The sequence below is a fragment of the Eschrichtius robustus genome, chromosome 3 (genome assembly GCF_028021215.1).
Source record: "Eschrichtius robustus isolate mEscRob2 chromosome 3, mEscRob2.pri, whole genome shotgun sequence".
NCBI classification, from domain to species: Eukaryota; Metazoa; Chordata; class Mammalia; order Artiodactyla; family Eschrichtiidae; genus Eschrichtius; species Eschrichtius robustus.
The window spans coordinates 105849412-105921500 of NC_090826.1; the positions used below are offsets into that span (position 1 = coordinate 105849412).

Here is a 72089-nt window from a genome sequence, read left to right on the forward strand (position 1 = left end):
ACTTTATAATACTGCAGCCAGGGTTCGCTTCCTGCAGCACAACTCTGTTTACATTTCTCCTTTAATTCCAAACCTATACCGGATTCCCCATTCCCTACCGAATTAAATGCAAATTCTCTCCTTAATGAATTTTATAAACTCCCCATGAGTCTCTTTAACAATTTTGTGTTCCAGGCACTCTTGACTCCTCACTGCTCAAACTCTCTTTTGTAGAATGAGATGGGATGGAAAGAGATGTTTGCTCTTTCCCAAGACATGCTGCACATTCTGATTTCTGTGCCCTTGTTGACTGGGTCCTTCCGTGGGATGTTCCCCCCTCCCCACTCCTCATTCCCCCCCAATCTACCTGTCCTTAAAGACCTGGGTCATCAGGAATCTTCCAGATCCAGAAAGCCTTCCAGTGACCTGACTCCTGTTCACACAGAGCTCCAGAGCAAGATCAGGCTGACCTTGCTGGAAGGAGACATCCTGGATGAGCAGTGCCTGAAGGAAGCCTGCCGGGGCACCTCGGTGGTCATCCACACCGCCTCTGTCATCGACGTCATGAACGCCGTCCAGCGAGAGACCATCATGAACGTCAATGTGAAAGGTACAGGATCCTGGGGCGGAGCTGAAGGGAAGTGGGCCAGCGAGGGTCAGAAGCTGGGATAAGTGGCTAGTGAACACCTGCTGGGTGGGCACCAAGTCTTTTTCCTCTTCACCACCAACAGAGATTCAAGGCCATCATCCTCAGTTTTTCAGATGAGGAAACTAGGGCTGAGACAGGCTAAGTGACTTGTCCAAGGCCCTATGGGGAGGAGTGAAAGGGCTAGAATTTAAACCCACGCCTGTGTGAGTCCAAAGGCCACGAAAACCCTTCTGCTGGTCCAATCAAGTGTTGACTCAGCTCCAACCCCAAACTCTTGCTATCCAGCCACCTCCTGTCTCCACTGGGCTGGCACCAGACCTTACAAGTGCTTCCTTGGGCATCATGCTAGCTTTTCGGTGTGGCTCTAAGTTGAGGGTCACCATACAGCCAAGAACTAAGAGCTCTGGGGTACGAGGTGCCCCCAAGTCAGTTAGGAGTGACGGGCCACAGCTCTGGACTGGTTTCCTTCGGGCAGGACTTCCTGCAAAGGAAGGATAATAAGGGTAAAGAGAATGCCAGAGCCCTCCCGCTCACCCCCCAGAAGGATTCCTCACAAGAGAACTAGCAAAGCTGGTTCACAGTGGTCTGGCAGTACAGAATTAGCCAGCACTTGTCTTCCTGTAATATTTTCTTAGCAAGAATAGTTTCCCATTATCTGTAATACCATCTCTTCAGCTCACTACCAGATCTATTATTGAAGAGTAGCTCCTAGCCAGGTGCCCAAAGTACACCCTCTTCAGATCCTCATCCCTTAAATACTTGGTGGCTCTTTCTGAACTGTGGCTTTCCAATTTCCTTTAAATCTAGACACAGTCACTCAAGGGATTAGCTTAAATCCCTTATTAGCTTGCTGTTTAGTATCCTCCCTCTGACCCCTGGAGGCCAGTCTCTCTAGGACCACAGCACCCCAGTCCATCTGCCTTCCACGCCCTGCCTGCCAGAGTTAGTCTACTCAGAGACTCCTTTTCTAAAGCAACTCATTGCTTTTGCATCTCCAGCCTAAAATTGCACAGTCTCAAGAAAGACCATTTCTAGTTTCAACTTAGCCACACCCCCAGTCACCCCCATATTGCCAGGAGGGTGCTAAGATTAACCAGTCTTGAGTTTTCGGCCCCCCCTCTCATAATTTCTACTCTCCACGGCTCCCAACAACAGGGGATTTGAAATCCCTGAGAAGTGTTAGAGGCCTCCATTGACTAAAACTAGCATCACTGACAGGTTTAGAAAATACTTCACAGTCATGGCCATTTCTCCCTCTGCAGGTAAATTAGCTCCAAATTTTCTCTGCTTCTAGATTTAATTTTTTAAAAAGGAGGCTGTCTCTCCTGAAAAGCAAATTGCACAAAGACCTTAAAAAGGATTTTTAAAAATACCACCCAAAAATGATGCTTTGCCCAGGAAATTGCTTCCTTCTTGTAAGGAAGGCGCTCTGGGTTACCTCCATGAGCTAAAATTCTACCCAGATAAAGGGATTCTGCAAGATCCTCCCATGATAGATATTACCAGCAGAGGGTGCACTCCTTTCTGCGTCTTCCTCCGGCTCAACACACAAGGCCAGTGGTAGCTCCAGAAAGCTAAGCAAAAGGAAGCTTTGCCACCCCGACTTTTCAGACCTGGGTAAACAAGCCACAGCCACAATTAGCAGTGGCCTTTGTAGGAAACACACAGTCAGAAACAGAGTCTGGATCTCCAGCTTCTGCCCAGAACCCACCAATCATTTGCTCAGTGACTCAAAAAAAAGTCCTTGTGACAAGTTTTTATTGGTCTTCAAAAAAAAAGGAGAAAAATACGAACAATTCAATGCGTACTTAAGAGTATATATTACCTATATACAACTCTGTGTGTGTGTGTGTGTGTGTGTGTGTGTGTGATGTGAATCCTTCAGCTGTCCTCTTTTGCCTAAGGACCAGAGCTGTCTTTATTCTAAGAGTATGGCCTCCTAATTTTTTAAGTTAAAATAGCCTATCTTTAAGGAGGTGGTAGACAGGATAAATGATCATTTTAAAATCTCTTTACTCTGCAAAATATAAAGTGGCAACTCGTTGTCCTTTTCTGAAATTAAAAGTACGTACACTGGTCCACGAAATCCAAAAGCCTAGAAATGCTTGCTCTCCAGAATCCAGATCTTGGCCTCTTTTCATTTTTGCTTTCGTCCTGTGGCTTTAGCATAATCTGATCTCGGCCAGAAACACACAAGAATGCACTCCTCATGTGCAATAGCCACCTCACTTGAGGGTGAGGGGCAGACATGGTCCATGGCATGGCTGGCTCTGGACTCTTTCCTGACACTGACGGTGTGCTCTCCGTGGGCAGGTACCCAGCTCCTGTTGGAGACCTGTGTGCAGGCTAGTGTGCCAGTCTTCATCCATACCAGCACCATAGAGGTGGCTGGGCCCAACTCCTACAGGGAGATCATCCAGGACGGCCACGAAGAAGAGCATCTTGAAACGGCATGGTCCTCTCCATACCCATACAGCAAAAAGCTTGCCGAGAAGGCTGTGCTGGGAGCTAATGGGTGGGCTCTTAAAAATGGTGGCACCTTGTACACTTGTGCCTTAAGGCCCATGTATATCTATGGGGAGGGGAGCCCATTACTTTTTGCCCACGTGGAAAATGCCCTGAAGAACAATGGCATCCTGACAAATCACTGCAAGTTCTCCAGAGTCAACCCAGTCTATGTTGGCAACGTGGCCTGGGCCCACATTCTGGCCTTGAGGGCCCTTCGGGACCCCCAAAAGGCCCCAAGCATCCAAGGACAGTTCTACTACATCTCAGACGGCACACCTCACCAAAGCTATGATGACCTCAATTACACTCTGGGCAAAGAATGGGGCCTCTGCCTGGATTCCGGGATGAGCCTTCCTGTTTCTCTGAAGTATTGGCTTGCCTTCCTGCTGGAGATAGTGAGCTTCTTGCTCAGTCCAATTTACAGATATCGACCCCCCTTCAACTGCCACCTGGTAACCCTGTCAAACAGTGTGTTCACCTTCTCCTATAAGAAAGCTCAGCGAGAGCTGGGGTACGAGCCCCTCTTCACCTGGGAGGAAGCCAAGCAGAAAACCAAGGAGTGGGTCGGCTCCCTGGTGAAACAGCACAAGGAGACCCTGAAAACAAAGACTCACTGATCTGGGGGTGAGAACGATGTGGATGTGGGCATGGTTAGGAGACGCCTGTCACGCTCTCCCCTTCCTGTTTCATGCAGCAAACAACACAGGCACAAGCCCGGGTCCTCCTGCCTCCCTTTTATCAGATGATCATCTGATAAAATGATGATCACCATTTGATCATCTTACTGTCTTCCTCCCTCCACCAGAAACCTTTCCCTGTCACTGGCCCAACGGGAAGCTTTCTGCCCTACCCTCCCTCCAGGGGACGGCCAGACAAGGTGATTTGCTGCAGCTGCTGGTGCCACCGTCTCAGTTGACGATTCTGAGCTATTTGGGCTTCTTTTAACTTAGAGTTTTGCCTGTTAGTTCCATTTCCTTTGTTAAATGCAAAAGCATTCCTTTTCTTTTAAAAGTTCATATTCCTTCACACAGCTCAATGAACGTAATAAACGTTTTAATGACTAATCTGGAGGAAGTTATGGTTTATGTGATTGCATACCTTTTTATTCCCCACCCCGCCCAATCAGCACCTCCTATTTAGAAAAGTAGCTCGGGGCTGGGGGGGGTAGAAGTGTCGGGAAGGGGAACCTAGGATTGACCAAGCACTTACTACGTTTCAGGCATGTATTAGATGACCGACATAGATCACTTATTTAACCCTCACCAGAAACCTACGAGGTAGGGATGACTATTCCCTTTGATGAATAAGGAAACTCGTTCACAGTCACGCTAACTGCTATGAGACTGTTTAACCCAGATGGACTGACTTGAAAACCCTTATCCATCCGCTGAATTGTGTAGCCTGAACTGCCCAAAATTTATAGCAAAACGGGGGACGGGGTGGTGGATGGTTTGTCGGCGGTGCAGCAGAGCACTGGACATGGGGTACTGATCCTTGGGAGAGCCCAGCTCCCTTGGGTCACCTACTTCTTGCCCGGTCCTGTGCAGGAGACACCCTAGGACCAAGGACAGTCCCCTTGGGGGAATCTGGGAGGTTTTCATACCCTTGTCAGCTGGGAGGAGAGGGAGAAGCAGAGGTGCAGCCAGCCTCCACTGCCAATGCCAGTGTCCTTGAAGGTCCCTAGAACGCACTTGGATCTATGTGTGTTGGCGACTCTGGCAACTCATAAGCCTACGTTCCAACCTTTCAAATCACACAATGAAACCGCACCACGGCTTCCTAGGAATGTAAAGGGGACAGTTGTAAACCCTCCTACTCAGCGCAGAAAGTAGAGACTTAACTCCTCCTCCTCCCTCTTCCCCACCTCTCCCTCACACTGCATGCTGTCTTCCCTCACCTCCTTAGGCTCTTTCCCTTCCTTCCATCTTCCCCACTGGCCTTCTCATCCTTCTCAATGCCCCTAAGGAAGGGAGGCCAATCGAGACATGTTTGGGGACTTAAATGATGACACGTTCGTTAACCGACTGGAGGACCAAACAGTCAAAAGAAACACTGCCAGGCCAACAAGGACCACGTGACCTGAAGCAGGTGAGAGGGTGGTGTGGGGCTCAGTGCGGGGAGTGGGGAGCTCTCTCCTTCTAGACCAGGGTGTTGCCTGTCTTTATGAACCACGGACACAACAAGAGTCACGACCAACACCCAGATGGCCTCTTTCTTACCCAGGGAATGTACGGATTATGAATTTGGTTGAATTTGATTACCACAAAGGAGGTAGTTTAAGCATTCACTCTTAAGGAGAAAGGGGAAAAACACTCTGGCCCAAACGAACAGGTTTCCATCACCTTCAAAACCCCAAGAGACAGAGGATCTGGCACCCAGGGATCAGGGTGGAGTGGCCCCAGGGGGTGAGACAAGGTGAGAGAAGAAACACTCCCTTCCTGCCTTCCTCCAGCGCACAAAACACAAAAGGCAGCATCTGCCAACCCGGTAAGGTGTGCACACCCGCATATGTTTATACCGATAGGGAAAGAAGGAAAGAGGGTGGTGGAGTCTGGGACAAAGTCCCCTCCGTCCGTGTTTTAGCCCAGGGAAATCCCACAACTATAAACCCGCCAGGGCTGTTCTCCCAGGGAAGGGAAGTGGCATTGTCACCAGAGGGCAAACGGGGGTTGGTGTGAGCGGAGAAAGAGGAGAGGGGATCTGGCCGGCTGTTGGTCTCAGCTGAATAAGCATAAAGACCTGGGAAGGTTTTGGCCACCGAAGCCCCATCCTTACTGGCACCAGGCTCAGGATGAACCGCGCGGGGCGGTCCGAGCTCGTGCACAGGGGCCCGAGGTGCAATGCAGGGAAGCACCGCACGGAGGCAGCAGAGGCCCGGAGGGAAGAAGGAAGCCGCCGGCCCCCCCGCCCCGCCCCCGCCCCACACACACCTGGGTGCCTGCTTGGAGTACAGGTGAATGAGTGAAGGAGGGCAGGTAAGTGCTCAGCCAGCAGGTCAAGTACTGTGTATACTGACTCTGGAAAATGGAGCTGAGCTGAAGTTACTGGGAAAAACCTCAAGGAGCAGGTGGGACCTCAGCTCGGCCTTGGAGGAGGGATGGGCCTTGGGTAGGAGAGTGAGGTGGTCCAGGCAGGGGGAAGAGGCTGAGCAGTGGGGGGTGTGGGGGGGGGGCGGGGGGAGGGGAGGAGTGTGAAGCCGGGACAGGGGAGGAGGGAGGAGGGAAGAGAGGAGGCAGGCCTGCCAGGTGAGAAGGGTTTGCCCAGGGGAGATTAGGCAGCTTAGGCTGCCAGACTTAGCATAGACGGCAATGGACTTGAGGAAGCAGGCCTCAGAGGGCCGAGGTGGAGCTGGCAGCTGGGTGGCTGGCCTGGGGGAGGACCCGCAGAAAAGCGGCAGAGGGCCTGAAGGAGCGGGAGGAAGGCAAGACAGAACCAGCTGTGGTAGAAACCCCGGGGCAACTACAAAATTCTCAATTACTTTATTAACAAACAGATCGAGAACAATGACAAAAACCAACCTCACGATTTCTCCTCTCATAAGAAAACCCAACTATCCAAAAAAGAGACAAAGTCTGGGAGCTCTGGGATTGGGACCTGCCTTCTCCCCGAGGGCCTGAATGCTTCTAGGCAGCCTGGCCCACCCCAAAATGGATGAAGCAGTTTAAGTCTGTATCACACTTCATGTGTATTCTTGCTTTTTTTCCTGCAGAGATTTCAGTGTGTTTAATTCCAAGGTGCTAACCTGGATCCTGCTGGGATGGACTGTAGTATATGATATATACACTTATTACCTTATTAAAATCCAAAAGAAATCTGAATTCCAAAACACATCTAGCCCCAAGGGTTTTGGATAAAAGATTGTGGACTTTTAGCAAGCAGCAGAATTATGAGCCAGGTATTGCTCTAAATACTTTATATAATAATTCTCAATCAACACTCAAAAGTAGGTACACTTATTATCCTAGTCTGACATATGAGCAAATGGAGGCACAGAGAGGTCCGTAACTTGCTCAAGGTCATCCAGTGAGTTAGTGGTTCAGTTCCAGTAATAAAAAAGCTTTTTGACTTCAAAGATTTTACATGAAGATGGCAAACACACATGCCTGCAGGAGCCAGGCGCCATGTATAAGTGAGGCAGCCTAAGCTAAGAGGCTTTAGGGACTGGCGGGGAGTGTGGTGTGCTGGAGAGCACATACTTCGCGTCAGGGAGACGGCAGCTGCAGAGTCCCTGCTGACTCATGTGGGAATATACCCCAAGTTACCAGATCTTCTGACTCTTCGAGGAAAGCAAAGCTTCCTAATTTTTATGTGAAATCTTTTGATTTCTAAATACTGTCAACTAATTCTAAATTTTAATAACAGTGTGAAAACCAGCTCCAGGAATGGGATGGTGTGGGCTAGCACTCAGATTGCATGTGTAATAGTTTATTTCTTAAAAAATGGGCGGCAAGGTATCTGAAGCAATCTGTTCATTCTTGGTGATAGGTCCCAAGTACACATGATATTATATTCTGTACTTTTCTGTATGTTTGGTATAGGCTATAATTTTTTTAAGATATTGATTTTGATTTAAAAAAAAAAGGAGTTCAAACTAACAAAACACATCTGCAGGCTGGACTGACACCTAAGGCTTCCAGTTTTCCTTCTCTGCTCCCAGTCTAGTGGGAGCAATAAAATATAAGGCATGGTAAGTTCTGTACACAGTAAAATGTACCAAGTGCCCTTAGAAAGGTGAAGTGCTTCTGGAGGGTCCCATCTGGGTAGGGGACTCAATAGAGCCCTTGCACTGGGGCTGGATATTGACAGATGGGTAGGATTTCAACGGGCAGATATGTGGGGAAATGTATTCCAGGCAGAGGCGATGGAGTCGGGAAAGACACAGAGGTGGGAAAGGGGAGTCATTCTCAGGCAACTATGAGACCAGTGTGGACAGACCAGAGAACACAGGTGCAAGAGAGAATGGAAGATACACCTGGAAAAAGATGATGGGAAAAGACCAGGGTCACCTTGGGTCACCTCTGGGAGACACTCTGCCTTCTTCCTTCTTCCCCCTTCCAAAGACCATTTGACATTTAACTACGTCACATGTAACATGCCTCACCTTCTCTGGAAAATTAAGACTCTTTAAGAACAAGGAGCATGTCTCCATATCCCCTGCCCCCAGCGACAAATATTGGTAGCCAGGCTACAGAACTTGGAGGTTATTCACTATGCAATGGGAAACCATTGAAGATCTCGTTTGGCTGTCCCTGGAAGGTTACTTTGGCAGCAATGTGTAGGGTGGATTGGAAGAGAGTAAGAGGGTTCTTCAAGAATCTAGGCAAGGGCTTCCCTGGTGGTGCAGTGGTTGAGAATCTGCCTGCCAATGCAGGGGACACAGGTTCGAGCCCTGGTCTGGGAAGATCCTACATGCCACGGAGCAACTGGGCCCGTGAGCCACAATTACTGAGCCTGCGCGTCTGGAGCCTGTGCTCCGCAACAAGAGAGGCCACGACGGTGAGAGGCCTGCGCACCGCGATGAAGAGTGGTCCCCACTTGCCGCAACTAGAGAAAGCCCTCGCACAGAAACGAAGACTCAACACAGTCATAAATAAATAAATAAATAAATAAATAAAGGAACGTGAATTTCTTTAAAAAAAAAAAAAAAAAAGAGTTAATCCTACCATCCACGTGCTACAAAAAAAAAAAAAAAAAGAATCTAGGCAAGAAATAAAGGCTTGATTTATGTAGTGTTAACAAGAGGACACAGGGGGCAGCTGAGGCCAGCCTGAGGCAGAATGGACACTACTTCAGGCAATGCCTGAGTGTGACCACAGCACCCCACGTACCCCATGGACCCACTTTCTGAAGCCAGAAACCTGGATGTCCCTTCCCCTACTCTCCCACCAGCCTATCATTCAGTCCTATCAATTTCACCTCCAAAACGCCTCCCAAATGTGTCCTCTCCTTCCCTGGTAACACAGCCTGGTTGAGGCCCTCATCACCTCTTGCCTGCCTTGCCTCCCTGCCTCAGAGGGTCACCCATGAAATTCATTCTCAGTGTTGCCAGACTTGTCCATCCAACATAAAATCTGACCATGTCACTCTCTTCCGTAAAACCATTCAGTGGAGCCCCAGGACACTTAGGATCACCCTGAGTGTCTTAGGACAACATGTAAAGCTTCTCAACAGACTGGTGGTTGCCAAGGGGGAAGGGAGAGGGGGAGGGAGGGAGTGGGAAGTTGGGGTTAGCAGATGTAAGCTTTTATACAGAGAAGGGATAAACAACAAGGTCCTACTGTATAGCACAGAGAACTAGATTTAATATCCCATCATAAACCATAACAGAAAAGAATATTTTAAAAATGAATATATATATATATATATATATACATATGTGTGTGTGTGTGTGTGTATAACTGAATCACTTTGCTGTACAGCAGTGATTAACACAACATTGTAAATCAACTATACTTCAGTTTAAAAAAAACCTTCCCAAGATCTAGCCCCTGCCTACCTCACCAGACTAAATTCCCACCAATCCCTGCCCTATCTCCAGACTCTCCAACTTTATGCTCCAATAATAGGCCAATAATACTGGGAGCTGCTGGCATATATCACGCTTTTACATGCTCCCGTGCCAATGCATGGTGTTCCTTCTGCTTCGAGATTGCCCACCTTTCCTGCCACCACATCCTTCTCAACTCCTTATTCATCCTCCGGAGCTCCCCACTTTCTCACCTCTGCACCGTGGGTATATCTAATTGCTATGCATATATTCTGCCCCCCTGGCTACACGGTTATGTTCTTGAGGGCAAGAACTCACCAATTCATCTCTATGTGTCCCCAGTGCCTAGTCCTGTGCCTGACACAAAGTGGTCACACGATGGACAGGTGGATGGGGGTGGTGAATAGACAGACAGACAAAGCACAAACAAACAACTGAATTGCTGAGATGGGGAACGAAGGGAATCAGGGAGGCAGAAGGAATGACAAAGCGAGAAAGAATTCAGAGATCATGTCAAGGCATCGATGAACCTGAAGAAGCTGGATCTTCACTATGAGAATCAGGAAAAAGAGGAGAAGTGACACTGGAGGTTAGAGGTAGAAAGATGACTTCATCTGCACTATATAAAGAGTGAGTGAGTGATGAGTGCATGAGTGAAGAGAAAATGAGAGGGAAAAGGCTTTTATGAAGACAAAACCTAGCTGCTAAGATTTTAAGGTTCTGGAAATTAGATACACAACCTGAAAAAATGTCGTGCCCAGAGAGGTGTTTTTTTTTTTTTTTTTAAGCAAGCATCTGCCTTTTTAAAAAAAATTTATTTATTTATTTATTTATTTATTTATTTATTTATTTTTGGCTGTGTTGGATCTTCGTTTCTATGCGAGGGCTTTCTCCAGATGCGGCGAGCGGGGGCCACTCTTCATCGCGGTGCGCGGGCCTCTCACTGTCGCGGCCTCTCTTGTTGCGGAGCACAGGCTCCAGACACGCAGGCTCAGTAGTTGTGGCTCACGGGCCTAGTTGCTCCGCGGCATGTGGGATCTTCCCAGACCAGGGCTCGAACCCGTGTCCCCTGCATTGGCAGGCAGATTCTCAACCACTGCGCCACCAGGGAAGCCCCCCCAGAGAGTTTTTATACTGCAAAAATAAGGAAATCCTATTTTTAAAAACTGAATTCAGAAGAAAATCTCCCACTCCCTTAAGTGACTCGGTGAGGACAACTCAGTCCCTCTGGCTAGAAGCAAGTGCTTCTTAAAGCATCAAGCGTCTCTGGGGGAAGTTCGTGGGGAGTCCTTTTCCTTTGCCATGGCCCAAGATCCCAGGGGTCTTGAGCAGGGAATGGACTCAGTGTTTCGAGGCATGAAAGAGGCTCATTATGACAGAGTGGAGGGGGGAAGGGAGGACCAACAAAAAGTGGACTGGCCACTCTGTCCCCAAGGGCAGGGGGCCCTGGGGTCAGCAGCAAACTCTGGACAGTCACCAGTCTGTTCTAGAAACCTGAACCTCCCCATACGCAGTCTTTCCACAAGAAACAGAAGAACATGCACCAGTGAAGTCAGCTCTTCTTCCAAAATAGGTGTGGTGGCAGGGCTTGGCCACGAGGTGGGCTGCTGGCCCTCCTAGCATGGACCCTGGCCATTAAGGTAGGAATAGCCTGCTCATGGGCTGGGATCTAGATTCCTCCTCCCACCAGCCAGAGTGTGAAGTCACCGGTGTAATTGTGAGCAGGGCAGCTTCACAGGCCTGTGGCCAGTGTGGTGACCCGGGGCCCTGTGCTTGGCTTCATGCTCTGCCAGGGGGCCCACCTTTGATTTTGCACTAAGCCTTGCAAATTATGCAGCCAGCCCTGATTAGGAGCATGTCTTTCAGCAGTGGGCAAAACAGCTCTTGCTTAATTGTAGGTATACAGGGGAGGACCTCTTGTCTCCTGTAGGGGAAATCAAAGTGTTTGTGGAGTTCCAATTTTAGAGCTAAAAAAGGCCCTACAGGCTCCGGCTTTTAACTGTGGGCTCCTTCCCTCCCCCCATTTCACAGATAAGAGAACTGAGGCCCAAGAAGTGAAGTGCCTTTGCAAGGTCACCCAACCAGTCCGTAGCAGAGTTGGGCTAGAACCCAGATCTCACCACTGTGTCGCTCAAGAACACACTGGAATTCCCACGGTAAGGAGAAGGGGAAAGTTTGTAGCAGGGGCCCTGGGGCCAGGAGACTCACAGATTTTGAGGAGAGTGACAGCACATCCGGGAGGGGGGCGGGGGGATTGCGTTACAGCTTCCAGCACATCTCTACCCGTCGCTGGACCGCATTGCACCACAGCCGCCCCTGCCTGCAGCACATTCACAGTCCCCTGGCAGCCTTCCCTCCGCAGCTCTGCTTCCTGCTTCAGGCTGCACCTCCGCAGGAAGTCTCCCACCTTCTGGGGAGCGGGGGAGTGACCCTCCGATAGGCACCTGTCACTGTCCACCGTGGTTGCTTATTGACTTGTCTCCCCGCCTAGACTGTGGGCTCTGGGAGGGCACCACGGGGACCCTGCACTGACACCTGTGCACACCTGGCCCCAAGCAAACACTCAACCGATAGTTATGGAAGGGAGGGAGGGAGGGAAGGAGGGAAGGGAGGGAGGGAAGGAGGGAACGGAGGAAGGGAGGGAGGGAGGGAAAGAGGGAAGGAAGGAAGGACGGAAGGAAGGAAGGAAGGAAGGAAGGAAGGAAGGAAGGAAGGAAGGAAGGAAGAAGGGAGGGAGGGAAGGAAGGAAGGTAGGAAGGAAGGAAGGAAGGAAGGAAGGAAGGAAGGAAGGAAGGAAGGAAGGAAGGAAAGGAAGGAAGACAATGTTCTTAAAGGAAGGGACTCGGACCAGAATAACAGGATTTTAGGGAGTGGAGTGAAGGTGGTCCAAGTATGAGTGTCCCCTAAGCAAGACAAACTTGGACTCCATACCCACCTGTAATGGTGACCTAATATTTGCTGCCCTGAGCTTGGCCTGAGAACGCAGAGCTGAGCAGTGGGTGGGGAGAAGCACGGCCTCCTGGTGGTAGAGAAGGCACAGAGCCAGGAGGCTGCCCTACCAACATATTTGTTAAGGAAAAACAGTGGGGTGGGTGATGAGAGAGAACATTTGGAAAGAGGGCAGAAGGCAGGCTTAACCAGCACACCAGCTGCCTGAGCTTTCTATGGAACCCATATAGCGCCAACCCTCCCTCCTCAGCTTGCGGAATGGGGGTCCTGCGTGAATAAAGACAGGCAGGGGCTTCATGGTTCAGGAACAAAAGTAATCGGGTGAGGGGGGCCTGGGGAAGGGGGAAGAGGAGGGCAAAGGGAAGAGAGGATTCCCTTATTTTAGAAGCAGACCATTTCCTCAAATAAGAGTGAAAACTCTGGGTTCTCTTTCCATTTTGCCATCAAAGTTAGGCAAATCCCTTTACTTTCCTGGGTCCGTTTCCTTACCTGCAAAATGAAGGTTGTGGCCCATTTCTAAGGTTCATCGCAATGATACCGGGCAGCTGTAAGTTGGCTGCGTGTCCCCCGGTACCCCGTACTTCTGCAGCTAACCTTCACCATAACACAATCCTCCCCTTGAGTATTTCTTTGTTTGTGCAAAGCCAAGGCTGAGAACGTGGTTTCCTAGACCTTCCCCAGCTCTCTTGGCACCTGGCACCTCATCTGTAAAGGGACATAATACCCTTCTAAATGTGGAGGTCCAAGGCCGGTGGCTGAGCAGGATCCCACCCTCCACTGACATCCCATGAGCTGAGCTGCAGAACCTACTGCTGACTTAGCCGAGTTCTCATGGCATTCTTGCATGGAGCTATGGATATGCCCCAAGTAGGTGTGAAGCTCTTGGATAATTATGAGACACTAGAGTAGGGAGAATCAATAGAGGTAATGCCTCCTGAAGGGGAAACAGAGACCCAGAAAAATCCAAGCCTTGTTCCAGACCGCAGACAGTGAACACCAGAATGCCCTGCCCTCTCCCCAGCACCGCACACCCTCAAAGGGATGGCAGGACTGGTTCCTCCTTTCTCCCTCTGTCCCTGGATAAGTGAAGGCCATGGCCTCCCATCCCCTCATCCCCCTGCCTCAGGAGCTGGAAATTCGAGAGAACACAGGCATGCAAGCAACTGCCTCTCTCCTCCTTCTCGGCTCCCAGGAGCTATGATACAAGCCCCTAAACCTTCCAAGAACCTTCATGTGTGTTATTTTGTAAGGTCTTCTCTCCATACCTCACACCTGCATCTTTCCACTGGACAGACAAGGCCAAGATCAAGTCCACCCATAGTGCCCAGCCCAGGCTGCAGCAAAGTTGGACAGTGGTTCCCTCAGTCCAGAGGCTTTGTGGCCGTGAGGTGAGGTCCACGACCTCTACTATGTCAATTAGTGTCAACCCAGGGAGCAGTAGAGCTACCTCAGCCCAAGCCTGGAGGTGGTCCTTGTCTATCAAAGTCCCACTTTATTCAGACACCTCCTGACAGACCTGACAAAAGAAACATCTAGCCAGATCCCTTAGCAGCCCCTGGCTTCATTAGCCTCTCCAAGGTCACACACTGCCCTGTTTCCCCACCCGCAAAGACAGATCGAGTGGACACTACCTGATTTGCAGCAGTGGTGTCCCCAACTTACAGTCACACAAGCCCTCAGCAGAGAATCTACTTCATCCTGAGCCTTTGCTGGGAGTACCATCTTGCCTAGGCATAACATTTGAAGTCTTGATATTAAGAAGTTCCTCCCCCCCAACCCAACCAGAGGCCAAATCCCAAAGGTTATACTTACAGTTTGCAAAATTATCACCACAAAGAAACTGGGTTTGATGTTAGGCAGGGGACAGAATCAGTCTTCCCTTCACCCTCGTAGAGTATTAGAACATGGAAGCTTCTCCCTCTCATACCTGTATCCCCAGCATCAAGCACTACCAGCACATGCGCACTCAGCATGCTATGGAGTGAACTTCTCAGGATCTCCACTCTTAATAAGCCACAGCTATGGGGCACGAGGAAGACCGCCCATACACCAGGAATGTGTGTACGGATATTATGGGAACATCTCTGCAGAACTACTCCAGCCCTCATAGGTCAGGAAAAGCATCCCAAAGGAGTATCTTCTGTGAATAAATGTTTGCACTGAATTTCTTCCATTGAATCCCTAAGTCTCTAGCAACTGGTGGGGCCTGGAACTTTTCAGTCCTTTCACTCAGGATGAAACCCCTCCAAATATATATGTGGGAATGCCAGCTTGAGCAATGCACATACGCTGATACCTTTTTTCAACCTTCTTAAGCACAGGACAACTTGGTACATGGAACACCTTGCCACCCACCTCTTTGGTTTCCAAAGCGGAGCATCCTGGCTGCTGTGATGAGGTAGGTCACCTCATCACAAATGGATGCAGAGGGCTGTGAACAGTGTGACCTGGATCCCATCAGGGCAGTTGGAAATTGAAAACCATTGGAATGTGTTTGGGGTTAGCAGAGGTGACCTTGAAACAGGGGCACGCAGCAGGGACTGCAGACACTTTTTAGCTCTGGCTGGAAAAGACAAGAGCACGACGCTAGTCTGTTCAAGCTGGGACCTCCTCCCCTTTCCCTCCAGCAGCAAAATTCAGGAAACAATTCGACTGCCAAGCACAGCTGAGAAAAAGAAAATGAATGGAATTTTGCTTTGTTAAGTGAGCCGAGACAGGGAATGAAGGTCAGAAAGAAGGGAAGGCAGGCAGTCTGTGGTTGGCAAATACAGAGAAGGGCCAGTGGCAGCCTGCGATGCCCCTGGGGCATTATCTGATGAACAGCAAAGATAGACACTTTTCCTGGCCCTTACTTATTATCTTTAACTACTTGGGGAAGGCCTGTGTGAAACAGAGGCCTACCAAGAGTAGACAGGCAGCAGAGCCTGCTGCATCTGACAATACCCTTTGCATCTGGCAGATGCCCTCTGACAGAGGCAGAGGAAAGGATTTGCGGCTTAGGAGTTTCACCTACCATAATCCCCAAGAAAGAAAGGAGGTGCTTAATTCATCCTACAGACCTCTCTACCCTGGTTGAGATTCCCATTAAAATCACCTGGGAAGACTTTATAAAATCACGGGTACTTGGATATCACCCCAGACCAATTAATCAATGTCTTGAACAGTTTTTTGGGGTGGGGTTGGGGGGGGGTGTTTGTTTTTAAAGCTCTCCACGTAATTCTACTGTACAGTTAATGTTAAATTAAGAAAATCTCTGTCTGAAACTAACCAAGCCTGGAGAATTCCAAGTTGACCAGATACACCTTCTCTACCTGGAACGTGGACAGGGGCTGCTCTAATTGGAAGTTGAGGTTGAGCATCCCCTCACGGTACAGCACCAAAGGCCAGGTTTACTGCTGTGTCCCTACAGGACACTGAACGAGTACTTCAAATGCTTGGTTTAATGTAGGTTCCCAGGGACTAGGAGTTAGACTGGTGGTTGCTTCAAGCCAGAATAGTCAGGCTCGGGGAGGAATGCTGCAGTCACAGAACTGACGGCCTTCTTCCAGGACCAGAACCCAGCATCCATTGGCCCTGCTAGGCAGGGAAAGGGCTGTGGACATTCACTCAAGGAGGTAGCTGTGCTCATTAAAAGAAATTAAGGTGTTTTTATTATCACGCTTCCTCTTTTTTGTTTCTTGTGAACCCCTTCCTTACAAACTGCTGTCTCATTGTCTCCATGGGCAGAGACTAGCTAGAAAATATTTTGAGCAAAAGGTCAGTCTAGCTGATAAGTTCCGTTCAGTATTATCTATAGTCATTAAGCTGCATTTCCGAGAACTGGGGGAAAGAAAATACTTTATGTGATTCAGGAATACATTTTTTATAGATCAGAGATGGGAGCTGAGGCTGCCTGCCTTCTCCATGACTATCTTCCCCCTGCCTACTGCCAAAATTCCCCACAGATTGCTTCTTACAAGGAATGAAGACACAGATCTTTGGAAATTGGTATAACAGTATAACATTAACACATTCCCAACATCCCAAAGACACATTAGTGCACAAGTGTTGCACTGAATTATTGGTTACAATGCACAGGCTATTTAGACATCAGCCAGGATGATCTAGGATCCACTGGAACATTCTAAATCAGGAGTCAGCAAACTTCTTCTGTAAAGATCCAGATCATAAATATCTTCGAATTGTGGATCATGTAGCCCCTGTCACCACTACCCAGCCTTGCCGTTTTAGTGCAAAAGCAGCCATAGACACTATGTCAGGAAGGCTGTCTGGGTAGAACTGTATTCCAACAAAATTCTATTCATACAGAGGGACAGGCTAGATTTGGTAGTTTGCTCACTCCTGTTCTACCAGAGCATAGCTTCCCTAGATTGAACTGAGTGATATTTAATGGGTGACAAGTAAAAAGGAAAGACTGACATGGTAAAAGACTGACCTGGATTTAATGACAGATATTCCATACTGGTTGCTGAACGCCAGAATGCTGTCCAGGGAACCATCATTAAATAAAACAACCTGAAAATAAGGCAATTCTCACATACACGAGCACACACTCACACAAAACCTGTTACTTTTAGGATCATTAAATTATTCACCATTTTAACAAACAACTGTAAAATAACATTACAGTGAAGGAAAATGTGCACAAACTTCAGAAACACAGTTCAGATTGTCTACGAACACAGGTTCTTAATTTGTACTTTTTCACATATGTACAGTCTCCGGATCTTGAAGAGGCCACATGGCTCAAGGGGTTAACTTCTCATCTTCTCCTTCCAGCTCAGAGCTCAATATTTAATCAAGCCATTTAACCTATTTAAAACTGCTCTAGCTTCTTCTCAGTAAAGGGTAGCCTGCACTTGACCAAACTCCCCAGGAAACAAATGATACATTTGCCTCCACCATCATTAATGAGTTGGTGGAAGGAGTCTTCAGAGTAACATTTTTAAGGGTGAACCAGTTACCAGGGTTTGCTTTAGAAATACTATTTTTCTAAAACTAGATACAAGAAACAACCTCCTGAATGCACTGAACCTCACTTAATGCAGCTATGTTCCCTGAAGAATTATAAGAAAAATGGAATCACATTTTAGCTGCACCATGAGAGTGGGGTGTTTGGTGGCTGGACTGTTTTCTTCTGCTAAGGGATGTGGTCACAGAAGGGATAGTGAAGTAGTGGCTGGCTTTCTTATCTATGGTAACAGAAAGAACAGAGTGGGTCAGTGAAATCCGAAGAATTCCACCGCCAGTAAATTATTTTACATTAGCTTCAATCTCCTCTCCCCATTGAACCCATGCTTGAAAGTTTCTGCTATGGAGCACACTGGATGCAGAGGAGACTGTGCAATAGTATGAAAATGTCAGCAAAAGACCAAGTGACCCAGAATGTGGATCATAAACCCATGAATAATCAAAGGTTGGATGAGATTTCATAGGCACAGACTCGAGAGAACTTAAAACAGCTGGAAGAGGTAGATGCGCATGAAAAAAAAAAAAAAAACACAAAGTAATAAGATTACCTACAAATTGGCTATATTATTTTCATGTGAGTCTCATACACTTGGTATTCAGACTACAGAGTCAGAATAAATAACGGACACTTGCTTTGCTCAGATTACTCTTGACTAAAATAAAAAGGAATTAGTATCTTCCAAAACTATCTATAGTTTGAAAATCTACTTGCATTTGTGAATAACAACAAATTGATTAAGAGGGCAAGATCAACAGGCATTATACAAGCCCAGAATTCTCAGGGGTTTTTTTTTAAGTGTTACGATGGCAAAAACATGCTTTCCTAGAGTCCCCAAAGAGGTTCTTTGCTAGAATACAACTGATCAAGTATAAATTACCAGCATCCATAGAAAGCTTGCTAAAACTGTAAAAACAATCTTGTGGGTTGTTTTTTTTTTTCCTTCAAGTGTGTCCAACAGTTTGTGAAGATGCTTCCATGAAAAGTATAGGTTAACAACTGCTAATAAAGAAAACAAAACTGCTTTCCACAACTGTACCTTCTAAAGGCTAACCTAAGGGAGGGATTTTCAGCATAGGTAACTGAAGTCTATACAAGAGTCATCTAACTATAGCCCCTACTAGAAATGGAACATATCTAGGACACTCTAATTACATGACAAAGACCAGCTTTGTCAACAAGGACATCTTTGGCCCTTCTAGACTAGGCTTAAATTTTCCATCAAGCATAAGAATTTTCAGTGTCCTTATTATATAAATCACGACAGGTAAGTCTTCCTAGCAGCTGGGCTGGAGAGCACAAAAGGGCAGACCACACCTATCCACACTGTCATCAGCCTCTCTTCAGAACTACCTGTCACACTCCTGTCCCCAGGCCTTCCCTAAGACAGGGGTCATAATACTGTTCTACCTCACAAAGAAGTGAGAAACAACTAACAAGCATTACAAAGCAGAAAGCACTTTACAAATACAAAAGTGCTATTTTGGCATTTATATAACAACCAGAAGACATTCATTGCTTGTGCTATTTGGCAATTTTGCATTTACAACTCTCCTTGCTTGTGCCCTCCTTGTGTAAAGTCTTGAGCTTTCTACTCTGCCGCCCTGTGCGGGAAAGAGAAATTTCTACTCAGACCAGAGCCCGTATCAATATGGGTGGAGGTGTGGGTTCGAATGTCTCCCCCATTACTGCAGAGGGGGAGGGGTACACAGATACAAAATGAAGGCAAATGAGACGAAGGAGCCTGGCGCCCCAACATGGGAACATTTGCTTTCCTGGATTTCTCACATAAGGCCAGCAAAACTCTGAGCAAATTGACTTTTGTAGCAGGTCGCTGGGGCAACTGTTGATGGCCTGAGTTTCACTTGAAACAAGCATCAAGCTGACCTGGGAAAGGAAAAGTCACACATAGCTGCGATTGTTCCATTTCCCAGCACTTAAAAGATCACAGATGAGACCTGAAAGAAATACTGGACCTGGAACACACCTGACACCGGCAGCAGGGGTCTGGTCATCCACACAGACTACCTTGACCCAGCATGAAGCTAGACTATTTTAAAGGAAGTAGCAAAGAACCAGGTGCAGGACCACGATTTCCCAGATCTGAAAACCAGCTGTGAATGAATTTCTAAACCTCAGAGATTCCACCCTGGAGACAAGGGTGTGTAGCTTTTCTGCCCAGTTTCCCCTGGACACCTCAAAATAGCAGCTAGCTGTGGCTCAGAGGAAGGAAGGGAAGAGCACACAAAATATCCACTCCTGTAGGACGGACAAAGTTCCTCTACTTGTCGTGGGACTATAGCTGATGTGTGGGAACAGGGTAAACAGTGGCTTAATACCTGCTGAAACCAGGACAGAATTACTCACACCCGCCTTTCACTTTACCTCGTAACCCTCACTCCAACCACACGCTCTCCCCGCTTCCCACGGGCCATCACTGCCCAAGCTACTCTATTGCCTGTCATCCTGTACCCTCCCCCACCCCCTTAACTCCCCTTCCTCAAGGTCCTCAAAGTGCCCGCTCCTCCACGCTCTTCATCCTCCGCAGCGTGCATGTGGTGACGTCGCCACGCTCAAGCACATCTCCCAAACATTTCTTCGTTAGGGAGGAGGCAGGCAAAATACAGCACCCCCGAAAGAACAAGTCTTACTCAACCCTCCCCTTCAGGACCCCCCAAACACCTCAAGGCTCCCCAGTCATTCTCCGATTGCCCCTCCTCCCTTCCCCATTTCTTTCTACAGGGTCTGTCCCCAGGACATCTAGCCCCCCGCCCCGCCCCCCAGTGCGCAGCCTCCGTCGGGCGCAGCCCTAGCACAGGTGCAGCTTCTGGTGCTGCGCGAGGTGCGTCTTGTAGCGGAAGCCCTTGCCACAGCCGGCGCACTTGTGCGGCTTGTTGCCCGTGTGGATGCGGCGGTGGCGGATCAGGTGCGAGCTCTGGATGAAGCTCTTGCCGCACTCGATGCACGTGTAGGGCTTCTCGCCCGTGTGCGTGCGCTGGTGCTGCGTGAGCGTGGAGAAGTCGCTGAAGCGCTTCTCACACTGGCCGCAGCGGAAGGGCCTCTCGCCCGTGTGCACGCGCAGGTGGTTCACCAGGTGCGAGTTGCGCCCGAAGCCCTTGCCGCACTCGCGGCACACGTACGGCCGCTCCCCCGAGTGCGTGCGCTTGTGCGTGAAGAGGTGAGAGCTGACGCTGAAAGTTTCTCCGCACTCGGAGCACATGTAGGGCTTCTCGCCCGTGTGCACACGCTGGTGCTTCACCAGGTCCGAGCGCCAGCTGAAGCGCTTGCCGCACTCGCCGCAGCCGTGCGGCTTCTCGCCCGTGTGGATGCGCTGGTGGTTGGCCAGGTGCGAACGGCGCACGAAGCCCTTGCCGCACTCCCCGCAGGCGAAGGGCCGCAGCGCCGCCGGCCCCGCGCCGCTGGCCGCCGCGTGTGCCCGCCGGTGGCTCAGCAGGTGCGAGCTGAGGCTGAAGGCCTCGCCGCACTCGGGGCACGGGTAGGGCTTCTCACCCGTGTGCAGGCGCCGGTGCTTGAGCAGGTCGGCGCGCCAGCTGAAGCTCTTGCCGCAGTCGGCGCACAAGTTGGGCCGCTCGCCCGTGTGCAGCCGCAGGTGGTTGGTCAGGTAGGTGTTGCGGCTGAAGCCCTTGCCGCACTCCCCGCAGCGGAAGGGCTTCTCGCGCGGGGGCCGGGCCAGCGCGGGCCCCGCCCCGAAGCCCCCGGCCACGCCCACGCCCATCAGCCCCACCACCCCGCCGCACTCGCCTGCGAAGCCGAAGGGCTCCAGGCTGGCGGCCGCGGCGGCCTCCGCCAGGCGGTGAATGCGCTGGTGCTGCAGGAAGGCGGCGCCCGGGCTGAAGCTCTCCCCGCAGTCGGGGCAGATGGTGGGCGCGTCCATGATGCTGGCCATCAGGCTGTCGAGCTCCCCGAGGTCCATGGCCATGGGGTGGTGGAGCCGGCGGAATCGGCGGTGGGCGGGCTTGTCACCCCGGTGTCGACTCCCCAGGGAGAGGTGCCGCCTCCAGGGAAGCACGGCAGGAGGCGGCTGCTCCTCTTCCTCCTCTTCCTGGGGGCTCCGGGAAATGCCGACGGACTCCGACAGCCCTGCGAACATCGCCATCTCAGCTACTCCAGCTTGGTCATCCTCTTCCTCACGGAGAGCAACCCCTTCTTCCTCGCTCAGCAGCCCCCCTGCAACAGAAAAGGCGGCAGTGGGGGTGACTATACTGGGCGCTCAAGAGGTAAACCCAGAGGAAGCCCGTCTCAGTAAGAGGGTGGGCCACGGGGTAATCCCCTCCCCCGGGGACTCTCAACCTCTCTCTCCAAGGTCCCTGTCTCCTCCACCCCCAATTCCAGCCTCCTTCCCGCCTGGTGACTCCTGGGGAAGGCCTAAAGGAGAGCGAGCTCACCTGCCCCCTTGGCTTTCCAGTTCTTCAGGCAGCTGTCTCCGGGCCCAGGCCCCACCCACTGGACCTGAGGCTCTGTTCCCCAGGGCCACCTGAAGGCCTGACAGTCAGCTTGAAATGGTCAAGTCTGGGCCAAGTGGGACTCTCTGGGATCTCGGAAGACATCTGCCCACTCCAAGAGCCACCAATGCCTTTCAAGGCCCTAGCCTCAAAAGACAAGGCCACTCCAGCCAACCACAAGAAAAGACCACCCGACCTAACTAGGCGCCGAACTGAGTTTTTAAATATGATTGGTCAGTCTGCAACCGCTTAAGGTGGAACAACAAACCAAACACACCCCAACCTAAGGGCTTTACTATGTAAGTGGGGTGGAGAGTTGGGAAAAAGGGGAGGTGAGTGCAGGGCCTAGAGCTGGTGAGTCCAACTTAGAGGCTGATCCAGAACACACATCTGTCTGCCTCTGGCTGCTTATCCCCAAGCAGAGGACACCCAGGAAAGTTACTGGGATATGAAAGACCACGTGCTCTGTGCACTGCAACGGAGGGCAGCAGCGGGTCTGGGAGGCGTCCTGGGGAAGGAATGTAACCTCACGGCCCTGATCATAAGGTATTTCAGCTCATTTCTGTCCCCAAGGCATGCACAGAGCAGGATAAAGCAACAAAAGCCCAAAGATGGGAACCAAGGAAGCAGATGGAGGCCCAGCGTTTACTCTTTCCAGATCAGGAATAGCAAGGGATTTAGGAGAGGCCTTGGGCACTTTGGGTATTAGCCACATGGACCTGGGCAGGTCCCTTACCACTGTGTTTATTTATCTGCAAGTGGGGATGATGACTGTTAACTGTAAACATCTGGATCTGTGCTAAGCAACTCATCTAACTCTCCAGCAACCCCAGGACGTAGGTCCCAATGTTACCTGTGTTCCCTCTTGTGCTGTTACACGTGTGATTTTATGGCAGTATTTTGTATGCTGTCAAGTGCACGCCTGTGAGTTACCCTCTTCACCCATGTTTACCAGTACAGCCCACCTCAGACCACACTGATGAAAAGGATGTTCCTCAGGCTTAAGATCGTACAGAATCTGCTTCATGGTGTCCTCTAGAGAGCTGCCTCCTAAGAATGCTGCCCCTGGTTATCACTCTGGAGGAGCTAGAAATAAATGTGAATGGGGCAACTTCCACCGAAATTGCCGTTTTCTCCTCACCTGTGCAGATGTTAGACACTAGTTCCCTCTCCTCTGAGTCCCCTCTTAGAGCTTCATCCTGTGGGTTGGAGCCCATCTCCTGCTCCAGGTGGCATTCTCTCTTGTCTGCGTCATGTGGGTTAGAGCCCATTCCTCTGTCTTCTGGGTCCCCTTCCCTGTCTTCAGAGTTCTCAAAATCAGAGCCCATCCCCTTGTCTTCTGAGTCCTGGGCTTCACACACGCCCCGTTTATCTTCTCGTTCCATCCAGGAAGAACAGGACAAGGGAGGTGACCAGGGATCCCTGCTCCAGACAAAACACACAGATAAAGGTCACGTGAGTCTGGCCTCATCCCCCTACCAGGTCTGGCTTTGATTTCCATGAAAATCAATGGCACAGTCCAATAAAATGTACAGAGTTCCAAGCCCCAGATGGCAGATCTCTGCTCCATCTCACGCTTTAAGCTAAATAGAACTGAGTGAAAAGAAGGCTGGTCTGGGTAGCAGAGGGACAGCGGCAACTCATGAGGCCACATGTCAACTCTCACTGGACTACAATTCCATCTGCTTCCATATATGAAGTGGATTATTCTATTAACATGGCTCTATAGCCTTAACAGTGGGGTAACAGTGGTATTCCCACTTTACAGATGAGAAAACTTAAACCTCAAAAAGAAGACCCCACTAGCCTAAGGCTAACTTGTAAGCAGTAAAGTGGGAATTAAACCAATTGTGCTGCTTCAAAGTTCCATGAGTTCCTTACTCTAGTTAAAGCTTGCCCTCCTCTAAATAGATACAATTTTTATTTGTATACAGTATTTTATTTACTGAGGTCAATTATACCTCAGTAAAGCTGGGGGGCGGGGGTGCAGCTTGCCCTCCTCAAACCCACAGCAATTTTGTGAGGATTTTAGCTACTTATGAGGGGGCCTCTAAGGAACCAGAGGAAAAGTACATTGAAGACACAAGACTAACAAAAGCATCGGTATATTAACTTCTTATCTAAGACTGTGTCACCAACAGCAGCATCCTGGCTCCACAGTGAGGATATGCTGCTTTCCTGTGAACAGTGAGCCAAGTAGTTCAAGCTTTAGTAGGTCTGTTGGGGGTGGTGGAAGAGATGCAGGGACCCTCTGTATTAGAAGCCATCTCTATAGCCTGATGAAATATTTTGCCTTATTATATACTTTAATTGTAGAGAGCCCTTAACAGGAACGTCCCCTGGCACAACTGGTAACCCCTCCACAGAACAGGCCAACGTGTGAGTTGTAGGGAGACGATGACATCAGATTCCTAAACCTTGTGTAGATGGCAGGTTTACGTTTCAAAAGTATAGGGCGCCCTGCCAAGACTGGGCAGTTGAGCCAAAAATAATTGACATCTGCCATCTATCACTCTTACAGCTCAGCTCAAGGCAGCAAAACAGTTTACAGGTCAAGGATCTTGGACTGACGTTGAAGTGTACAGCTCTCTCTCTGCCTTGGCAGTCCCAAGAATATGGCTGAGCATGTGGCTTTTCCTACCTGCCTCTGTTGACAGGGCTTACCAGAGGCAGCCCTGGCTCTGTGACTTTTCGGCGTGGAAAGCAGGAGTTACCGGCAGCAGCCTATCCGGTGGAGTCAGCCTTACTCTGCAGTCCAAGGCAAGTCAGTTAACCTCTCATTGTTTCAGTGTCCTCATCAGTGCAAGGAGGATAATGCTAGATAACCTTTCACACACGGAGGGTGTCAGAAGGAAACATTAAAAAGCACTTTGGAAAATACTGTGGCATGGACTCGATACTCTGAGTAGTCCAAATGTGGAATTCACACAGTATTCCTCTTTCTAAGTCCTGATGCCATTCCAGCCCACCTCAAAGACACACCAGCCCCTCCGTAATTCTGGCAGACTCGCGGCCCTAAATAGCACATTATATCCTTTCTCAGAGCTGATGATATGCTCCCTAGATTAGAGAGAAACATCAAGCCTGCTTCTTAAACATCACAGGAAAATGGCTGGACTGAGGATGGTCAGTCAGCAGTGTCCTGGAACACAGCTGGTCCCTTTAGAATGTATAACTGTTTAAAATGCCAGGTCCCAAACACTCAGGATTAGGCTGTAGGAGAAAATCCCTTTAAAGCCATAAACCTTTTAAGAGGTCTATCCCGCAAGGGACTATTGACCCCAAGTCACTTCTACCTATCACCCTCTTGCCTCCTGGAGCTCAGACTCTATAGACAAGTACAGCCCTTGAGTCAGCATAGATATAATACACCCCAAAGATGGGCGGTAGAAGGTTTTCATACATGTGACCTGTTGGTTTGCTAGTGGCTGAAAGCAGTGTGAGAGGTGGGAGAGGGACTTAAAGGGGACCTAGTCAATGGTTTCTGCCAATCTAAGACGAGCAAGAAGAATTTTATCAATAAACTAAAGGAAATCAAATAAGTGTGTCACCAGAAATTCATAAAACTAAAATGGCAGGGTATGGTACCCAGAATGGTACAGAAGTAACTGCAGCCCTCCACCATAAAGGGTAGGATTTAACGGTCTACCCTGGGAAGCAGGAAAGCTTAAGGTTTTACCCCAAACCCTTTTACGAAGGACAGAGTGCCTTTTTAGAGATCACCCCAGACACAGCAAAAATGGAACAAGCAGACTTTCTGATTTGTGATTTCTTGGGAACCAAGAGATAGTTCATACCAGAGATATTAAATAAATAAACTTTTTTTTTTTTTTTTTAGATTTAAGTGGGGAGAGCAGGGAGAGGCAGAATCTGAGTGAGTTCCCCATTTAGGGCTGTCTTATGAAGTTCACAATGCTGTCCCACTCAGGATTAAGGAGGCTCTGAGCTCCCAAAGGGAGCATGTCCAGATCCTTATTCACACCAGGGGAGGGAGGATTAGGTATGTTCTGGAAAGAGTAGGAAGCTCCTGTTGCCTAGAGAGATACATTCATGGTACAACATCTACTCAAATCTGTTTTAAAATCCATTATGTTAGTGCAAAACTGGAAATGTGCATGCCCCACAATATGGATTCAGCTCCATTCACACCATCACATCATAGGATTCTAGGCAGCTATCAAGTAACGGAGAAGGCTATTCAGAGGTATGGAAAGGTAGTCACAATATATTATTAGATGAAAACTAGCTGGTTTAAAAATAATCTCATTTGTTTATTAGTATATGCACACTAGCATATAGTTACACATGTCTACACAGGTTCAGAGAGGAAAACCAGAAGATTATTTATCACAATGTTAAATATCTCTTGGTCACTTCTAGGGGCTTTGCATCATTTAATCTTAACAACAACCCAGTGAAGCAGGGTATGATTTTCAACTTCAGAGACGAGGAACTAGGCACTTAAGTTAAGCGATTAGCTCAAGGTCATACAAATCATAAGTGGCACAGCAGGGACAAAGCCCCTGCAGTCCAGCTCCAGTACCCACATTCTTAACCAGAAGCTGGTGTGTTGTTTGGGATAACTTTTCCTTTTTGTGAACGTCAGTATTTTCTACAATAAAGATGTATTATTATCAGCAAAAGATGCCAACTTTGTTTTCAACGTGATAAAATACATTATAGGAAGACCTACAATTATTCAAAAGCAGCAAAAAGGAAGACAAGGACAGGAGTTGTGCTTAGCTCAATCTAGAAGACTTAATTTTCAGAAATGTTATCTACACACCAGTATAACTGAACTGTCAGTCACTAGCTATCTAGGCACATTTTGTTCCATTCATTCTCAAAATAAGAACTAGCAACATGTTTTCCAAGGCAAGGCCAGGGTTGGCTAATGAGTACATGGCAGGACACTGTGATTGCTTTGAGGCTAAACTGACCTGGGTTCAAATCCTGTTCTTTGTCAGCGACTTCACCTTGTGCAAGTGACTCCACCTTGCTGAACCTCAGATTCTACATCCATAAAAACAAGCATGCTGCCACCTACCATATAAGGTTAATGTAAAAGCAGCTGGCACACTGTAGAGACACAATAAATGGTAGTTATAATATGAAACTTATGGCAATGACTTGATTAAAGAACACACACCCACACCCACACTTCTCAAATTGGGGGTCACCTTTTCACAGCTATAGTCACCGAGAATGGTGTTTGGCAAGTACGAACAAAAAACCTCCTCTGGCTTGGCCACTAAAGGCTCTATTAATGAATAGCCCACCACGTGGAGACAAGAACCAGGGAGGGGTTGGCTGCTTAGGGGAGCTGGGGAGAGGGAAAAAGGTTCAGTTCCATGTTGGTTTGGAGATGCTGATAAACCATCCTGCATACAGGAAGTATTCGTCTGAAGTATGCGTGGTCCGACAAATCCTGACTTAAACCATCTATAATGGAGCTCTTCTCCCCCCCAGTAAGAAGGGGTACAAGTTTAAAGGGGGGGAAAACCAAACAGAGGTAAGAGTGGGAGTAGTCAGGCAAAGAAGATCCATTCTGCATCTGGTTCTAATCACTGAACTAGCAGTAATGAGGAGAGCCCTGGTTTTGGCCACCAAAGACACTGTGCTATGTGACTTACAGTAAGTACTTGCCCCTCTGGGCTTCTGTTCAATGAGGAGGTTGGGTATGAATGTGCCCGAGTCCTCTTCTCTTGGTCATGCCACAAGCAGGAGCATGAATCCAGGGAGGCACCACTGTCAGTTTCGTTAGACATGTTCAACTCCAGCTCGTTTACCTGACTCCCACAGCAAGCTGTTAACTTCCCAAACACCCAAGACCACCACCGCCAAACCCTTCTCTAGGGCGCAGACCACGTCAGGGTAGGATCAGTCAACTTTGCCGAGACTACTCAAATTCTAGTTTTTAGAACCTGCAATATTTTCATGTTCCTTTCCCCCTACCCCCCCCCAACTCAGAAAAGAGTAATGTTTCTAACTCTATATAAAGTCACTAGGCTCAAGCGCCTTCTAGACAAGCTCAACCCCCTGCGAAAGACGAACCCGATCAGTCTGAAGATATTGCTACAGAGTGGAAATAAATGTGATAAAGTATGTTGGAAGGAAGGAGCGGGGAGGGAGGGAATGAGGTGGGGGAAGGGGAGGTGGAGCCAGCCGTGGAGCCAGAATCAGAACTTAACCTGCCTGAGCTTCTTGGCACCTTCTCCCAACAGCGCCCTCTGGACCGATAGAAACGCAAAACCCATTCCTTTCCAACAGCAAAAGCGCCACCACTTTAAGGATTCAACGTCGCTTCCTGCCAAGGCGTTGAAGCCCACAAGCACACACCTCTCCCCCACCTTCCTGGTAGATGAGCCACTGGCCGTCCTTCTCTGGGGCATCGTGCGCAGGACCCCCCCCCCCGTGTCACGCCCCCTGCTGGCGGGAATGGGAGCGGTGGAGTGCGGCGCTCACAGCCCCCTGCTGCCAGTCGTCTCCCGCTGGGATGCCCAATGCAGCTGACCCTGCACTGGAGCGGATCCCTCTCATTTGACTCCAGTCATTCCGTCGGGTGAGCACCGAGGGTCATCCACCCTGGTTTTCCACGTGAAGAGAACAGACTCAGACAGTTGAGCTCCAGGTGACACAGCTCCTAGGTATTGTCAGGTCTCTCTCCAGCGTCTCTTGACTCCTTGCCATGGCATTCCCACTCCCCGGGAAGGGGACAGCTGGCCAGGGCGTACCCCCCGGAGAGGAGCGGGCCCACCTGCGGCCCCTGGGCAGGCGGGATGGCCACCGCCGGAGAGCAGACCTCTCCCCACCCCCTCCCAGGAAGGACAGGCAGTCATGTGCCACAGCCACTGCCAGGTGGCCGGGAGCCAGGCCGGCGGGGCTGTCATGTCAGGGGAAGGAAGCGGCCAGGCGGCCGGCCAGGAGCGGCTCCCACTCGGCCTCCTCCAGGCTGCAGCTCCTTTCCGGTCCCCTCTGCTCTGGCGGGTCCCTTCCCTACCTCGGCGCGGCTCAGATCCCGCCTCCCCCAAAGCCCTCAGTGCTTCCTCCCTTCACTTCCCACGCCCCCTGCGCACCACTGTCTCCCCAGGGAGGGTTTCCATGGCAGAGTCCGGCAGGGGCGCCCGGCAGCGTGGAATGCTGGAAAAACAATTTAAGTCTGCGGCTCTAAAGGCTGAACTCATGACCATAACTGGGGTCTAACCGCGGATTCCGGGGGGTTAATCATTTGTCAGTCTTCAGGCACCAACTGGGTAAACAGTCAACCAGCCTCTCAGGGGATACAGCCATCGGAGTCCTGCCTCCTCATGGGTGAGCCTGTGGTCAGAAAGAATGAAAAGGGCTAAGAACTCCACCTCACCATACTGGCAGGGGATGCCTCCAGTGAACGGGGTGAATGTGTCTGCATCCCAAGGGCCAGCTGACTTCCCAGTCACACACCCAGACTGTCCAACCCCAAATGCCAACCTCCCAAGTGGCAGACTGCTGCATGAGGTGCACGGTAATTTCAGACAGAGCTAAAAGATTACTGCAGCTAAGTATTGACCACTCTCCAGACAGGAGAAGCTAAAATAATATGGTTTCCTCCTTGTGGTTACTGCTTTTTCACCTGGAGAGGGAAGCCCAATTTGAAAAAAGAGACAGGCTCAAAACCAAGCCAACAGAGAAATCCATTTACAACCCCACTGGCCAGAGCTAGTCTGAGATTCTTTCCAATCTTTATGGTCAAGAATAGCACATATGTCCTTGGCGTCAGGCATTTCCTGTCTAATGGTTGGGCCAGGACCCCTCAGTTTGGCTGGAGGGCCTCAGCTTGTCACAGCTGCCAAGCCTCTGCCACCACCCCACAACTCCTGCACAAAGTAAGAATTACTGCAATGCAGAGACAGATTCTAAGCTCCTTCAAAGTTAGACCATCTGCCCTCAGATGAGAAGGCACAGAAGCTAAAGGTTTTCATGCAGGCATTTACTTGTCCCAGATTTTACATTTAACTAAAATAGAATATTCTACCTGATGCACAGGGAATACTTCTGTTCAAGATTTTTTTCTCTGCTCTGCTTGGTATCGCCTACCGGCACTACCCGTGTACAGCCTCAGCGTCTTTTTTTATCTAGCGCCTGGGCAGTCCTCAGAAAAATTGTCTTCAGATAACTCCTCGGTAGTTGGCTCAAATGTTCCATGTTTGTATTTTGTGGAATCATATACTTGGGAATCCGTTTGCTGAAACTCCTTCCACAGACAAGAAATTGAGGCTCAGAGAGGGAAAGTGACCAGATCAGAGACTGAAAGGCAGTTTGCTAGAAAAGTTATGGCCAGAATCTCAATTTTCTGATGGCTTCTCCAGTGATCTTTCCATCTCTTTAATATAAAACATCACTTCAAAAACAGACAGCCAAATAAATTGGGGTATATACTTGTCTTTTTTTCCCCACGCTATTTGTCAGGGTTCTCCGGAGAAAGAGAAGCAATAGGAAGTGTATACAGAAAGAGAGTTATTATGAAGAATTGGCTCATGTGGTTATGGAGGCTGGCAAGCTCAAAAATCCACAAGGTGGGCCAGCAGACTGGAGACCCAGGAGAACTGGTGCTGCAGTTCCAGTGTGCAGGCTGTTTGCTGGAGAACTCCTCCTTGCTCAGGGGAATCAGTCTTTTTGTTCTATTCAGGGCTTCACCTGACTGGATGAGAGCCACCCACATTATGGAGGTCAACCTGCTTTCCTCAAAGTTTACCAATTTAAATGTTAATGTCATCCAAACACTCTGTCACAGAAACACCCAGAATAATGTTTGACCAAATATCTGTGTACCTACCGTCCCAGCCAAGTTGTGCATAAAATTAACCATCACACACACACTGTAGCTAAAAAACACAGTCTGCAATAATCCCAACCTATGTCGAAATTTACTCATGAAAACATCTTATTTTTCATAAAAACCATTACTATATACAGAGAGCGGAATGGGGTCTCAGGGTATATGTGCTGTAAAAGACAGCGGGGAAGAATCAAAATTAATCTTAATTAAAGATCTACAGACATGTGTGTGTACAGGCATACACACCCCACAGCAGAAAGAGCAATTTAATAATCTATTTCACTGAAGGACAAAAGAGAAAACAGACTTAGAATGCAAAGGGGGTCCATGGGGGATATGGGAGTTGTTAACAAACAGCTTTGTTCTGGGAGAGTTGATGTTGGAACCCCTCATTAAGTTTACCAGATGGGGTCAGGTGACCTCAGGAAGTCTTTTCCAACCCAGATGATTCTGTGATCATATTTCCACTGGAATGAACAGCCCTCAAGACAATGTTCATCGCAGTGAATAGGGAGAGAGGAATGTTGGGACCAAAGGGTTTGAGGCATACATTCAATCACCCCAATTTCCCACTGCAAATTCAACAGGAAAAATGGCTCTTCCAATTCTCTGCCTAAAATAGCTGTTTGGCATCGTTGATAAAGAATGGCTGGCATGTTCCAGCCCAGCTCATTTCAGCAGTGGGTAAGTGACACCTCTGCATATAATCCTCCAAGGTGTCTTCCAACAAAGATAAAGAGAGAATAAAAATGGAGACATCACCTGATGCTTCATTGTTCCTGCCTGATTAAATTTTAAACTCCATAGCTAGACTGTTTTCAGCATAAAGTAAAACATTTACATACTCTTAAGTACACATTTTTTAAAATTATATACTTGTTACTCTTATTTCCTTAAAAATATCAGTATCAGTAAAACCAAGATCATAGGAAAATATGTGACACAACCCAGTTTCTTCAAAAATGATAACAAAAATCGGACTTCCATGGCGGCACAGTGGTTAAGAATCTGCCTGCCAATGCAGGGGACACGGGTTTGAGCCCTGGTCCGGCAAGATTCCACATGCCACGGAGCAACTAAGCCCATGCACCACAACTACTGAGCCTGCGCTCTAGAGCCCGCGAGCCACAACTAGTGAGCCCGTGTGCCACAACTACTGAAGCCCGCACGCCTAGAGCCCGTGCTCTGCAACAAGAGAAGCCACCACAGTGAGAAGCCCGCTCACTGCCACAAAGAGTAGCCCCTGCTCACTGCAACTAGAGGAAGTCCGTGTGCAGCAACGAAGATCCAATGCAGCCAAAAATTAATTAATTTTTTAAAAATGATAACAAAAATGGCAAAAAAAAAGGAGAGAAACGTACAAGTCAAAACACTTGAGATGTATCAACCAACCTCAGTGATAGACCTTATTTGAATCCCAATTGAAATAAACTACAACAACAAATTATTAGACAATTGTGGACTTGTGAATGAGGATTAGATATTTGATATTGAGGAATTACTCTTGTGTTTTTAAGAAATACACAGGAAAATATTTACAGGTGAAATGCTATGTCTGGAATTTGCTTCATTTGAAATGATATGTCTGTAATTCCAGGACAGAGGGGAGTAGCAGGGATGCAGATGAAACAAGATGGCCATACATTGATCACTGTTGAAGCTGGGTGGCGGTATATGTGATTTTACTTTTCTATTTGCTACAAAACTTACTAATAAAGTTTAAAAATAGAAAACATAACAAATCTTCTTTTTTTCTGAAATTTAAGGTTGATTATATTCATTTACATTCTGAGCAGACCATAATAAAATGTCAGTGACTTCCACGAAACGATTAGTCTGCTTTTTACAAAGTATGCCAAGTCAGGAGTGATTACAATGCCTAATATTGAACAGAGCTCTCGGGTATTGAGGGGAGAGGCAGTGGGGAAAAGAGATGAAAGAAATCTAAGTTTCATGCTTTTGAGTCTCTTTTTTTCTTTTCATGAGATAGAGGAACAGCTGTAATATACAAAATAGAATCAGAAAACTGTTTCCACTTTCATCTACCTGCATATTTCCCAAGAACTCAAAGAAGGATGCTTCCACAGCCAGTGCTTGTTTATTTCCACCATTTGTTCAGCAACAGGGAGAGGAGGGAATTCCCTGGCAGTCTCTAGTGCTTCTGACTCCCTGATCTCACTGCCAAGGGCCTGGGTTCGATGCCTGGTCGGGGAACTAAAATCCCACAAGTCATGTGGTGTAGCCAAAAAAAAAAAAAAAAAAAAGAGGGAGAGGAAATAAACCTGGCTGGGGGCACCGGTCATGACATCTCTGCGAGAGGAATGCTTTATCCCCAGGAAAGTCAAGCTGACAAAATGAGGCAAGGGTCCAACAGATTAAGCACATTGATAATTCGTCATCTCCAGGATGATCTTCTAAGGGGATAAAAAAATGTGTGTAGATGAAAAGGAAGCTAATACACTGGTGATTTATGAAAAAAGTGATCTCCATGAGATGAACCCTGGCAGGAACAGAATGACTTTATTAGCCCAAACTGAGAACTTTTAAATTAGTGTCCTTCTCAGTGAAACACTAAGGATGCCATCCAAATGTACTCCTACCGCATTACAAAGAGAACAGCTAGAAGATATCATGCTCCCACTTTATATTGGAAACCAAAAGCTTGCAGATAGTTTCCGTTTTAGCCAAGGAGACATGGTAAGTCTATGGTGCACGGAAGCAGTGACAGGACACAGCTTTCATCCAGGCAGTGAGGCGACTGTCTCAAGAAGGAGGTTGGAGTGGCCAGGACCCACTCACACCTTGAACACCATAGTTCCTAAGTCAGTCGTCAGGCTCAGACTGTTTGGGTTCCTTACATCCTTTTACCTCTAGTTCCTGGCATTTCCTGGAGAGAGCAGCAGTCCTATAGAAGCTTGTAAACAGAATAATGGTATTTTCCTTAGGCCTGGGTTCTTAGCCTGAGGGCCTTCAGAGTCCATGAACTCCCCGATAACTTATGTGAATGTGTCTGCAGAACCTCTCTTCTGATAAGAAGGCCCACAGCTTTCCCTTGGACTCTGAAAGGATCCATGGCACAAAAACAAAACAAAAGCCCTGCTATAAACCAGTACTACAGAGGATTCATGATACATTCCTATCATTTCCGAAATCATCCAGAGCAGTTTTGGGGAAGAGGGATAAGAGCAATTTCACCACTGTATGCCACAAGAACTTTTGGTGGGCCGGTGAAGAAGATAGTGACAGTAAACCTCAAATCAGGCAGTAGCACAGACAAAAACATCAGTAAGTTTCAAAGGGTATGGGGCAGAAGGAGGCACCTGGCAAACGCAACCTGCCTGATCCAGTTTGCTGATTTAGTCTAGTACCCTATGTTACAGATGAGTCAGGCAACAGAGACCCAGAAAGGTTAAGTGAATTACCCATGAATGCACCAGTTGAGGACAGACAGGAGACACTGGCATCTCAATTTTTGTTCCAATCCCCTTTCTACACAGCCCAACATAGCCTATGGGGCTTGGCTGAAAGATTCAGGCTGGAGACTTGGGCTCCCAGCCATCAGTAGTTTGTCAGCTTTTCACTTCCTTGTTATATGGCAGGTGCACTGAGAGGATGGTAAACTGCTCTTCAAGCCTCTAACACACTGCCTCTCTAGGATGGAGCTAATTTATACAAGTTTGACCCCGGTTTTATGGTTCCCATCAGTTGCTTATTTGGGCAATGAGTCAAAGCACATTAATCAAGCCATAACCTACCCAGGACACGAAACACTTTGTTAGTTTCTGAAAAGAAAATGAATTAAAATCTGGCCAAAGTCACCAACTCATTCGTAACAAATCTTCAGAGTGTTAGCAAAGTCATCCTGCCTGCAAATACAGAATAACATGGAAATACCCAGATGAAGAAGGGGATTCTGGGAGTAAAACAAACTCCCCAGTACAAGGAGCCTGGGTCACACCAAAGGACAATTAAGGAAGGGTATCACCCAACCCATACTCACCCAACATGGCCCATGACGACAAATACAGTTTCTCAGATTCACCCTCTTTTCTATCATATCTTTTTGCTTGTTTGAATAGCTTTGCATTCTCTGTGTGGGAGGTGGTGCAGAAGTGGGCCAGGTGACAGGAGCAAGCCAACCACAAGCTAAATGAAGAGATTCCATCCACAGATGATGGGAGAATCTCACAATTTTTTTGTTGAAAATTTCTTTAAAGGATCCCTCATTTTACAGATAAGGAAAATGAGGACCAGAGAAGATAAGTGCCTTGTTTGAACTCACAAAGGTAGTGAATTGGTGGCAGAATTGGGACTACCATTCAGGTTACCTGATTCCTTTTAAGTACAATCTCCCCTGCACCAGACTCTCCCAATGAGCTCTGTCGTATTCATGGGTTTAGTGCTCTGGCTTTGCTGATAGCATTTCATTGATGCTGACTTCTTTCTTCCTATTTTTCCTGTTCTCTTCTGGACTCTTGCTTTTCCCCCCTATTTTGATTTTAAGTATTTTTCCACTGAAAAACATAAAAGATATTCTTCAAACTTACCTTCATGTGAACCTCAGAAATGACCTCTGAATTAACAGGTTTTGAATTATCTACCGTATTTCTTAGACAAAACAGACACCTCATTGGCCAGAAAAAAGCAGTCGTTTTGAATTAGCATTGACTTAATGGAGTGTTATGGTAAACATTTAATAATTCCACGTCCTTGGTACAGCATTTGAAAAAGAAGTCATCACCAAAAAAAAAAAAAAGAAGTCATCATAAAAGAGACAGTTGGAGAGAAAAGAAAGCCTATGGCATATCAACCTGAACAATTAGTACTGACTGTCATTTTTTTAAAAAAATATTTATTTATTTATTTATTTTTGGCTGCGTTGGGTCTTCGTTCTTGTGCACGGGCTTTCTGTAGTTGCGGTGAGCGGGGGCTACTCTTCATTGCGGTGCGCGGGCTTCTCATTGCGGTGGCTTCCCTTGTTGCGGAGCACGGGCTCTAGGCGCACGGACTTCAGTAGTTGTGGCTCGCCGGCTCAGTAGTTGTGGCTCACGGGCTCTAGAGAGCAGGCTCAGTAGTTGTGGCGCACGGACTTAGTTGCTCCGCGGCATGTGGGATCTTCCCGGACCAGGGCTCGAACCCGTGTCCCCTGCAATGGCAGGCGGATTCTTAACCACTGCACCACCAGGGAAGTCCAGTACTGACTATCATTTTTAAAGACGTTTTTAAAAATTCAAACTATGAAACTCTCTCATTGAAAGGAGAGACTTTTTCTTCTGCAGAGACTTTTTAAATGCCTAAAGCCAATTATCAAGCAATATTACATCTCCTTCTGCAGTGCCATTTTTCGGCCAACACATCTTACAGGCTATTGGGAAAAGGAGGGCTGGTGTCAATGAGCCCTGATAAATTCTAACCTCATCGCCACAGACATCAGTTTCCTGGTGAACCATTGGCTTCCCGGGTGTGAGCCATCTCAGTAGATCACAGTCATTGCTAACATTTAGTCTGGCTCACATCAATATCAGCTATAACTTTCCATCTTCCAATCCAGTGGTCAGTCTCTTCTTTGATCTCACCATCAACACTGTAAAGTGCTGGGAATATATAATCGAGACTCCACAAATGACTACAGAAATCCTGTTCAGATGCTGTCCTTGAAATTCTCTCCTCCCTTAGCATCCAAGATATTGCACTGTCCTAGTCTCTCTCTACTTACCTTACTGCCCTGCCCCTCTTCTTATCTACTAAAACAGGTCAACCTTGCAGCTTTTTGTTTACATTTTCTTCTCCCACTCCCCTTAATCGTTTTGCCCCTTCCCCTAGTTTTCAATAAATACCTGCTCTGTCTACAGACCCCACGAAGGTGAAACTCCCCACCCCACATCGAACCCCTGACCTGTACTCCAGGTCCACATTTCTAATGATGCACCAAGCAACGCCACTGAGGCGCTTTAATGCCCCTTCTATCCTGAAGTGCTGCCCTGTATGTCACATGGGACACAGGACAGGAGGCAGCCCCAAATGGGGAAAAGCACATGTTAAGGCATCAACAGACCTGGTTTTGAACAGAAGTTTGTCACTGATACACTGTATGCTCCTAGTACAGTTATTCACCAATTTGAGACTTAGTCCCTCATCTATACAATGGGAAAAACAAGTTACCTTGAAAGGTTGTTGAAAACACTAAGTGAATTTCCATTTGTAAAGCATCTGACCCTAGTCATGTTGAAAAGCATTAGTTTTCCTCCCAAATCTTCATTACAAATCAACTCCTCCTGACAGTGCCCATTTCTGTTAATGCCTCTCCGTTCTTACTCATCAGGTTGAAAACCCTGGAGTCAACTTTGACCCCTCCCCTCTCCCCTTTCAATCAAATCAGCTGCCAAGTCCTTCCTTTTATTTCTCTCCTCTATTTTCCATTATCACTGCAGTAAACACTCTTACCAGTTACAGGGACCTACATATCATTGCTGGATCCATCTTTTTTTTTTTTTTTTAAGTATTTATTTGTTTATTTATTTATGGCTGTGTTGGGTCTTCTTTCTGTGCGAGGGCCTTCCCCAATTGCGGCGAGCGGGGGCCACTCTTCATCGCGATGCGCGGGCCTCTCACTATCGCGGCCTCTCCTGTTGCGGAGCGCAGGCTCCAGACGCGCAGGCTCAGTAATTGTGGCTCACGGGCCCAGTCGCTCCGCGGCATGTGGGATCTTCCCAGACCAGGGCTCGAACCCGTGTCCCCTGCATTGGCAGGCAGACTCTCAACCACTGCGCCACCAGGGAAGCCCATTGCTGGATCTATCTTAAAACATAGTTGCCACTCCATTTCTCCTCCTGCTCAGAAACCTGTGACTCTGCCAGTGTGTCCGAAACCTCTAAGTGACTCTGCCAGTGAGTCCGCAGAAGCACAAACTCTAAGCCCTCAACAATGTAGCCCAAAGCTCTCTAACCTCTCCCTGACTTCTGCCAGCTAACCTCAGACAAAAAGGGATGCTGTAAGCCTTCCAGAAGGCACCCTATGTTTCTCTTCTCTTGCCATGCTGTTCGTTCTCAAAAAACGGTTTGATGCAGTCTCTCCTTTCCTGGAGGGAAGCAATACTCTTAGTGGTTAAAAGCTCAGATTCTGGAGCCAGACCACGCGTGTGAATCCAGTCTCTAGCTCTGTATGTTACTCAACCTCTTTGAGCCTGGGCTTTTTCATCTATAAAACACGGAAAACAACTATATTTTATTGGATTAGTGTTAAGTGCTCAGAAAGAATTATTATTATTTCACTTTGTACGATTCCTTAAGGTACTTTTCCTTATCTCATTCTGCCTAATGTCAGTTTTTAAAATATAATCATAGTTATAATAATTTGTACCTTATTGTTTACTCTCTCTCCCTCCCTACCACCTCCCAATTATAAGTCCTGGTGGGAACATACTGATTTATGCACGTTCATGATTCCCCACAAAATGAGCCCTCAAATACTTCTTTATTTTTTTAAATTTATTTTATTGATGTATAGATGTGTTCATCTCTGCTGTACAGAACAGTGACTCAGTTATACATGTATATATACATTCTTTTTCACAGTCTTTTCCATTATGGTTTATTACAGGATATTGAATATAGTCCCCTGTGCTATACAGTAGGACCTTGCTATTTATCCCTCCTATATATACTAGTTTATATCTGCTGATCCCAAACTAATTGTCAGAGTCCTTTAAATGGATAAAGTCAAGGATAATTATTTCTCTCCTTCAGCCTCAAAATGAAGAACTAACAAAATCAGGCAATCTAGTGATCTGGCTAAGATCACACCCGGAAGGCAGAGCCCTGGAAACAACCTAGCTCTCCTAACTGGATCCAATAACCTGTCAGCACCAGAAGCCAAGCATGCCTAGTTATCCTGCTAAATAGGTAGACGTGATAGAAAGTGGTGATTAGCTTCAACAGTTAGAAGGTTCTCGAAAAAGAATCCTGCGCCCCACGGCCAAATGCCAGCACCCCTTGCTGGCATCAAGTAGTCCTGTGTGTGCCCTGCCTCCTCTCCAAGCCTTTACCACTCAACTCAGCAAAGAACAGAGGTGGCCCGGAGCCGTGTTTGCATTCATGGTGGGAAATGTTCCTGGGCTCTCCTGGCTGGACAGGACAACCACTTCTCTCCCACCCCTGGAGGAAAGACAGGACTAGACCAGCAGAAGTCGAGTGTGGATGAAAAAAGACCAACATCCAACCTTTACAGAGTAGTTAGGAGACTAAATAAGAAGTTGCTTGGGAGGAGAGGGCAGCAGGGAGCACAATCGAATACAGAAGAAATTTGTGTTTATCATTAGAGTGTCTACTCAGACCAAAGTTTATTCTCTAGCAGTTTTCAAGGGCTTTGTGTTCTGTTTTGTTTTCTTGCTCTGACAGGAAGGGCACGTATGTCTTGATTTCTCTTCTCATTTATAATCATCAGCCCTTTTCCTAAGGGTCCATAATTAAGCTATGAGAAAACGTAGGCTCTTAAAGAAGTTTTTTAAAAGGGTACATGCCACACAGGAAGTAGGTGACCAGAATTATTTACCAAGCCACTAATTCAATCAACAAACACAAGTACCTATGAGGGAGCCGGGAAACAGAAATAAAGAGTTCCTATAGTAACTGCCCCCAAGCTAGTTCAGGCTGTGGCCACAGTCTGGTTAAATTTAACTGACGTTTACCTTATTTTTTAAAAAGTAGGGGAGCATTTCTTCAAGTTTATTTCACACTTTGGTTCCTCATTTCTGGGGTAAACCGGTTTTATATTAAAATAGATCTGGTACACTCACACTTTCCAAAAAGAAAAAAGATATGACAAGTTCATATATATAAAAATATATCGAGAGAATGAGAAGATAAGCCACAGGCTGGGAGAAAATATTTTCAAAATAGGTATCTGATAAAGGAATGTTATCCAAAATATACAAAGAACTCTTAAAACTCAACAACAAGAAAATGAACAACCTGATTTTAAAATGGGCAAAAGATCTAAACCTGCACCTCACCAAAGATATAGAGATGACACACAAGAATATGAAAAGATGCTCGACATCACATGTCATTAGGGAGCTGCCAATTAAAACAATGAGCTACCACTACACACATATTAGAATAGCAAAACATCCAAAACACTGAAAACACCAAATGCTGGTGAGGACGTAGAAGAACAGGAACTCTCGTTCACTGCTGATAAGAATGCAAAATGGTACAATCACTTTGAAAGACAGTTTAGCAGTTTCTTACAAAACTAAGCATACTCATGCCATAAAATCCAGCAATTGTATGCCTGGCTATTTACGCAAATGAGTTGAACGCTTAGGTCTCCACATAAAAACGTGCACATGGAAGTTTACAGGAGCTTTATTCATAACTGCCAAAACTGAGAGGCAACCGAGATGTCCTTCAGTAGGTAAGTGGATAAATGGTGGTACATACAAACAATATTATTCAGAGCTGAAAAGAAATGAGCTGTCAAGTCATGCAAAGACACAGAGGAACCTTGAATGCATATTACTAAGTCAAAGAAGCCAATCTGAAAAGGCTACATATTGTATGATTCCAACTATATGACATCAAAGAAAAGGTGAAACTATGGAGACAAACAAGACCAGTGGCTGCCAGGGGTTAGAAGGGAGGGATGGATGACTAGGTGGGGCACAGAGGATTTTTAGGGCAGTGAAACTATTCTGTATGATGCTACAGTGGTGGACACATGTCATTATACATTCGTCCAAATTTAAAGAATGTACAACACCAACAGTAAATGCTAAAGTAAACTATGGACTTGGGGTAACAATGATGTGTCAGTAGAGGTTTGTCGATTTTAACAAACATACCGCTCTGGTGTGGGATGTTGAAGTGGGGAGGCTATGCATGGGGTGGGCTGCGGGCAGGGAGCATATGGGAACTCTCTATACTTTCTGCTCAATACTGCTGGGAGCCTAAAACTGCTCTAAAACATAAAGTCTATTTTTAAAAAAATTATATATGTGCATATAAAAGATCCTTTCCCCAGCTTATATCACGTATAAGCATACACCCTTTGTCACAACTCATTATAAAAAATTGGCAGTGCCATCATATTAGGAAAGAATCAAGGTGAAATGTTTTAAAATATAACGTATTCATTCACTCAACAAATTTTTTTGAACACTTACCATGTGCTACCCATTATGCTGAGTTCTGCCTTGTGGAGATTACATTCTAATGACATAATTTTTAAAACCCATGGCTTTCAAAACCACCTACTGTTACCAGAAATCACTGTCAATACCTGCTATAGGGACTACTTTTTTTAAAAGTGATCCATTGAAATTCACCAAGGTTCCCAGGTGTGGGGAAAAACTGTTGACTTTCCAGGTCAATAACTGGAAAGGTGTTCTTCCCAGAGTGCCCCATCTAAGCATGATCAAGCATCAAAGATGCGCTAACCTCCTGAATATGCAGGACACTGAGACCAAAGCGATACGTTTCTTGTTAATAAAACCCAGAAAGAATGGTTCCTGTTTTGTAAGTTTGGGTAAGATCTTGACAAAGTTCTCAGAAGAAAATATATGTAAAATGCCTCTCTGAATGAATGTAGGCCCTTTCCCCCTTAACTACACACATTTGAGCAAATTAGAGCTGTGTGCAGATGACCCAGACTTGACCCTCTGCAGGAAGGGGAAACTAGAGAGTTGCAGGTGGCCCTCCTCACACTGGCTGGAACACCATTGCTAGCCTCTGGATGCACCATGCATGACTTGCTGAACAAGTGCAGGGACCCCCAAGAACTGTCCTATCATTTAAAATGACTAATGTGCTTATAACAACCCCTGCACACTATGTTTATACCGAGGCTTCCAAAGCACTGTGGGGCCTTGAGGTCAGGGAAAGAGAGGGCTTAGCCTCAGGAAATGGGTTCAATCTTGTGACAAGTAAAAGCCTCTTCACCCAAAAAGGAGAGGCTGCTGATCTTTTTAGCATCCGCATTAATATATGATGCAATAAAACCCAATTCCATACCCCATACAAATCATGCTACCCTTCTCAGAGGTAAAAACAGAAGGAACTATCTTCCTTCCTCATCCCAGCCTTTTTTTTTTTTTTTCATATCTGCAGAAGCAGGGAAACCCCTCCAGTTTTCTCTGATGTGCAGCAAAGAAGTCTTTCCTAGGAGATGTGGTAGAAGGTGTGCATGACAGCAATGGGGAAGGTACTGAAGCAATAGCCCCACCCATGCTACCCAACATCAATAAAACACCATCATTTAGCACTGATCAAGTTCCTACAACTCAGCAATACACAGATCTGCTCTCACATATTTCCAGAGGGTGCTTACATTTTTGGGCAGTCATGCGAAAAGGATGAAAATTAACTAAGAAAATGATCCTCTGATCCCTCTCCTACAAACTGGCAACATGCAAGTAATGTTTCATGCCTACATTTTTGCATTTTGAGTCATTACCAATTCATCATCAACTCACAGTGCCTGAAAGCCCACCATATGCCAGGTTGTGTTCTGGACATAAAGTCCCTGCCATGTGTAGAGAATATGCAAATATTCCAGCACACGGTGGAGGCTCATTCAAGTTTACAGTCATCAAGAAGACATTGAGCCTCAGGTATTTCAGACAATGCAAAAGGTTAGAGGAGAGGCTAAATGTGGCCTGGAGTGGTCAAGAAAGTCTAAGGAAGGGGTGAGACTTGGCCTGGGGGGAGAACAGAAAGAATTCAGACAGGCTGGGAGAAAAGGGAAAAGAATTCCAGGTAAACAGTTCTGTGCCCAAAGGTCTTATTATGGATTCTAAACCTGGTCTTTCCAAATGATGGCCATGGGATTATGAGGGCACAGAAATAATGAATTTATGAAAAACCAGGGCCTCTCACATGAGATCCATTAGGATGCATTTAGAAGCCCAACAATATTCCTGGAAGGAAACTTGGAAAGTGAAGGACTTCAGAGGAAGAAGGAATAGATCCAGCAGTTTTCTCCCAGGGAGAACAAAGACACACCGTTCCGAACAGGCTCGAGAGTCGACAGACCTAAATTCCAGTCTATCTCCAGAATCTGGGACTCCAAGCAAGATTCTTAACTCCTCTCTGAGCACCAGTTTCCTCCTTTTTAGAATAGGGATAATAATATATAAATCATCAGATTAAGGCAATGCATAGAAATTCCCTAGTTCAACAGCTGATACATAGATGTTCAATAATAGTAACTCTTGTCATCATGTAAAAAAGAAGCATAAAAAACTTTCCAGTTAGAGATAAATGAGCAACTACAAAACTGCAATGTCTTTAAGGAATGTTTGATGAAAGTGTGATCTGTCTTGTACTTCTATATGCCACATTTTTAATCCTAGTAGACTGCTTGGGCTATAAAGTCAAATCGACATAATGGGAGTCAGTGGCTTAGTTGCAAGTAGCAGATGACCCTTGTAGTGCTACTTTCTAGAAAGCGCATTGAACCTTCACAACTGAGAAGAAACCATTACCTCCTTCAGTACAGGAACGTGACAAAAGTCATCGGTTATCCCCTTGGGATTAATCCATTCCATACCCTGCCTATAGAGTTTGAAAATTTAGGCTGGCAAAGAACCTTTTCAACAAACTTTTAATGAGTGTCTTTGTACTAGACACTGTGATAGATCCATTTAGGGTCTCCTAATGCAGGAGCAAAAGGAAAAACTCTAAGATGCTTTAGAGCCACAATTGCGATGAATTCTTACAGGTCTACGGGAAAGGCTTCATCCTCTTTTTTACAGAAAAAGAAAGACATCAATTAAGATATATGCATTCTTTTAATTCTTTTACTCATTCCTTCATTTACTCATGTTTTTCAAATAACATCCTTTGTGCACAGACAGGTACAAAGGACAGGGTAGAGAGAGCCATTGCCCTCAAGGCATTTACATTTTGAAGGGGAGAAAGAAATCATCTAACTATCACAAGGAAGACCAGAGATGGGTGTCGTCCAAAGGATGCAAAGTACCATGGAGATGAGATTAATCCTAACTGAGAGGTCTAGGAAGACTTCTACAAAACTTGTGCATCAGCTGGGCTAGGATTTGGAGAAAATCATCAGGGCAGTGCAGCCATGGAGTTCAACTTTATGGAGACACACAGGTGGAAGAATGTCTGGGGAGCTATTTGCTGCAAGAACGGGTAGGTAATATGAGGTGGCCCAGGTCCAGCGGAGAATAGAGGTTAAGTAAACACTGAATTGTTAAGGGTTTCGAATGCTAAACTTAGAAGTTACCTTCCTGATTACATTAACACTACGTAGTATGTACTAAGAAACCTGTTAGGAGAGGGGAAAAAAATGAAGGAAAAGAAAAAAGAAGTAAGAACTTAGATCAAAGGAAAAGCCCAAATGGCATTAACATAGGTTCACACTCCAGACCTCTTAATGACATTGCAGCTTTTTTTTTTTTTTCACTCTACATGAGCAGGCAAGGTCTTTCTTGTCCTAATTTATCACCTTTCACCAGCTTTTACCCTTTCTCCTTGCCTTTACTAGACATTAGAAATTGGGCAAATATGTAGATTCTGAGGAAATCCAAAGGGCTGGGGGTGGGGGGAGGGAGAGGAAATGCGACGCAAAGCCATCAGCCTTAATCATCCAACCTTCAGCCGAGGTCACCCGTCCCAGGCCAATTCAGCTACATCACCGGTTCTTCTCAGTCTGATTTCTTTCCATTCACTCCCTTAATCCCAGTCGTTTTTGAAGGCCATCTATGTTTTCCTTTCTGTAAAGTAAAAGGTAGCCAGACTTCCCATTTATGACCTTTGTTCACTATGGTGCCATCATATTCTCTTCGGGGCCCAGCTAAACTTCTAACATCAAATTTCCCCCAACGACAACCTCCACCTCCACCTCCACCACACACACACACACACACACACACACACACACAGCCAATATGTTCCAACTAGAAATCATCTTCCGAATTCACAGAGCCTTTTCTCTTCATTTCGCCACTCTCATGCCCTCAGCCTCAACAACTGGGTTTTTCCCCACTCTGTTCTTATCTCACACAAGATGCTTCATCTCTTCTAGAGAAGCCAGTGGAAAAGGTTCTGCATCCCCCTATATAGGATGCAGGGCTCTGTGCCTACCACATCATCATGAGCCTTGGGTACTCCTGCCTCACCACCCAAATGGCATTTTTCAAGGTTCATTTGGCTCTTAAAATGTATTCCACTTTAAATAATATCCCTATGTTGGCTTGTTAAGAGAAGAAGGCAAACACTTGAGTACAGCAGTAAAATAAACAGGGGAGGGGAGAAAGGAGAAACAGAGGCTTCTTAGGCGGGGGAGTTCAGTTACACAGGAGTGACACTTGGACTGTGTTCAAAGTTGCCCACTCATCCATCACAGCTCCTCAAAGACTATATTAACTTGCTAGCCATTATCCAACCGCCTTTACCACACCCTTAGTCCCATGGGAGGAGGATAACGCCATAGGGGACACAGAGTATTCATGTCACCTAACAGGTAAAAGACAAATAGGCCAGCTATCAGAGCAAGGATAAAACATCACTAGATTGAATCCAGTCTAATGCTCACGTAGCAATGGGTGGGTGATTCATTATTTGGGATGGGGGTGGAGGCGGTTAGGAAAAAGGAAAATCGTGGAAAGTCCCAGAGGAAGTGGTCATCCAATTCTCGAAGCGTGGCCATAAGGCACACAGCGCGCCCCTGTTGCCGCTGGCTCCCGCCCTCAACCTCTTACTCGCCCTCTCCTCCCAACGCGCACTTCACCCCGTGCCTTCACTCACAGTCCTCAGCTTCGGTGCTCTCCCTGGGTGAAGGTATCGGCTTTGCCCCACCGGCAGACATGGACATTCGGCGTTGGGAAGCCTATCAGAGCTAAACGGCGACCACCCCTAGGACGACGAGCTGCTGCCCATCTACCCACTCATCCTTATTGTGCCATTTGCCCAGGCTGATGGCTGCCCAAGCCGCTGCTCTGAGTCAGGATAGAATGGAGCGGAGAGAAAAAGGGAGAACACATTTCACAAGGACCCAAGATGACCCGCTGGCCCCCCTCGGAGTCTCCCACCCCCAACCCCCCAAAGCCCCGAGTGGGGCTGGGGGCGCGGAGAGACAAGGCGAGGGGAGCGCAGTCGGTCCCCGTCCGCAGCTGCACACAAAGCCCTTCACCTTCTCCTTGCCTCCCAAGCTCCTCCCTGGGCTTCGTTTTTCCGAGGGTCTCGGATGCCCCCTTCGGTGGTCGGCGGGACGGTCTGACTGCCTCTCCAAGCGCTGCCTCCTCCCTCGCGTCTCAGCCTCCTCCTCCCCGCCCCTCGCCACAGACCCCGAAGAGACCTCTGTCCGGGCTTGGGGGCCGCCAGGAACACTCCCCTGCGCCCGGGGCCCCGGAGCCCCTGCGCCCCCAGGGCGCGGACAGCGGTACAAGTTCGCCCAGCCGTTCCGCCACCCGCTCTCGGGCGCACACCCCATCCCCGCAGCGGTCGGGTCGGGTCCCGATCAGCCCCATCCTCAGGAGGCGTGGGAGCCCAGCCGCAGCCACGCTCCTACCTGCGCGGCGGCGGGCGCGGCAAGGAGCGAGGGCACCGCGCGCCCCGGCCCGAGCCCCGCGCCGCGGCGCGTCTGCTCTCGTGCTGCTGCTGCGGCGGCGGCTGCAGCGGCCGCGGGCTGGCTGGCGGACTGGCTGGTCGCCCGGCTGGCTCCTCGCTGGGGCTTCCTGTAGGGCTGGACAAAGGACATTTCCTGGGAGGAGCAGGGGAATGTTCCCAGCATGCCTCGATTTGTAGTTCCCGGGGACTTCCTGCCACCACAGCAGCGGGCGCCCGGGAGGCAGCTCCGGCCAGACTAGGACCCCAGGCCCGGAGGAGAGGCGCTGCCTCCTTCCCTAAGCGCTCCCGGGAAGGGGGCGGTGCGTGGATCCGACCCTGGGCCCCGCCCCGCGGCGCACGCCGAGCCAGCGGCCCCGGAGGGCGCGGGTCCCTGCGCGGGAGTCCCTAACTGGGGTCCTGCCGCTGAGCTGTCGCAGTGTGCGGGGGGACTGCGGGGGGAGAGGCCTTTTCTTTAGAAATGAGGAAGTTGGGGGTGGGTTCGCTTTAGGTCATCTGGGATTTTTAAAATAGATTTTCTTTTTCTTTTTCCTTTTCTGTTTTAAGCCACCGAAATCCTGCTGGGGGCGGATTAAATAACTTGACTGCTCACCAGGAATTCAGGTTCCTTAAGATCTTGGCGGTTCATCCTTAAAACCATAAGAGCTGATTGTTCCCAGATCCTGACCCGATGACATTCCTCCCTCCGTGGTTGGCCTTGTCCCAGGCATCTTTTCAAGAAAAGTAATTAAACTAAGAGATTGAAAACAAATTACATGAATTAACTAGAAGACACGTAAAAACCCGTGTGCTGCTGAATGAAGAACTTGCTGGACTTTCTGCTTATCTTTTCCTTTCCCCTTTAGGATTCAGTTTCCTGGGTCCTACAAAACAGATGTGGCCGCTGTATAGCGAGCGTGTGGGGTGAGGGGGTTAGGGAAGGAGGACATTGGCTACCAGAGAGGAACTCCGCTTCCAGACTATCAAGGGTCTGTAACATCCTCCACAAATTCCTGTCTAATTCCCAGGACCCTCGTGGGAAAATCAAGGAAGGGCCACTTAGAGACTACATGACTAAAAGCTGTGTTCTCTCACAAGGAGAGCGATCAGAGTGTAGTGAATGGAGATAGGACGTAAGGAGGATTTCTAGGATCCTCTAAAATGTGTTTGAAAAGTAACAAGGTAGTAGGTCATAATTACCCATCATATCCACTTGGCCTCTCACATTTCAAAGACATGAATTGGAACTTATGGTGGAGGGATTTAGTTTACATTTAAGAAAAGTGGATCCACTTTGCTTTTCTGCTGTAGTTCTCTTTCTTTGGAGGTCCTTAACTTACACAGGCATAAAATGGGCTGGATTAATTTAAGGTGTAGAATTGATGAGAAGCACACAAATATGATCACATTCCTCCCCAAAATTCCTGTTGCATGTCACTGTGTTGACCGTCCACCTAAATGAATGGGGCTGTAATCCCTGAATTTTCCAAACCCTACAAATTACTGCTCCTTAATGGTTTGCAGTCTGGTAACATTCCAGTGAAAGCGTGCCCCCCCACCAAAAAAGGATAATTGATAATGGTGGTTTGGCAAATCTAGCAACCTTTTCTAGTGTTCAGCTTGAAAAAAAAATTATGCACTTGCATGTAGCATTTACCACGGTCTACCAGGCCTTGGTTGAAGCTATTTTCTGCCTTGCTTCTAATATGGTACACTCTCCTCCTCCTACGTTTCTAATTTCAGTTCATGATACCTAAAACTTCACTATCTCCATTGCATACCAAACCTGCCCCTCATTTTATTTTGCCAACCTAAGTTAATTCGTTACTCTAACAAATTTATTTAACACTAACTACTCACTATGCCTGGAGTAGACAAAGAACATTTAACAGTAAGATATCTGCAGAGTAACCATCAATAACTTAACTACAAGCTATGTCTTACCCTCAAGAAGCTCATACTCCAGTTAACATCACACAGACAATTACCACATGGTATTTAACAAAGATGTCTGTGTTCCCAGAAAGCGGTGCTCTTTCCATAAACTCTTTTGTTCCAGGGAGAGCAGGAGTAGGACAGGAGTGGCCAGAGGAGGGAACAGGAGATGAAAAAATGCAGGTAGTATGTAGGGACACTTAGTGTGTGAAATTTGGTTGTGAAGCGGGTGGAGGTAACTGGGCAGGAAGGAGGGTCTAAGGAGGATTCTCTGTTTGTGGGGGGTTTATTTGGCTTTTAAGATGAGAGCTCCTTGTGCATGTTTAAATGCTGATGGGAAAGGTCTAGGAGACAGGCAGAGGGTGAAGACAGAGAAGAGAGAAAGGATAAGGGATTAGGCATTCAACAAATGCTTGTTGAATTAACTAATGCCTGTTTCGGATCATTGCTGAAGATGTTGAAGTTGAAATTAATAAACTGCACATTCCCAGCAAAGATATGCAGAGTGTGAGACCAGACAGAAATGACATTCCTTTCTCCCTCGTCATGGGCCCTCTCCCAACCTCCTTGTCCTCAGGGGAAGGTAACAGGCAAGCAGATAAAAGGAGGGAAAGAAGGGCTCCCCAGCTTTTAGAGGATGGATGTCAAGTTTTCCAATTTGACGACAGGTTCAAAAGCACACAGCAACTTCAGAAGAGTCTAAACTTTTAAGACTATGGGTTTGGGTTTCATTATTAAAGTAAGCAAATATTTTACCTTCGCCTTTTGTTTTAAACTTTACTTTGAGGTAGGCTACATAACTGTTCTCATCCTCACCTTTCAAAAGGGGAATTGCGCCTACACTTTTTAAGCTTTCAAGTATAAGGTGGACATCTGTTGTTTTTCTTACCCTCACAAGCATCCATCTCCCCCTTTTCTGATAACAGCAACTTTGGGAAAAGAACCCCCTTCCCAGTCCTTAGTCTTTGTGGCTTACAGAGTGGCAGATCATGGTGGGTACAAGATCAACACCTGCCAATTAATCTATTCCATTTCTGTACAAGGGATAAGCTAATAGAAGAAGCAGAGCTGAGAAAAGAGGTGTGTGGTGTGTGTGTGTGTGTGTGTGAGAGAGAGAGAGAGAGAGAGAGAGAACATAATCACAAGCAAATCCTTACCCTATTGTTGATCATGCCTGAAGCCAAGATACCCCCAGACTTTTTAGCTGCATGAGCCAAAACATTCTCTTCGGGCTTAAGTTACTTTGAGTTAAGTTCTATCTCTTGCAGCCAAGAGCGTTCTATACAGCTGGTCATGGGGTGTAGTAGTGCAGATCCTTAAATGTGCAATTGGCTAAGTTGAGGAAGGGTGAGAGTAGAAAGGGTCCCTCTGTACCAGGCGAGAGAATTGGAAATACTTGTGATATGGTAACCAAAAAAACTGAGTGAAAGGTCTCAGACCCCAGCATTTCAAGGGTGGAGTTTTAGAGGTCTTGTTTGACACATGTCAGGATTTTTGAAGGTTTGGGCTACTTGTAGTTTTTATAAATGTTCTAAAGAAAGAGACATGCTGATGTTCAAACTGGGCCTGTGTAGAAGCAGTGAGGAAGAAATTACAGCCTGGCTAAAAGATGCTCTTTCTGCCTCTAGCTGGCAAACTCCAATGGTCAAGAATCAGATATATTGAGCCATGCCAGGTTGGAAAAATGAAATGCTCTGCTCCTTCCAGAGTGACAGCAAAGGCATGAAGGTAAAAAAAAAAATGATAATGGAAAGACTGTTTCCAGGGTCTACATCAGACTCCTCCTACTGTGCCATTCCTGTCTGAGGAAGGGAAGAATTAATCCCATTTTAAGTACGGTGACCATATCATTTATCATCCAAAATGGGACAATTTTGAGCGTGAGTAAGGATGCTATTAATAATTACACTGGGGGACTTCCCTGGTGGCGCAGTGGTTAAGAATCCGCCTGCCAATGCAGGGGACACGGGTTCGAACCCTGGTCCGGGAACATCCCACATGCCGCGGAGCAACTAAGCCCGTGAGCCACAACTACTGAGCCCACGAGCCACAACTACTGAGCCCGTGTGCCTAGAGCCCGTGCTCCGCAACCAGAGAAGCCACCGCAATGAGAAGCCCGCGCACCACAACGAAGAGTAGCCCCCGCTCGCTGAAACTAGAGAAAGCCTGCACGCAGCAAAGAAGACCCAAAGCAGCCAAAAATAAAAATAAATTAATAAAAATTTTAAAAATAATAAAAAAAATAATTAAACTGGAGTGACACTCAAGAGCATGTCACCCTAATTAAAAGAGCCACATCCACTAGGACACAGCCTTGCATCAAGAGGCCAAAATCTGTTAGTCTCCTTCACCCCCAGTAAACTGATTCAAATTGCCCCTAGGCAGAGGTCAGGATGACAGTCATTAAGCTGAAGACTGGAAAGTGAATCAGACCTAAGGCCTTTCCTTAGAAGACAGAACCCCCCTAGGCCAGTGTCATAGAGTGCAGAAGGACTCCACACCACTGAACTACATTAGCAAGTGGAAGCCTAAAGCAGTGTAGTCCCAAAGTTGGGAACTGTCCCCGATTCCCATCGCGGTTGTGGTCACATAGGAAAATAGCCAATAAGAATCTTTCTTGAGAAGTAAAGTGGAGATAGTTAAATTGATCTCTACCTCTTCATCCTCCAGTTCCAGGGCTAGATCTGTAACCCAGGCATGCCAGTCAGCACCTCCCACGTCCCACAGACCAGTGATTGGGCAGGTGGGGTGGGGGTGGGGTGTCAGGCATGGGCATGTGACCCGGAAGCTAAGGTAAAAGAAGCCCGCTTTCTCTGTTGGAATTGCTAATTAAAAAGACGACACAGGGCTTCCCTGGTGGCGCAGTGGTTGAGAATCTGCCTGCCAATGCAGGGGACGCGGGTTCGGGCCCTGGTCTGGGAGGATCCCACATGCCGCGGAGCAACTAGGCCCGTGAGCCACAACTACTGAGCCTGCGCGTCTGGAGCCTGTGCTCCGCAACAAGAGAGGCCGCGACAGTGAGAGGCCTGCGCACCGCGATGAAGAGTGGCCCCCGCTCTCCGCAACTAGAGAAAGCCCTAGCACAGAAACGAAGACCTAACACAGCCAAAAATAAATAAATTAATTAAAAAAAAAAAAAAAAAGGACAACACAAACTGAAGATGCTGGAGGGCGTAGCCTGAACATCGAGTCAAAACAGAGAAAAGAATAGCAGAGAGAGGGCGAAACAGAGAGTTTATTTGAGGTCTTCAATTCAACCATTCCTAATCTATCCCTGTTCTTTTCAGTTCCATGAACAACTACATCCATCCCGCCATCATAATGTGATTTGTTTGCTTATCTAATTGAATAGGATTTCTGCCTGTTTCAAGAGAAATAATTCTGACTAAACTCGGAGATTCGGAACGTTTCTCGGTGTTTCTCATGGTGAAAATTCTCAGGAAAGAGGGAGGGGAAAATAGGACAGGGATAGACTCACCTGAACGACAGCTATCCATGAAGTGTTCTTCTCAGTAGACCCCCTGTTGTTGCCAGCCAGCGCCAGCTTTCTAATCCCATCATCTAGGCTGGTGCGGCAAACTGACCACCTTCTAGGATTGAAATGACACGGACACATCCATCAGTCAGTGCCTGACTGTTGGGAGAGCTCAGCCGTGTTTTCCTCCTTGTACTGGTTCTTTTGCTTAAAAAAAAGATTTTCAACCCTTACAGTTATTGTTTAGCCTGATTCGCTTGTTAGTAGGTAACATATAGTTTTTTGGTCTTATGTTTTGTTTTGTTTTGTTTCCTAGTGGCGTGTAGCTGCTTCCTGTTAAGTCCTAAAACTTGAATTCCTACATCAGGGCCTTTTCTCCTTTTCTGCCTGGAGTCAGCCATCCAACTCCAGTCCCAACCTTTCTGAGGGGAGCTCCTTCCCATCCTAAACCTAAATGTCACTTCCTTATACAGACTTTCTCTGGCCACTCTCTCTAAAATAGTCTCCCCCTTTTCTCTGTGAGTCTTTCATTTTCTTCATATTTGAAACACTTTATTCTCTGTTTTCCCTGTTTCATTTCTCTCCTGCAATTAGCATGTAAACTCCATGAGAGTAAGTTCTATGACTGTCTTATTCATAGTTTTGTCCAAAGAATCCAGCACAGTGCTCAGCTTTTATAGCAGAAAAGATATATGTTGAGTACATTTAATAAAGAAATATTTTTTAAGCAGCTGAGAGGAGCATCAGTGTTCACTCGTGGGCAGCCTCTCTTGGATACACTTTTTAAAATTGAAATAGAGTTTCTGTTCAATATTATATAAGTTACAGGTGTACAATATAGTGATTTGCTATTTTTAAAGGTTACACTATTTATAGTTATTGTAAAATATTGGCTATATTCCCCTCTGTATAATATATCCTTAGAGCTTATTTTATACCTAATAGTTTGTACCTCTTAATCCCCTGCCCTTCCCCCTTTCCCTCTCCCCACTGGTAACCACTAGTTTGTTCTCTATATCTGTGAGTCTGTTTCTTTTTTGTTATATACACTAGTTTGCTGTGTTTTTAGATTCCACATGTAAGTGATATCACACAGCATTTGTCTTTCTGTCTTATTTCACCTAGCATAATGCCTTCCAAGTCCATTGAATACACTTTTTTAAAGTAAACTTTCTATTAAAGTATAATGTGTAAAAATGAATATTTCATTAAAATCGAATGTGTTCAGATATTGAATATCTTATTCCCTGGAGGAGAATTTGGGGGAGGGGAAGTGAGAATATTTCCCATGTGATCAAAGGCAGTGGAGGGAAGAGGACACTTTCACCAGAATTAGCTGGGCTGAGGGCTGGCTCTGAAATAGTCGGCCTCCTACACATGTTCCCCTGAGCGTGAGCACAAGACTGTGGGTTTTTTTGTTTTTGTTTTGTTTTGTTTTTCTGAGCTACATATAGCCTGGAACCCTTTATCCCTGAAGGATGGGGAGAGAAGAAAAATAAATTGTGAGCCACAGCAAAAATGGGTATACATGTCAAGGTATAGATTTCACTCACCTCTGTACTCCAAAGATTAGAAAGATACTTGGTTCACTAATCTTTTAAAATAAGTCTGTATCTGACTTAATGGAGAAACTTTAGATGCCCTCTCTCTAAGTTTAGAAGCAAGATAAGGATGCCCAGCATCATGCTACTCTTCCACTTGGTACTGGAAATCTATGCCAATCCAATAAGAGAAGAAAATCAAAGGTATAAACATTAAAAATGAAGAAACATAACTGTTATTTGCAGATGATATTATCTACATGGAACTTATTATAAACCAGGAACCATCTATTTGTTTAGTATTCACTAATCATCTCTATTTCAAAAATAAGGAAAATGAGGTTCTGAGAGGCCACGTTTACCCAAGGTTGTTCAGAAGTAGTCCTCAGAGGCTGAATTTAAGGCTTCACGAGGCAAGAAGAAAGAATAAGAACATTCACAGTGAAAGTGTGACGAAGAGAGCAGTGAAGTTCCATCCATCCGTCCCTTCATCCATCCAACCATTCATTCAGTAGTTGGACGCTTATTGTGTTAGTGTATGTTTGCTCCCTTCCATGCACACTGCTCGGTGCCAGGGATGCTGAAATGAAAGTTGCATGTCCTGATCGCAATCTGGTGGAAGAATAATACCACATGAGGAGATGACTCTGTGACTAAGCTCACGTAGCAAGCAATCGAGGCACAGGAGAAATTGGGATCGTCAGAGATTGCTTTCCCAGTGGTGACACCAGAGCTGAGTCTTCAAGAATAGAAGTAGGTTTTCTGAGCAAGGAGCTGGGCATCAGGTGAGGGAGATGCTGTAGAGTAGGGGGTGGGGCAGGATGGTCATGCAGAATGATAAATGACTGAGGCTAGTGTATTTTTAGGCATGAGCCCAGGACTTGAATGACATTGTGAGCCATGCTAAGTAAGGAATGTGGATTGTGGACACAGCACTGGGGTACTGAGTTGGACTGAAAAGAAAATGGCTCACTCCTCATAGGTTGAAGGAGGGCATGGAGTTAAACCGATTTGTTTTCTTTTACTGTGTCTACACTCAACAGCATCAATTATCACTTCCATTGGCATGCTAATTTTCCTGTAATTTACCACTAGTCACAGCTTTTTAAATGGTGTTACTAAAACTTTATCCTCTTCTGAATAAGCTTGCTTTAGCATTGAGCAGACTAGACAACTGGTACCCTCCACCCACTCGTCATCTCTTTTCTTTGAAGCGTTGTAGCTTCATCACTAGGTTTATCAAGTAAGAAGGTCCCCCAGTATGGTTCCAGTGAAGCAGAAAAGATAAATCCATTTATTCAACAAATATTTACAGAATATTTACAGTGCTAGGGTACAACAGTGAATAAAACATGCTTCCTACTCTCAAGGAGCTTGTGGGCTCAATTTGACCAAACAGATAATAACATTTAACACCAGAATCAGCAAACATTATATGATACTATGTAACAAGCCTTGTTCTATATGCTTCCATATACGAATCCTTCAATCATTTAATACGCTCAACAACCCTATGAGGCAGGCTGTAAGAGGCACCCTTGCCCAATTCACCCTGCTAGTGGGCTCGGAACTGCAGCAGTAAAGCTCCAGTGTCTGTGCTCTCATCCCTTTCACCTTAATGGCCTGATGACAATCTAATGTGATAAATAACATGATGCAGACAAGCTGCATCAGAGTAGTATCCAAGGCGCTACTAACCCAGTCTTAGGGGTCAGGAAACATTTTCTGGGAAAGTTTCAAGCTGAGCCTGGAAGGAGGAGTAGGAGCTAGCTAGATGACAGAGGAAGGGAGGGTTAAAGGAATCTTCTGTGCAAAGATTCTGAGCCTAGAAAAGACTTGGCATTTACAGCAGAGTATCCTGGAAGATTAAAATGAGGCCAGGATGAGGGGGTGGGCGTGAGGGTGGGGAAGAATAGAAGTAAAGTTGGTGTTACTTCACATTTTAGGGCTAGAAGAAATCTCATAGACAAGACAATGGAACTAAGTTCCAGAAAACCCTGAGCTTAAATATTATATCCCTTTTAAGGCATGATGAACTTTTTTCTTCAAAGCAAAATCAGAATCATTTTTTGGATTCATGGATTCATTTAGGTAATAAGTTTTAGAAAAGTACTTCTTACTAATTACCTTATTAATTACATGGAGGTATGTATTTAAACATTCATCTTTGCTGAAAGGAATAAAATTGCATTAAAACTAGGTATAAAATTACCCCACAAATCAATTACTACTATGATTGAAAGGTCATTCTTATATTCAACATTTATTTGTTGAGCACCTACTATATGTCAGGCCTAGTGTATGACACCAGAGGACACCTCAGGGAAGATAACAGGTCCTTGAGCTTGCACTAGGCATATTGCAGCAAATCCTAAGTATCTTAGAAAGTCTGAAAGCATGGTTTTCGTACTTATAGAATATATAAGGTTTTTTGTCCAAACATCTAAGTTCACAGATGAAGAAACAAGGAAGACTAAGTGATTTACCCAAATTCATATACCTCAGTGTAGTGGGGTGCTGGTGACTTGACCTAGGGTCATACTCCCAAGCCATTACTCTTTCCAGTGACACCTCACTCCCTTATATATTCTGAGCCATGCGTTCAAGAGAAGTGTTTGCCAACAAGTTGAGGGGTGTTGTAAGTCAGGATTCCCATTGGAGCCCTTCTATACCAATCTAACCTTCTCCCCCGCTCACAAGGTAACAGCCTACCTATGGCCAACGTTGTCCAGTTTACAGAAATGTTTTCACATTTATTATCTCAGTTGAGCTTCAAGGGACCCTAAGAAGTAGACTCTGTAGACATTAACATCCCCATGGAGATGAGGAAAATAAGTTTTAGAGTTCCAGTGACATGAGCACGGTTACAAAGTAAGAGCCAGAAGGGCAGGATCAGCTGCCCCAGACCTCAAACCACAGAGGCGCTCAAACATCCTGGGAATAAACCCGAGATTCTGTGCCATTTAACTCAGGTTTCTACCAACACTCCCAACACAAGTGATGAAATGTAAACTGGATCTATTCCCACTGAAGAAGGAAGTTTCCTTGGATAGAAATGTAAAAACACTCCCGGGACTGCAGATTTATCTTTGCTGAGATTTTCTGTGATCTACACATGCATATTTCTTGGTGTAATCAGAGTCCTGCCCCAATTCCAAGAGGACCTGAAACTGACAGCTGAATTCCAAAACCAAACAGTGTGTGACATTGTGCAGGGAAACAGATTTTTTTTTTAATATACATTTTAATTCCTTTAATATACCTCCCATGAAGTCATCTTGTTGGAAAGGAAAAGTGAAGAGAGGAAAAAAAACTGTAGAAATGTGGTAAATGTTTAATTGGTATGAAGCCAATAAATAAGTAATGGAAAAGAAACTTTATATATATATATTCACATTATAGATTATACAAGTGATGGTGTGAATACATTCTTGCTATTATGGAATTAAATAGTTAAATATTTAGATTAAAAATAAAAGTCATTCTTCACATACCATGAGTGGTCTTGAGACTCTTCCAGTGATTTAAGAAAAATATTTGTTTTAGCACCATATCCATATCTTGAACAAGACTGTGTAACTATATCCAAGTAAGTTCTCTTTGCTCATGGTGAGTGTGAGTGACTAATGCTTTCCAGTTATGAATGCTGGAAAAACTGTGAAACAAAAGAAAAATAAGTAAAATATTCTGCTATACGTGGTGCAAATAATAAATCCCTTATTAGAGCACAAAGAGAGATTTGATTTTCATTAATGGAAATAGTTATCATCTTTGTCACCCCTCTCTATTAAATAATATTAATTTAAAGGGACACCACATTATCCAGGATCTGGATCTGCCCCTTGAGACCTCTATTCATTGGCTGAGGCTCCATTCTTTTATACTGCAGATATTTTTTTAACTCTAAATTCTTTGCTCCTTCCACTATCATATTTCCCACCCTGTGAATGCCTGGAGTTCTGATAGACTGTGCCACAAAACACTTGTGTTTTATTTTATACTATTTTCATTGGTTCATGAGATGTTTTGTACAAATTGTTGGTCTGTCTCCCCAGCTAAACTCAAAGCTTCTTGGCGGAGGAATCTCGCTTCATATTTATCCCCTCCCTGCCTCCCCCACTGAGTGTCCTTGCTGCAGTGTGCACAGAGTAGGTTCACAATCCCAGGGGGAGTGTAGTCTCCTCTTTCTCTTCTCCACAACAGCATGAGACAGGCTGGGACCTGGGACCTGGGACCCTTTGCCACAGTGCTTGCACCTGGACAAACATCTCCTTGAGAAACAAAATACAAAGAAACAATAAGGGACTAAAAATAACTGCATGCACTGGCAGTTGGGGCAAATTATGGACAACAAGATACAAAAAGACCAAAAAAACCCCAACTGCCACTTCTGAAGAACTGGGAGCAAAAGCAGGGTACTAAGCATGCCCCCTGCACCCACCACCACCAAAGGGGTGGGCAAACCACCTAAGCCCCCCTCTGGCTGGACCCCTGGATGCACCCCTATCCACCTTCAGGATCAAGCAAGGGAAACTGTTTCTTGTTTTCACTCCCCGCTGCTGCAGCAGGGGCCCCAATAAAGCCTTGCCTGAATTCCTTGTCTGGCCTCTAATCAATTTCTATTGATTGGGGAAGGCCAAGAACCCTTGTCAGTATCAAGAGAACTCAGCAGCTGCATTCTCTCATCCCTAGTGCAGCAGAAACTTCCCAGAGGTGGGCAACACCCCAGAGTAGATGCAGAGCTCACGTTTTCTCAGGGTAGAGCTAAGTGTTGGCTGGCCCTGGGTGTCTGAGCCCTGAGGGCTGTCCTCCTCCACAAACTCACTAAGGCTCTTCCTGGCCCTGATCCCCAAAGTCGACATTTTTTGTTCCTATAGTCAGTACTCCAGCTGCACTGAGTTCCTGGCTTAATTCCCGACTACTCTCAGCCAGAAATCTTTCTGGTCCAGAACTTCAACTACATTCTCTTCTTTTGCTAACTTTGTTTCCCTCTCCTGTACTGTATGAGCTTGTTTCTTCTGGCTGCTTCCAGAAACACTTCATCCATTGCCAACGGGCTCTGTAATAGTTGCTTTAATCATTAACACTGATAGTTATTTATAGAGATTACCCACGCCAGCCCATGAAATGTTTGCCTCCAGTCAGGCCCATGAAAAGGGAAATTGTGTCCCAGGATGGTTGTGTCTTATGTGTTTGGATCATACTAGCATATTCTCCGGCCTAGAACATGGTCTGTCCAGAATTAAAGTGATTTAACTTTGAAGAGAAAATAATGCACGTTTTTTTTTCCCCGTGAGATTTTATTCATGGTCATTTGCTTCAGCTGTTGATATAAATAAACCAGTTTAACTGCTTCAAAAGGTCAACTGAAAAAGGAACTAGTCAACCTGTGTACTCATTAAAAATAAATGGAAGAGTTATGGAGAGTTATTATTATATCATGTCAAGACTGCTTTTCGGAGGGGGAGGGGAATGCAGGCCAGGTAGTTAATTGGGATTATGCCCTTAGCTACATCTGTTGTGATATTTGGGTTTACTCCATGTGAAAATGAGAACAAGGGTTTGTCCCAGGCTAGGGTCTCCAGAGATAAATATTACGTGAAGTGTTTTAAAGGCACAGAATCCAGGGGAATAACTATTCTAAGAGTTCGACGGTTACAAAGAATGCAGTTTTAACCAGAAGCAGAGATAAAACCTCAGGGTCACCAGGAAACCCCAGGTGTTTTCAAGGACCATATTGAAAAGTTGGCTGACCAAGTAGAAAGGGGAAGAGCCAGGAGCTGTAAAGCCCGATTTCAGTGACTCAGACTGGATTCAGTGCCCATGGTTAATATCAGGAGCTTCTCTATCTGTACACCACTTACATCAACCCCAATTCCTCATCCTATAGTTGAGTCCGTTTTTAAATCTGAAAACTTAAGTGTATCCTGGAACTGATAAACAGCTGAGAAAGTGTAGGGAAGAAAGGAATAGGTGGGTGGGGCTAAGCTGCAGCCCCAAGGTAACAACAGAGCAAAAATAAGTAACTGGATTCTCTTGGAGGTGGCAGATGAAGGAACCTATTGTTACCAAAGAGAGTTCCCTACCCAAGAGACCCTGAGGCATTACATCAGCAGACTAGCACATATGACTCTTTCCCAACTCTGGCTCCAGTTTGGAAACACATACCTGCTATAAATGGTGTTTGGAGAGGAGAGGAGATGCCATGTCTGTTTTTCTGCTTCCCATGTCTCTATTAAAATTTAGCTGCTGTGGGCAGGGTATTCATCATCTCCTTTCTTGGTCACCCCTCAAATTGCAGTGAGCCACTTTGTAGTTGTTCGATCACATGGTCAGGACAAATGGCTACTGCATAGCAGTAAGATGGACAGGGTCAAATCAGTCCTAAATGCTGAGATCTGGTACCTATTTAGGGGCAGAGCTTTGGAAAAATAATGGCTGGTAATTATTAAGAGTTTCATATGTGCAGAGACTGTGCTAGGAGCTTTAAGTGTATCTCCTCATTTACTGGTTACAACAAACCAGTTAGGCATTATTGCTTTTTCTGCTGTAAATCTGAGGACACCGGAGTTCAGAGAGGCTCAGTAATTTGCCCAAGGTCACAGAGCCAGTGAGTAACAGAGTCAGATTTCAAACCCAGGTCTGACTCCAGATCTCGTGCTGCTACTCCCGTGTTGTCATAGGAAAGGCACCTGAAGGGACATCTAGTCTTGTAGTCCTAGATTAAAAAATAAGGGTAAGCTGCTTATTTCCTGTCCCCAGATTTCTTCGTTTTATCACATTTACACCTCATATCCAGATGCCAATATTGCGCTTTTAGTTACATGCCGAGTTGTGTGGAAGGGTGAACAGAGTTTATCTCTATGGAAGAATGTTCATGGATCAATGGACCTGCCATTACATGGTCCCTATGTGGATGATACTGTCTACCAGGGGGTGGGGTACATACAGTTCTCACTCTCAGGAGATAAGACAGGCCTATCAAATGGTATCCAAGGCAGCATACCATAAGTGCTAAATCAACAGGAAGGAGAACTGCTCTCCATGTTGGAAGAGGGAGAGATCACTTCCAAGTAGACGGTCAAGGAAGGATTCCTGGAGGACGAGGCAGGATCTGAAGAGTGAGGGAGGGTATTTATTTGGAGGTAGTGGAATCATGAAATGGAGACATGGGGCAAGGAAGCAAAAGGCGTGTTTGGAAACAGTGAAGGCACCAGGTCACTTGAGCTAGGCTCACTGGGGGAGGAGTAGGAGACGAAGCAGGAAAGGCAAGCTGAAATTAGATTGTGCAGATCCTTGGAAACAATGCAAAGTGGTTTGAAATCATGATAATAAGTAAGATTCATGGTGTGAAACCCCAGTCCTGTGGAGGCACTGGATCACCTGGCAAGGCTGTTGTGCCGCAACAGCAGGGGGAACAAGGGCTTTGGACAGAAGGTCCACTTTGAGTCGAAGTCTAACTCCGTAATTTACTAGCAGTGTGAATTTGGCTAGTCACTGAATTTTTCTGAGTTGCTGTTTATTCATCAGTAATTCCCATCTCACCTGGTTATAAAGCAGGAGTCAGCAAACCTTTTCTGTGATGAGCCAGATTGTAAATATTTTGGACCCGATGGGCCATATTGTTGCTGCTATTGTACAGTGAAGGCACACAGACAACTTGTAAACAAATGAGTGTGGCCATGTTCCAATAACATTTTACTTACAAAACTGCCATCCAGCCGAATATGACCTCTGGGCCATAGTTTTCTAACCCCTGTTATAAAAGATTAAGTGAAATTATATCTGTAAAACACCTAGCACAAAATAGGCTTTAAATAACCATTCCCACCTCTGCTAATTCCTTTTGCCCCCCAAAGTGGCTTGTACCCCATTACCACACCCTGATGTAGTTGATACTTATGCATATATTCTTTATCACTTGTTTTTCTTCAGTGCTGGCCATAATATTATCTCATAAAAATGGGCTTCAAAATCAATAGATTCCTTAGGGTATGGTTTACTAAAGGCATAAAGAAAAGGGAGTCTTCCTGGTTATAATAATAAAGGATACAGTGTGTGTGTGTGAAAAAAAAAAGGTGTGAAAAGAAAAAAAAAAAAAAGAATGTAAAGTGCTGGTGACCTAAATGGGAAGGAAATCCAAAAAAGAGGGGATATATGTATATGTATAACTGATTCATTTTGCTGCACAGTAGAAACTAACACAACATTGTAAAGCAACTATACTCCAATAAAAATTAATTAAAAATAATAATAATAATAAAGGAGAACCATGTCCCATTTCTAGGCTGAGAGGGCATGAGGCAGTACCCTCCCTTTCCTTGCCACTTAAGGCTAAGAAAAAAGCAGTGGAAGTCCACCTGCTGAATTTAGAATAGAACTGCTGGGGGAATTTGGAATGAAAGGGCGCCCCCTAATGGACACTTACAGAATTCAGTTGAATTCTCTTCGTTTCATTCTCCAGAAAGGATTAACGAAGATGAATATACCTCACCAGCAGTCTACTTTTTTTTAAAATATTTAATTTATTTATTTATTATTTGGTTGCTCCAGGTCCTAGCTGTGGCAGGTGGGCTCCTTAATTGTGGCATGTGGGCTCCCCAGTTGCGGCATGTGAACTCTTAATTGAGGCATGCATGTGGGATCTAGTTCCCTGACCAGGGATCGAACCCAGGCCCCCTGCATTGGGAGCCTGGACTCTGAACCGCTGTGCCACCAGGGAAGTCCCCCAGCAGTCTACTTTTTACAAGCCCCCTTCATGTGACCTCATTTGATCAACAACTGCGTTGTGGGATGATTTTGCTCCTAAGGAAGTTGAAAAAGAAGTGGTTAAGGACTTAGCCAAGGTCACCCTTCCTGGCGTAAACCAATAGAGAGAGAGAGCAGGCTGGATATTGGGGGGGTGGACAAAGTGATTAAGGCTTAACCAGGGCAAATAGTGGGAGGCTCTGCTCACCCTCTGAGTTTTCCCTGTTGCCAACACAGGAACAAATTGATCTACAGTAAGAAACCATCTGTCCATCTCACTGAAAACTCTCCCACTGCAAAAGGGTTCTAACTGAGCTGACGTCATCTAGGCAAAGCAGTCTTCCAGCTGGTAAGCCAAGCCACCCAACAGGGAAGACCTAATGGTTCTTTCCAAAGCCTCCACTTGGAGTCACAGGACACTCATGTGCAACAGGCTGGCCATCCCCCTCCCCCTTCGTCAATAATTCAATTCTGTAGTTGCTGAGTGAGGTTTGTTGAAAACCTCCCTGGAGCCCTCAGGGAGCCGCCTGGAAAAAAAAAACTGGAGACCCAGGGTAGGGCTGTGGTAGAAATGCTAGAATTGTATTTCTAAGGGCTCACAGAGCGCAGCTGTAGTAGTCCTCCCAGAAGAACAGGACACATGGATATACTGGTCAGAGATAAGAGAGCACAGGAGACTGAGAGAGACTCAGATGTCCAGAGAAGGACAGCAGTGGCAAGAACAGGTCTCAGAGATGATCCAAGTGGCGGTGGACAACAGAGGGGAGGGTCAGCAGGGGCTCTGATTATATGTGAGGTGGTGGTCTACCTTCTGGAAATCTCAGAGGAAGAGACCACCAAAACTGGTGATTCCACTAAAGTTACACATTTCTGGGAATTCTTAGAAATAGTTGGAGAAATAAAGAGTGAAAAAACAAAAGCCTTCCCGCTAGTCAGCAGTTGTAGGCATGGAGGATCGAGATATAGATGATGATTATTATAAACATGACCCTGGGCTATAATTATATAAAACTGCCTAGTAAAGCTCGGGGCATACAGACTATAATTACATTAAACTTCTTTTTTTTTTAATTTTTATTGGAGTATAGTTGATTTAAAATGTTGTGTTAGTTTCTGCTGTACAGCAAAGTGAATCAGTTATACATATACATGTATCCACTTTTTTTTCAGATTCTTTTCCCACATAGGTCATTACAGAGTATTGAGAAGAGTTCCCTGTGCTATACAGTAGGTCCTTATTAGTTATCTATTTTATATATTGTAGTGTATATATGTCAATCCCGACCTCTCAGTTTATCCCTCCCTCCCCTTTCTCCCCCTGGTAACTGTAAATTTGTTTTCTACATCTGTGACTCTATTTCTGTTTTGTAAATAAGTTCATCTGTACTATTTTTTTAGATTCCACATGTAAGCGATATCATATGATATTTGTCTTTCTCTGTCTTACTTCACTCTGTATGACAATCTCTAGGTCCATCCATGTTGCTGCATATGACATTATTTTGTTCTTTTTTATGACTGAGTAATATTCCATTGTATATATGTATCACATCTTCTTTATCCACTCCTCTGTCAACGGACATTTAGGTTTCTTTCATCATTAAACTTCTTTTTAAAGTAAACTTTTCATTGAAGTACAAGTACTTACAGAAAAACACACTAGTCACAGATGTACAGCTCAATGAATTTTTCCAAAGAGAACACACCTGTGTACCCCAAATCCAGATTAAGAAACAGAAGGTTATTACCACCCCAAAGGCCCACCTCTCGCCCCCTCTTAGTAACCACACCCTCCCAAGGGTAACCTCTATCCTGACTTGTAACACTGTACATTAGTTTTGCCTGTTCTTGAACTTTATATAAATGGAAACACACGCAACTCTTTTGTTTGCCTTCTTTCACTCAACATTATGTTTATGAGGTTCATCCATGTCCTTATGTGAGGTTGTGGTTTATTTGTTGTCTTTGCTGTACAGGATTCCATTATGAATATACCACTATTTATTTATCCATTCTACTTCTGTTGGGCATTTGTGTTATTTCTGGTTTGGGGATCTTCTGGACAGCTCTGCCATGGACTTTCTACTACACGTGTTTTGGTAAATATATGATGTGTTTCTGCTGGCCTAAGAGTGGCTTGCTAGGTCATACGGCATATGTATGCTCAGCTTTTGAAGATACTGGCAATTTCTCGTGCTATTTAGACTCTCCAAACAATGTCTGAGGGTTCCAGTTGCTTTTTCTCCTCTGCAACACCATCTTTTCTTTCATTTTGGCCATTCTGGTAAGTACAATAAATACATAAAACTTTTAGTTTTATCTTCAGATCTGGCAGATTCCCTGAAGTGTGCCTCCCAGTTTAAAGTTTTTCTTAAATTTGGCCAGATGAAATCTTCAATATAAAGATCCAACTGATCTTCTCTTTCTGAGGAAATCGAATGTTTGTAAAAGATGTGGCTTATAGAAAAAGCATTTCTTTGTTTTTGAGACTTTAAGATCTTTTACGTTCTAAATGCAGAAACAAAATTAAAATAAAACAAAATAAAATTTTAAAAAAAGCAGATGTAAGGATGGCCACATAAGAAATTTTCCTTTCTCTCCTGAGCTGGTTCTTTATAAGACATCTACAGTTAGGACTCAACGTTATACCCTTTCTACTAGAGTGTACCTTGCCTTTTCAGATGCCTGGCTACTATACCGTAACATATGGACCTTTCATTGAATCTACACATCCCAGAACAGAGAATATTATTGCCAGAGACCTGCTGCCAGTGTTAGTAGGGGAACTGCAAGGCTTTTCTTATAATTGATCTTGAGAGGGAAGGGTTTTCTCATAGAGCGTTTTTCTAAGGGCAGCTGTGTTAATCTAAGTGGAAAGAATCTGTTAGGACCAAATAGCAGACAGTGAAACAAATCCGGTATGGCATGAGGATCTCATGCCTTTCTACTCTAGAGGTCAATATACAAAATGTGCATGATTGGTTTTCTCTGTTATCACCTTTGGCCTAGAGAGTCTGAATTCTGCAGTACTATTTTTGCCTTTACATTGGTCATTGACTTAGCTGTCTCCAAAGTATTAGCATACTTGGGCCGGTGTATCAGAACATTGAAAAGATTGAGATGGAATTGGGGCCTAAAAATAATGTTTTTGTTTTTTTTTTTAAACTGAAACCAGATTTATGCATTTGTGCAAAATGGGCTTCATTCTTCCAGTGCTGGTAACAAGCACAGTTAAGAAACCAAACATGACCATGGTAATGAGGAAGCACATGAAATGAAACAGGAAAGAGGTTACCTGAGAACTCTTAAGAATCACGATATTATTAGCATTTTCCTCCAGATCACTTAGGTATCATAAAGCCTTGTAGGAAATTTTGGGTTTGGCTGCAAGGAAGGAACTAGGGACACATTACCCAGCTGTTCTCTGAAGGACTGCCTCTTAACAGCTCTTAATTTCCCAGATTATGTACAACAGCCTTGTTCCCCAACCAGATTGCAAGCCTCTGGAGGGCAAGGACTGTTTATTCTCTCAAAAAATTTGTTAAGCACCTGCCTGGTGCTGGGGGTGGCAGGATGATGCTTCCTGCTCTCAGATCTTCTGCTGGAGGACGGAGGGAACAAAAGTGCCCACCGAACTGAGAAGGCATCCTGAGACCGAAAAACGAGGCTGGAGCTCCATGTAATCTATGGATCAGTTTATTATAGGGTAACTTACTCACAGGGTGGGATCTTGATCAGGCAGAAAAATCTGGAAACATTCGAAGCTGCCCTCCCCACTGCTGAGGGGCCATTGGGACAATTGTATAGTTAACCTAGGGTGTGAGGGTAGGTGCTTGGATACAGGACGTGCATTCCTAAGTCAGGTTATGCACCTTGCTAGTGTCAGTCACTTATATGAATCCCTGACCAGTGCCTGCTCTCAGGATCCTCGGAACTCTCTTCTCCTCCTCTGGAGACACCCTGGACTTTTTTGCTGTCCCCTCATGATGCCAATCATTTATCTGGATTAGCACTGGCCTGAATACATATTCTCCCTCACAGGCCTTTCTTCGTGCACCTGGGGCGGGTCCACCCCCTTTGCTCTCACCACCCCACTCTGTTGCTGGAAATACACACCCCAAGGTCTACAACCTTTCTGGACTACGTCTCTTCATTCATAAATGCTTTAATTTCACAAATGTTAATTGAGCTTCTACTTCGTTCCAGGTGCTGTGCCAAGTATGAAAGGTACAAACATGTTTATAATCATTAGATTGCTAAGGAAAACAAAAGCATGTGGACAAATACATAGAAGGAAATGTTACAAATGCATCGATCGATGTGTGTCTGGCATACAGGAGGGTGCCAAGGAATAGCTGATCAATTCTTCCATGAGGTTAGGGGTAGGCAGGTGAGACTTCACAAGGGTCAGTGTTAGGTAAGTTAGCTTTTACCCAGACCTGTTCCTATGGCAGTTCCCAACATTGTCACCTGCTGATGCTGCATTGCTGGTTAGAGCTCTAGCAGCAGTGGGCCAGAGAGAGGGCAAACAGAGGCTACCCACAGGTGTATGCATACTGGAATTCTGTAGAAATTCTGGAATTACTCAGTGTGGTCGTCATTGATACTGTTGGCCAAATGTTTCCAATTATGTGTCTTCCAGGCGCATGATAGAATTGTGTTTCCTGGCCCCCTTTTAAGGCCATGTAGCTAGTTCTGGACAAGGAATTATAAGCAGATATAAGTTTGTGGCCAGTGCATTGAATTGCCACCCTGAGACACTCCAAAGGTTTCTTTTCTCCTCTAACATGACAACTGACAACCTTTCAGACAGTGGTCTCCCTGTCAACCTGGGTCCAGTGTGAGTAGAGCCACCAACTGCCCTTTGATGGACGTGTGGCATACACAAAACATGAATCTGTGTTGTTTTTAAATACTCAGATTTTAGGGATGAGTCTTACAGCAACCTAACCTAGAGTTTAGCATCTTGCAGGAGATACCAGTTGTCTCTTTTCAGGAGAGAGTAAGGGAAGATTAAAGAAAAAGTTGAAAGCAGAGTGAATTATCTGTATCTGTGCATGAGCTGCTTCAGTGTGCAGGTATGTGTAGGAGAAGGGGGGCACACTTGTGTGTGTTTTTTTTAATTCATAATTTTCTTTGTCTTTCCACTTCAGTGTCTTATTTCTCTCCTGTTTTTTTCCTCAGTCCCACATACAGTGACCATAAATGTAAAGTCAGCCCCTTATTTACTTAAATGCCCATTTGACAGATAATTATTGATCACTTACTGCATGTCTAGCACTGTGATACGTATTGAGATAATAGAGATGAATATAGATTCTATCTTGAGGATGCCACCAATGACAAATTGATCTCAGCACAATTTTGAGCTTGGAGACTGAATTCTAAAAATAATCCAGATTAATATCACGCCAGTAGCCATACATCATATGAATTATATTTGTGACTATATATTGCTCATAGCAACAAGCTTAAAATAGTTGAGTCACTTTATAAATCTATATTCCAAAATAGGACAAAAGAAAAAGATGAATGTTGGAATCTTTTTTTTAAGGAGGTTTATTGAGATATAATTCATACTTCATAAAATTCACCATTTAAAGTGTGCAATTCGGTGATTTTTTAGTATATTCACAAAGATGTGTAACCATCACCACAAAATCAATTTTATAACATTTCGTCACCTCAAAAAGAAACCCCGTACCCATTAGCAGTCACTTCCCATTCTACCCTTTACTCCTCCCAACCCCTCCCCACAGTCCTACGCAACCACCAATCTACTTCTTGTCTCTGTAGATTTGCCTATTCTGGGCATTTCATATAAATGGAATCATACAATATGTGATATTTTGTGACTGACTTCTTTCACTTAGCGTAGTGTTTCAAGCTTCATCCACATTGTAGCATGTATCTGTATTTCATTCCTTCTTATGGCCAAATTATATTCCATTGTATGGCTATACCATACCCTATTTATCCATCGATCAGTTGATGAGCATTTGGGTTGTTTAATTTCTTGGTTATTATGAATAATGGTGCTATGAACATGTGTGTACAAGTTTTTGTTGTGGACATATGTTTTTATTTCTTTTAACTATTTACCTAGGAGTGGATTTTCTGGCTCATATGTTAACTATGTTTACTTTTAGAGAACTGGCAAACTCTTTTCCAAAGTAGCTGTACCATTTTACATTCCCATCAGCAATGTATGAAAGTTCCAATTTCTCCATATCTTGACCAATACTTGATATTATCTCTCTTTTTTATTACCCACTCTAGTGGGTGTGAAGTAGTATCTTCTTGTGGTTTTGATTTGCATTTCCCTAATGATTAATGATGTTGAGCATATTTTTATGTACTTATTAGCCATTTGTATAATATTCCTGGGAGGAATGTCTGTTCAAATCCTTTGCTCTTTAAAAAAAAATGGGTTGTTCTTAATTGTTGAGTTCTAAGAGGTTTTTTCTTTATATATATATATATATATATATATTCTGGATACAATCTCTAATAAGCTTTATGATTGAAAATATTATCTTACATTATGTGAACTGTCTTTTCATTTCCTTTATGGCATTCTTGAAGTAAAAAAGTGTTTAATTTGAAGAAATATAATTTATCTATTTTTTTTTTGTTGCTTGTGCTTTGAGTACCGTATTTAAGAAGGCCTTGCCTAAACCAAGGTCACAAAAAGTTATCCCGATGTTTCTTTTTTTCCTAAAAGTTTTATAGTTTTTGCTCTTAAACTTAGATTCATGGCCCATTTTTTAGTTAATTTTATGAATGATTTGAGGAAGGGTCCAACTTCATTCTTTTACATGTGGATATCCAGTTGCCCCAGTATCATTTTCTTGAGAAGACTATTCTTTCCCCCATTGAATTTTCTTGATTACTGTGTCTTTTCCTAAGTTTAGAAATCAGGAAGTATGAATCTTTTAACTTTTTCCTTCTTTTTCAAGGTTGTTTGGGCTATTCTGGGTGCCTTGCATTTCATTTGAATTTTGGGATTCATTTGTCAAGCTCTGCTCAAAGCCAGCTGGAATTTTTAGGTATTGTGTTGAATCAGAATATCAATGTAAGGAGTATTGCCATCTTAACAACATCAAGTCCTCTTATCCATGCACATGGGAAATTTTTCCATTTATTAGGTCTTAAGTTCTTTCAACAATATATTGTAGCTTTCAGAGAACAAAATTTACACTTCTTTTGCTAAATTCCTGGTCTTATTTTATAATCTTATTTTATTCATTTTGTTACTGTTGTAAATAGAACTGTTTTACTATTTTTTTCAGATCTTTCATAAAGTGTATTGAAAGATAATTTGAATATCAGTCTTAAATACTGCAACTTGCTTATTAATTCTGTTTTTTTTTTTTAGTAAAATCCTTAGTATTTCCTTTATGCAAGATCATGTCATCTTCAAATAGAAATAGCTTTACTTCTTTCTTTTCATTATGGATGCATTTTATTTCACTTTTTGCCAAATTTCCCTGGCTAGCACCTGCAGTACTCCTGATCTTAGGGAGAGATCATTCAGTCTTCACCATTAAATATGATGCTACTAGTGAGTCTTTCATAGATGCTCTTTGTCAAGTTGAGGAAGTTCCCTACTATTCCTACTTGTTGAGTATTTCCATCATGAAAGGGTATTGGATTCTATGAAATCTTCTTTCTGCATCTATTAAACTGATCATATGGTTTTTATGCTTTGGTCTATTCATGTAGTGTATTGTTTTAATTAATTTTTACATGTTAAATCAATTGTGTATTCCAAGGATAAATGCCACTTGGTCATGGTGTATGATTCTTTTTACATGTTGCTGGATTCTGCTTGCTAGTATTTTTTGTTGAAGAATTCTGTGTCTATACTCATAAAGGATATTGGTCTGTAGTTTTTTTATGATGTCTTTACTTTGAGGATCAGGGTAATACTAACCTCAGAGAATGAGTTGGAAAGTACTCCCTCCTCTTTTATTTTATGGAAGAATTGGCAAATAACTTGTATTAATTCTTTTTTAAATGTTTGTTAGAACCATGAGAAAAGCTGAGAGAGCATATTCTTTGCAAATTGAAAGGGGCAAACTAATTGTCAAAAACAGATTTTCTTAAATAGAAAGAAGATTAAATTGAGGGGAGAAAGGCTCAGAGTATTTGGAAGGTCTTTGCATGGTCTCACAAGACATATCACAATAGAAAATTACAGTTTAACCCATTTATGAACATGCATATGAAAATCTTGACCAAAAATACCAATGAATCAAATGTGACAGTACCATTAATCAAAAAATCATGATGAAAGGGCAGTTTTATATCAAGGATGCAAAGACAAAGCACTATTAAAAAGTCTATTAATATCAAAGATAGATCAAAAAAGAAAACCATACCAATTCAGTTGATGCTAAAATGGCATTTGATAAAATATCTATTCCTGATAAAGACTTTAAAAAACTAGTTATTCATATTCTTGGGTGTAGAGAAATACTGTTTGATTCCACTTATACGAGGTACCTAGAATAGTCAAATTCATAGAGTCAGAAAGTACACTGGTAGATACCAGGGGCCAGGGGTGGGGGGAGTGGGGGGAATGGGGAGTTACTGTTTAAAGGGGACAGAGTTTCAGTTTAGGAAGGTGAAAAATTTGGGAGATGGATGATGGTGAGTGTTGCACAGCAACACGAATGTATTTAGTGCCACTGAACTATACAGTTAAATATGGTTAAAATAGTATGTTTTGTATTATGTGACTTTTACCAAAAAAAAAAAAAAAAAAGAGTGAACCCAATGTAAATTATGGACTCTGGGTGATAATGATGTATCAGTGTTGGTCCGTGCATTGTATCAACAAACATAACACTCTGGTGTGGTGTGTTGATACAGGGCAGGGGCAGGGGGGAGGCTGTACATGGGTGGGGGTAGGGGGCGTATGGGAACTCTCTGTACTTTCTGCTCAGTTCTGCTGTGAATCTAAAACTTCTTTGAAAAAATTAAGTCTTAAAAAAACCCCACTCATACAAGAAGGCTTCCTTAAAAATGATAAAGAATATATACTTCAGAGCAAGAGAAACAGTATTTAATAGTGAATCATTGAAAGTCATCTCATCGTATATCTACTATCTCTAATATTGTTATCATTTGAAAGGTCCTGGTTCATATGCATTAAGATAGGTCACAAAAATAAAAAGAGTGGCTTTTAGAAAGGAGAACACAAATAATTACTGTTTAACAAATGATAATATCCATTAGAAAACTCGAACAAATAAACTAAAAAAAATAGTTAAAATTAATAAGAACAGGAAATACAATGGCCAAACCCAAGGTCAATATACTTCAGCATCTTCTTTTGATAACATTAATGATAATACCCACATTACATGAGCACAGGTTATGTGGCAGATGCAGTGTGAGTGCTTTTCATTCACTATGTAATTTAATCTTTTAAAAACCCTTTAGCCATTAATTAATGAAACTTCACAGCAACACTTATGAGATATGTACTATCATTATCTCCATTCTATAGAAGAGGGAACTCGGGCTTAGGGAAGCAGATTAACTTGCCCAAGGTCACAAAGCTAGTATAAAGCAAAGTTAGAATCAACTAAGCCTCATCCTTCATTATTATCACCATCAATATTACAGTTATTCTTATTATCATTATCTATTGAATTATCATAGGCTGAAAGTGTTGGGAGACAATTTTTCATAGTCTCACCCATTTCTGCACATCTTATGAGCTGTAGAACTGACAGCTTTTGTTCCTATCTTTTCCAGGCTGTTTGTATAGTGAATAGCCTTGGAAGCTAGAGATAGAGTCTCCATCCAGAGCAAAGAACAGGTTTGTTTGCTGTCCAGTGTAATAAAGATAATATCTTCCTTTGGGAAAAAGGTCCTTTGTAAAGATGTGGTTTCACTAAGCTCAAAGTTCTTCTGTAATGCAACTCTCTGCGTATGCAGGTGGTACCTGGCCTTCTTCACATTGCCCAATGGGAACTGGGGCTCAGGAAACTG

General features: G+C 45.1%; 2 protein-coding genes across 5 annotated transcripts in view; one reads left to right on the plus strand and one right to left on the minus strand.

Annotated features, from left to right (window-relative positions):
- The window catches only part of LOC137761249 (3 beta-hydroxysteroid dehydrogenase/Delta 5-->4-isomerase), a 7217-nt gene extending 3464 nt beyond the window's left edge, over positions 1–3753 (plus strand). The window contains exons 2-3 of the mRNA XM_068538159.1: positions 425–589; positions 2942–3753. Of these exons, the coding sequence (XP_068394260.1) occupies positions 425–589; positions 2942–3753 (977 nt within the window). The remainder of the gene's footprint in view (positions 1–424; positions 590–2941) is intronic.
- Positions 3754–20309: 16556 nt separating this feature from the next.
- On the minus strand, positions 20310–46462 carry ZNF697 (zinc finger protein 697). Of its 4 annotated transcripts, none has more exons than XM_068538163.1 (4): positions 46351–46462; positions 26945–27083; positions 23146–23426; positions 20310–21729 (listed from the first exon to the last, which is right to left on the minus strand). In XM_068538163.1, exons 3-4 carry the CDS (start codon positions 23387–23389, stop codon positions 20351–20353), a joined length of 1623 nt encoding a protein of 540 aa, XP_068394264.1. In that variant the 5' UTR covers positions 23390–23426; positions 26945–27083; positions 46351–46462; the 3' UTR covers positions 20310–20350. The 4 variants fall into 4 exon arrangements, with proteins under 4 accessions (XP_068394264.1, XP_068394263.1, XP_068394262.1 ...); XM_068538162.1 differs by lacking the exon at positions 46351–46462 and adding an exon at positions 29081–29127; XM_068538161.1 differs by lacking the exon at positions 26945–27083.
- Positions 46463–72089: the final 25627 nt, after the last annotated feature.

Coding starts and splice junctions, on each gene's coding strand:
- ZNF697 (XM_068538161.1), bottom strand. CDS start 23,389: ATGGAACGAGAAGATAAACGGGGCGTGTGTGAAGCCCAGGACTCAGAA. Junction 21,730..23,145: donor AGTGTCTAACATCTGCACAG/GTGAGGAGAAAA, acceptor TTTCTGTTGCAG/GGGGGCTGCTGAGCGAGGAA.